We start from the raw sequence: 63820 nt of genomic DNA, 5'->3' as shown, positions 1-63820 counted from the left end.
CTTTTATTCTTTGAAATGAATTTTAGGCCTTTTCTTTTTTCCTAGTTCTGTGAAGAACATCATTTGTATTTTGATGGGTATTGCAATGAATCTGTATATTGCTTTTGGTAATATGTCCATTCTAACAATAGTAATTCTGCCTGTTTATGAGCATGGAAGGACTTTCCATATTCTAGTGTTTTCTTCAATTTCTTTCTTCAATGTTCTATAGTTTTCATTATAGAGTTCTCTCCTTGGTTAGATTTATTCTTAGTTTTTTTAAAAATTTTTTATTTTTGGTTATCATGAATGGGATTGTTTTCCTGATTTCTTTCTCAGTAGATTCATTATTGGTTATAGGAAAGCTACTGATGCTTGCATGTCGATTTTGTAACCAATTACATTGCGGAGTTTGTTTATTAACTCTGGTGGAGTTTGTTTGGTTTGGTTTGGTACCAGGAATTGAACTCAGAGGTCTTAACCACTGAGCCATATCACCAACCCCTTTTTATATTTTTATTTAGAGACAGGGTCTCTCTGAGTTGCCCTAGGACCTCACTAAGCTGCTGAGGCTGGTTTTGAACTCAGGATCCTTCACCTCAGCCTCCTGAGACACTGGATCTTCTAAGTATAGGTTCATATCATCTACAAATAGTGATAAATTGACTTCCTCCTTTTATATTCTTATGCTTTTAAGTTCTTTTTCTTGCCTAATTGCTCTGGCTAGAATTTCTAGAATTATATTGAATAGGAGTGGTGAAAGGGAACATTTTTCTAGATTTTAAAGGAAATGCTTTTAGTTTCTCCTCATTCACTATGATGTTGACTTTGGGTTTGTCATATATAGGCTTTATGATGTTGAGGTGAGTTATTTCTATCCTTAGTTTCTTCAGTGTTTGTATCTTGAATGGGTACTGAATTTTGTTGAAGACTTTCTGTGCATACATTGAGATGACTATGTGATTTTTGTCCTTATTTCTATTTATGTGGTGAATTACATTTATTGATTGTGTATGTTAAACTATCCTTGCAACCCCAGAATGAAACTAAATTGTTCATCCTGCACAATCTTCTTAATATTGTGTTGGATACAATTTTTTAATAATTTATTAAGTATTTTTGCATGTAATTTCAACAGGGATACTGGCCTGCAGTTTTCTTTCCTTGATGTGTCCTTATATGGTTTTGATATCAGGGTGATACTGGCTTCATAGATTGCATCTGGAAGTGTGCCACCCCTTTCTATTTCATGGAATAATTTGAAGAGCAATGACCTTGGTTCTTCCTTACAGGTCTGGTAGAAGTTAGCTCAGACTCCATCTGTTACTGGGCTTTTTTCCAACATTGCTTCTATCTCTTTCTAGTTATATGTATGTTCAGATTTTCCATGTCCTCTTAATTCAATTTGGGCAGGTCATGTATGCCTAGAAATGTATTCCTTTTTTTTAGACTTTCCAATTTATTGGAGTATAAGTTTTCAAAATAGTCCCTAATGATCCTCTAGATTTCTGTGATGATTTTCTTTTTTCATCTCTAGTTTTATAGTCTTTTTTTTTCTTTTGGTTAGTTTGGCTAAGTGTTTATGGATCTTGTTTTTCTTTTCAAAGAACCAACTTTTCATTTCATTAATCCTTTGTATTGTCTTTTAAATTTGATTTTATATTTCAATTTGTTATCTCTCATATTACAAACCTTAGTTCTTAACAACATTAATCTAATTATATACCTTTTTATTACAAACAATATGATTTCCAAAATTATTAACTGTTTTGCAGTTCTTTTCCCATTTGAGTCTCTCCTAGTAGGAACATATTGTCAAATTATAGTATTTTAAATAATCTGAAATAATTCTCTCTGTGTGGTTAAGTTATAACTGAACATATATGTATTTATTTATATTTTTATTAATTCTTTTAAAAAAATTCTTTTTAGCCAGGTGTGGTGGTGCATGCCTGTAATCCCCTCATGGCTCAAGGAAAAAAGGCAGGAGGATTGCATGTTCAAAGCCAGACTCAGCAATTTAGGGAGGTACTTAGCAACTCAGCAAGATCCTATCTCTAAATAACATATAAAAAAGGGTTGGGAATGTGGCTCAGCGGTTGTACTGGGTTGAATCCTCAGTACAAAAAAAAAATTTTTTTAGATATACATGACACTAGAGTGTATTTTGACATATTATGCATACATGGAGTATAATTTCCCATTTTTGTGATTGTACATTATGTGGAGTTACACTAGTTGTGTATTTGTATATGAATACGGGAAAATTGTGTCCAATCATTCTATTGTCTTTCCTATTCCTCTCTCTTTCCCTTCCCTTCATTCTCCCTTGTTTAATCCAATGAACTTCTATTCCCCTTACCCCATGTTATGAGTTAGCATCCACGTAACAGAGAGAATATTTGCCCTTTGCTTTTGGGATTGACTTATTTCACTTAGCATGACAGTATCTCCAGTTCCATCCATTTACCAGAAAATGCCATAATTTCATTCTTCTTTACGGCTGAGTAATATTCCATTGTGTATATATACCACATTTTATTTATCCATTCATCTGTTGAAGGGCACCCAGTTTGGTTCCACAGCTTGGCTATTGTAAACACACATTATTTAGGTTCTTCTGTTTCCTTTTGTGTTAAATTTTAGGTTGCTTTTAAAATTTTGATTTAATTTTGTTTATAATTTTGTGTAACAGCCATATGGTTTCACAACCAAATTCATTCAGAATTGCCTAGCACATATCACTCTACTCCTTTACCTGTTCCCTCTTTTCTTTCTTATGGGAAGTCATTTGATTAATTTTTTAATTTATATTTTCATTTAAAAATATGCCATCAAATATGTCTCGTTTTAGATATCTAATGAACTGGACACATTACTCTGACTTATTTACAATAATACATCCTGCTGGTCATTCCATAGCAGTATAAAGGCATAATCTTCTTTACTTTTTATGGCTGCAGAATACTCCATTGGTAAATGTTTCTATTAAATATTGAGGGTCTTTGGAGACTTTTTCAGTCTTTAGCTTTTAGCCCTGCAATAACTTTGTGTAAAATCCTTTTGTACTTTTTGTCAGTATATCTTAGAGATAAATACTAAAGACAGAATTCTGGATCAAATGGTAAATGATATGTTATTTTGCTAAAGATGGTCAAATTTTCTTCCTTCAAAGTTATGCCATGAAATATCTCCAACAACAATTTGCCAGTTATTTCAGAGCCTAACAGGGTCTGCCATTTTACAGCATGAGAAAAATGTATCTCACTATTATTTTAATTTGCATTGGTCTTGTAACAAATGAAGTTGGCAATCTCTTTTATTTATTTATTTATTTATTTATTTATTTTTTAAGTTGGCAATCTCTTTATGTATTCAAGAGTTATTTGCTTTTCTTTTTCTCTGAACTTTTAAAATATCTCTTGCCCATTTTTATTTTATTTTTGCCCATTTTATTTATTATTAAAAAATTTTTGTCAATTTTTTTCTTTTTTACTTTTAGAAGATTTTATTATAGATTTTGTCCCTTTTTTTGATTTATGTTGGAAGTATTTTTTTTCAGTTCATCATTTATCTTTTGATTTTGTGATGGTAACTTTTTTTTTTGCCATGAAAAGTTTCATTTTTTAATCTTTATGCAGTCATATAAAATTGTTTTTTCTGTATAATAGGCAGAAAAGTTTTTGCAAGTATAGAGGATTCGTCAATATTTTCTTCTAGTTCTTGCATAGTTTGTTTTTATATTTGAATTTTTTATCTTGTTATATGGTGTGAGGAACAAGTCCAATACTATCTTTTTCCACATGGCTCTCCAATAACACATAGAGACATTTTCATAAAGCAGCAGCAGCTAACAGTGTCAAGGACTGCTAAGAGGTTTGTTAGATTAAGAATTAAAAACTGTCAGGCTGGGGTTGTGGCTCAGAGGTAGAACACTCGCCTAGTATGTGTGAGGCACTGGGTTTGATCCTCAGCACCACATAAAAATAAAATAAAGATATTGTGTCCACCTATAACTTAAAAAAATAAATGTTTTAAAAAAAGAATTAAAAACTGTCAACACTTAGAAAAAGGGAGGTCAATGTGACCTTGACAATAGCAGTTTCAGTGAAGCAATGGGGCAGATGTCAGATTGAAATGGTTTGGGGATGGAAAGAAAGTGGATGCAGTAAGTATACGTGACTTCTTATTAGGTCCTAAAGTGATAGTCTTTTTTTTTTTTTTTTTTTTTTTTTTTTTTTTTTTATGGTGGGCAGGTACTGGGGATTGAACTCAGGGGCACTTGACCACTGAGCCTCAACCCCAGCCTATTTTATATTTTATTTAGAGACAGGGTCTCACTGAGTTGCTTAGCACCTCACTGTTGCTGAGGCTGGCTTTAAACTTGTGATCCTCCTGCCTCAGCCTCCCAAGCTGCTGGGATAACAGGCGTGCACCATTATGCCCAGCCATGATAGTCTTTTTATTAAGCACCATATAAAAGATTTAGAATTCTAAAAGGCATATTTAGTAAGTAAAACCCCTATGTAAGTCAGGGACAACCAGAAAAACAGAAATCATTTTAAGTATTTAAAATGGAGGGAATTATCCTTTGTGAGGATTAGAAAATGGTACCTGACATGGGGAGATATGTCAGTGAAGGGACACAGGGGGCTAACTCAAGTACAGAAGGGTTCAGCTCCTTGCCTTTTGGTTTGGTGCCTTTGTGTAGAACATACCCTCCACAACTGTATATAGTGGCCCTGGTTATCCTCATTTTAATGAAATAAATTGAATAATTTTCCCAATATCATATGGTAAATAAATGGACAATCAGAGATTACCAGATTCCGAATTTTCAGTGAATTGCTGTTGATTTCCTCCCTGGACAAGAGCTTCAATATTTTAATTTTATGAAGTGTAGAAAAGATTCATCCATGGTCAAGGTTCATGAACAGTCTGTTCACTACTGACTAATGTATTCATGGATCTGGGAACTTCTCTTAAGGTTGTCTTTTCCTTCTTCTTCTCTTTTTCTTTCCTACCCCTTCTCCTCCTTCCTCTTCTTTTTCTTTTACTCCTCCTTTCACCTTCCCCTCCTTATCTCCCTTCCTCTCCCTCCCTTTCCATTTCTCCCTTCTCTTCTTCCTCCATTTTAGACCCAGGATGAGGGATAGTGGTGACATTCACAAATTACTATTCCAGTGCCATTTGGAACACAGAGAAGTCAGCTTTCTTTGTTCTCAGAGGCAAACAACATCTAGTGGAAGTGGAAAGGGCTAGGCCCTAGTGTCCTGTGTTTTCCTAGTGACTATTTACCAGATTCTATGGTTTCACTGATGAACCATTGTTTTATGGCAAAGGGGCAGGAGGACTGTTTAGACTTAGGAAGGATTGTTCAAGGTACTCTGATATATTATTTGGTTTTTATTCTTCACCTTCACTCATTTAAGCACTCATTAAATATGTCTATAACAGTGTTTAGGGTGCCACTGAATGCACTTTATCATCAAGGAGGGCTCTCAGAAACATGAAGGACCTCTCAGGAACACTAGCTAAACTCAAATGATACTGATTTCAAAACCAGAACCTCAACATGAGTTCATGTTGGGAAGCAAGTAGGGCTGATATGTCTTATTCATGTCATCTTCTTTCCCAGTATCAAAGTACTTGGGAAGATGAATTATTAATCAGGAAGTTGCTAAGTGAGCATGGAATCAGAACAGGTGCTGATGAAATATCTTTACTCGCAACAGAGAACACCCCTCTACTGACTAGTCCCCAGATTGAGTTTTTCCCAGTGTTTCCCATAATTCAGCCACTTGAATACAAATACTATCTTTATGATAGTACTCCCCATTTTGCCATTCTTGCATACTACTATATTGTTTTTGTTTAAATGAGTAGAAATTTTAAAAAAACTTTATTTACTTTAGCTTCATTCTAAACAACTGTATTTCTGAACTCGCATTTGGTGTGTTATAGTTTTCTAATACATACTAAAATAAAAAATCAAAATTAAAAGTGGAATATATACCACATTTTGGTAAATATTGCTTTAGCTGTTATTAGAAAAATACAAAAAAATTGTCTCTTTAAACCTGGTTTGGTATTAAAACCGGTCTCTGTTGAATTTAAATTGATGTAGCATGATGGTATTTTGAAGACATTATATCCCCTTCCACCTCTATTTTGTGTTGATATTACGTAGTTCCAACTTACAATATTTTTATCTCATCTTTTTTTAAAAAATATTTTTTATTTTTTAGTTTTAGGTGAACACCATATCTTTTTTTTTATTTTTTTATTTTTTATTTTTACGTGGTGCTGAGACTCAAACCCAGTGCCTCACGCAGGCTAGGTGAGTGCGCTACCACTTTAGTCACATCCCCAGCCCCTTATTTCATCTTTAAATATATGATCATGTACAGAGTAGCAGATTTTCAAATATTTATGGCACCTAAGAATAAGCATCTATTCTCTCCCATTTGAGCTAATCCTTTTTTTTTGAACTGCTAGTGGATTAAAATTTATTTATTTTTTCTGTTTGGGAATTGACTCTAGGGACTCATGAATGTTAGGTAAGCACTCTACCTCTGAGCCACAACCCTACCTGTTAAAAAGAAATTTTTATAAGCCTTGACATGGTGCTAGACATAGTCTACATCAATTTAGAAAACATTCAGACAATGTAGAGATAATATTAAAACATAAAAAGATTAAAGTATCAGTTTTCTTTATCTATATTAACTTGGAGAAATTAGTGTCTCTTTCTAAATTGTGAAGAGTCATAACTATAAGCTTTTGCCTTGAGAAAACTGTTGTCCTACCTAATTATATGGGACTTGGAGAATTTGGAGAAACTGTATTTGATTGGAGGCTCACCTTCCCTGCCTGCCAGCTGTCTAATGAAACTTTTGAGGGAAGAAACAAAGTTTTAAATTTCAGTTAATACTGTTATTCTTTTTTATTTTTATATTTTAATAGTACTAGGGATTGGACCCAGGGGTTCACACATTCTAGGCAAATACTGTACCACTGAGCTACATTCCTATCTCTTTAAAAACAAAACAAAACAAAAACAAAAACAAGTTTTTTCCCCCCAGTACTGGAAATGGACCCAGGGGAGATCTACCACTAAGTTACATAAGTCCAGCTCTTTTTATTTTTATTTTGAGATAGGGTTTCTGTAATTTGCCCAGGCTGGCAATCCTCCTGCCTCAACTTCCTGAGTAGTTGGGATTAAAAGTGTGCATCAATGGCTTTGGCTAGCACTGTCATTCTTTTTACTACCTTGAAACAGGATAATTTTACTTGTAGTACCTAACATAATGTCTGGCATACTATCCTTTTCATTTTTTTTCACTTCCTTGAAATTTTATTTGAAGTACCCAAAATAATATCTGGCATACAGTAGGTGCTCATTTAAAGTCCACTTAATAAGGAAATGGATTCTAGTTTTTTACTTATGTTGCAATGTATTACTAATACTAATTTAAGTTCCTTCAGTGGGAACTGAAAATAGAATATATTGGTTTCATTTTCCTGGAACATACAGGAAGGAGCAAATATTTACTGAAGCATGCTTGTTCTTTTTCACTGTTTATGTTCAACTTTTGAACTATATTATTTTTACCCACTACTTATTTACCTTTTCCTCAATATTGAAATTCAATTCTCATCGTAATACACTTTTTAATAATCTGGGCTTGGTTTCACACATTTATGAAAATAAGGAACTTGAAAGCAACAAGAATTGTTGTGATACCTGAAAAGGAAAAGAATTTGTTCCCTCTAAAAGGCAGAGAATGTTTGTTAAATGTTTTAGATAATATGTGCATTTTAGAACATTTGTCCAAGTTTTGTTTTATTTTAATTTTTTTGGCAGTACTGGGAATTGAATCCAGGGGTGCTTTCCCATTAAGCTACATCCCCAGCCCTTCCCCTTTTATTTTTGAGATAGGGTCTTGCTAAGTTGCTCAAGCAGGCCAGGAACTTGTGATACTCCTGCCACAGCTTCTGAGTAGCCAGGCTTACAGTCATACTCTATCATGCCCAGCTCCAAGTTTTAAATGGCAGTTATATTAGAATATATTTTGGCTAGGTCTTTGTTGAATATGATCAATTCACCTTGTGAATAATCTGATATTTAAGCACTAACTATTTTATACCTTTATTTCACTTATTTCTTTTTATGTGGTGCTGAGGATCGAACCCAGGGTTTCGCCAAGGTCTCGCACGTGCGAGGCGAGTGCTTTACCGCTGAGCCACCACCCCAGCCCCAATCCTTATATATTCTTAATGCTGAAACAATAGGTGGTTCTAGAGAGGAAAAGTTTAAAGCTGTGTCTGAGCCTAAGCACCTTATCCTTGATGCCTGAGTATGAGACTATATTGGGATTTATTTTCCTGAGTGAGATATCCAGGAATTTCTTCAAAGATTCAGAGAAAGAAAAGTGACAGAAATAAAAGCTAAGTTTATAACTATGCTTTTTGAACAACTTCATGTCATGTACCTTGAAGGGATGGGAGAAATACTGAGAGGTTTTCCCTACTTTTTGAAGTAGGTAGAACGAGAATATTTAATTGATGAGAGCATTAAGTATCGAAATAATCCTTGGCCATTGTTTTGGTCAGTGGCCCTAGGGATATAAAAAGGAGGACTGCAAATGGCCTTGATGAACGACCTACGCCAGCATCAATTCCATCCTTCCTTCTGGAGCAGAGGCTGTTTCTTTCTTACAAAGGTGAACCACCAACTTTATAGATAGACTTTCTTTACAACACCCTGGGGTACCACCAGAATGGAGCCTCATCCTCACCCTTCATACAGGGAGGAAAAGGGATACAACACTCTACTGGCCTCAGCCTTACATGGAGGCACTGGTTCCCCGGATATGAAGCCATCACCTCAGAAATTGAGAACCAGAGAGGCCAACATCCAGGGACTGTGAGAGGCAAAAGGGGCGAGAAGTCTAAAAGGACTTTAAGGAGGATATTACTCTACTCCCCTTTTATTTTTATGTGAGAAAATGGAGGTGAACAGCTTTTACTTGCAGAATTTGCACAGGTTAAATCTAGAAACTCTCCAATATTGAGAATCCCATCCACAACGTGGAGACAGGGGAATTATGGCCAGCAGTGTAGCCACAGGCCTAAAGAAATCCTCAACGAGTGTGTACCAAAGGTTCCTGCCACTAAAGCCCTAAACAGGAGCAAATAGGGAACATACGGGCCTCAGGGAGAGGTGGGACTCTGCCCACCATCAGAGCGCTGATTGGCTGGTGGCGCTCGTCTCTTGGTGCTATTTGTTGTTGGAGCTGCGCACCTGACGCAGACTGCGTCTGCACGTGCAGCCGTTTAAGCGGCGACGGATCCTGTGAGGACCGGAGAGAACTGGAAGCGGAGAGGTGAGTGGGTGTGGAGCTTGCCTTGGGGTGCTTGCCTGGCCGTGGCCCAGGCCCTCTGGGGTTCTCGTCGCTGGGCCTTGTGCCAAAGAAAGAGTGGGATGGGCCGGACAAGCATTTGAAGCTTTCTTTGGGAGCCTTTCCCTCTCCTGTCTTGAGTCTAAAACCCTGTGGATGACCTGAGGCTTGAGGCCGGCGGAGGAGGTGAAGGGTCTTTTCCCCAGCGGTTACGCAGCCTTTTCTCTGACAAAGATTGTTATAGGACTATTTGTGTACAGACATTCCTGGAGGAAAGTAGTTGTCCTGTGTTGGAGAGATTTAGTTCTAACCTTTCTGTTCCAGTCTCCAAGGTCTTTCCCTAACCTCTCCATCCCAAGCAAACAAGAAACCTGTATCAGACTTCCTGTCTACCTTTGGAGGGGAGCGAAAGGAGAAAGCTTAGAAAGGCGGAAATCTTGAGTAGTATCTTCAAAAATTTCCGTCCCCTTAGTATCCAACAAGCTCTTTGTGGGGGATACTTTGACAGAGAACCGTTTTTTGGGACAGAGCCTAAGCATCACCGGCAACGTGGTGATTGCTAGAATGATTAGTTAAGTGGTTCATCTGGCTTTGAAATATAAAAAGGATGGCTATAAATGCAATCACTAGATAAGAAGCAATACCCAATTCTCCATTTTTTTGCAAAATCCTTTTGGGAAGATTAGCACTTAGTTGAGCATTTCCAAGAGCTATATGTGAAACAATGATTGTTGATTATTTATACTTTTTTTTTTTTGGTGGGTGTGGATGTGCTGGGAATCAAACCCTGGGTCTCATTTGCTCTGTGAGGGAGTTATAACCCCAGACGGATAGTTTATGCTGTTAAAGACACAGTTCTTATCTAATGGAGGTCAAAGTGCTTTTTCCCCCCACAAAATAAAAATAGAACTTGAAGCCACCATGGGAGATGAAGATTGGGAAGCAGAAATCATCAAACCTCATGTGTCTTCCTATGTTCCTGTATTTGAAAAGGTAATAAAATTTAAAGTGTGCAGTTATTAAATGCTATGGATTTTTATCAAAGTTGAAAAACTGGTGGGGAAGTTTTAAATTATAGACTATTTCAGTGTTTATCTCTGTGGTTGTTATAAACTATTTTATGGGGAATGAGAAAGAATGCCTGTGTAGAATTATGTATCTGATAATGTGACAATTAAAAGCTAAATTAGATGTGATATGAAGAACTTATTTACATCTCAGTGATTTAGGACTTACAGGTGAAAGCAAGCTTGTTCAAATTTGGTGGAATGTCTCTGAGGGACACTTACATGGAAAATTGGCAAAAGTTTGGTTCTGGATGATATTTTGAATTCTGAAAATTGGTTTTATGCAAGGAAGGTTCCTAAGATAAATATTTTAGGCTGATTCAAATGGTGCCATCAGTTTAATATATTATAGATCATCAGATCTTTTTCCTGTTTGGCATTTGTGAAATTGCATTGTAATTCAGAAGCAGTGGCGCTAGGTTAGATTTTTTGGGTTTCAGTTCTGACTTTTAAAAAATTTGTGGAATGAAACTTGATAATATAGTTTAAGGGATTGATTTTGCAGAAGTGTTACTTTGTTGACATTATCTCCAAAAGTTTTTATTCTCTTCAGAATTTCCTGTTTGTGTGTAAGACAATAAATTTTGATACTTTGATTTTAAGTGATGCCTTTGTGTAAATCCTTATTTTATACAAAAAATGCAGTTCTTTAAATTAACTGGAATTGATTCATATGTGGAGTTTGAATAGCAATACCCAAAATATTAATCTGATTTTGTCATGTTTCTTATCTTGGAAGTTATTTTAGAAATAACATCTTTTTATTATTTTCTTATAGTCATCTTTCATCATAAAAGCATAACCACATTTTTGTGAAAAAAGGAGAAAAATCACCTAAAAATGTTGCTCTCTAGCATAGTTACTCCTATGAAAAGCTTCCCTCTATCTTCCAAAATATGTTTTTATTAGAGTATATAACAAAATTTTTTTAAGTACTGAAATTGAACCCAGGGCCTGATGCATACTGGGCAAACATGGTACCATTGAGCAACATCCCAGCCCTATCACAGTAATTTTTGAATCCAGCTTTTGTTTTTTTCACTCTTTACAGATTATTCCATATTACTAATTTCCTACAAATAATTTCTTATGCATACATAAGACCTATGGAAAGGATCTGTCATAATATGAATGATTTCTGTTGTGGGAATTTAAGATGGTGTTGGTTTTTTACTTTGACATTGTCATAAGTACCTACAACTTATTTCATTTGGGATTTTTTTTTTTCTCAAAAATAGAATTACTCGTTGGGTTTGGTGATGCACCCCGTAATCCCAGTGGTTTGGGAGGCTGAGGCAGGGGGATTGCGAGTTCAAACCCAGCTTCAGCAAAAGCAAAGCACTAAGCAACTCAGTCAAATCCTTTCTCTAAATAGAATACAAAATAGGACTGGGGATGTGGTTCAGTGGTTGAGTGCCCCTGAGTTCAATCCCCAATAAATCCCCTCCTCCAAAAAAAAAAAAAGGAATTATTTGGTCAGAGGATATTTTATGGCTCCCTTTTCATCCCCTTTTTCTTAATAGATTTGCTATAATACAAAGTTTAATATACAGATAGGCTTTTTTCCATCAGTCTAGTTTTTATTTTTTTAGTTTGAGATGTTTGTCTAAATGGAGCACTCTTTAAACAGCACAGTGCACTGCAATATGTTGTGCATATTTGTTGTATCAAGTTTCAGAAATTGAGGATTAGCTATTACATCTTGCAAGTTCACCTTTTTGGAGTCATTGTAGTATTTGTAACATACCTTGTATCATGACATTTGGAATACTAAATAGAATGTGAATTTATGTTGATAATTTCACCTTACAGTTCTTAATACATCTGTACGGGGCCAATTTATAGTAAATTTTTTACATTTGTCTGCAAACTTGACACCTGGTGCTGGTTGTGCAATTAGTAACTTCCTAGTTAACTTGAACATGATGCAGTCAGTAGCTTTGTTTTCCTTTCTGGTTTGATTAAGTGCAGAGAATAAGGATGTATAAATGACATTTTTATGGAGGAAAATTTGGAGGTCTTTTATTCCCTGCCATTTTTTTATCTAAGGCACCAATTTAAAAAAAAAAATACTTTTAAGTTGTAGATGGACACTATACCTTTATTTTGTTTATATGTGGTGCTGAGGATCGAACCCAGGGTCTCACACATGATAGACCAGTGCTCTATGGCTGAGCGAGCCATATCCCAGCCCTAAGGCACCCCTTTGATTGGTCATTCTAAATAAGTTTTCATCTCAAAACTAGGTGATGCTTTCCTTTTAAATTTATAGTGGCTTTAAAAAAATAGCATTGGATTAATATCAGTTTAAGCAATATTTATCATCAGACTTTTATGAGTGCTTTGCAGGAGCTTTTTTTTTGAGATATGTTCATAAATGCTTGTATAATTTTGCAGTAATAGGACACCGTTCTGGTAGCACTTAGAAAGACATGGTGGCACACACCTTGTAATACCAGAGATTCCTTAAGTTGAGGCAGGAGGAGTGCAAGTTTGAGGCCAGCCTGGGCAACTTAGTGAGACCCTGTCTCAAAATAAGAAAAGTTGGGGACGTAACTCCATGATAGAGTGCCTGGGGATTCAGTCTCCAGTACCTGTCCTCTTTCTCTCACAGAAAAACTCCAAACTCCAAAATCTTGATTTTGAAGTGAATACACAACCTGGGGGAATAGAAAAATGAAAGATATGGGTTATAAAAAATTTGGTAACTGAGCAGTTATAAATTCCAGAAATCTCAGTGGTTGACATTTGTACATAGTATGCAGGCTTATTGGGATGAGTGTTAGAATGTATGGATATAGTGAGTGTATTAGATATTTAGTTTGCTTACTTATTGTTAGCTGTTAGTGTTTTTTGTTAGATGACCAGATGATTAAATGTAGTGGTCATTACTGTATTGAATAAATTTCCATTTTTGTGGTACATATCAGAAGATAAAAGCTTTTGTGATTAAAGTGGAAACAGTGTGAGATAATTGCTCCACAGTGGTAATTGTGTTAAGTAGCAGTAGCAAAGTTAGTAATAATTTAGAAAAAGAGCTTGCATATGACATTCCAGAATTGAAAAGGGTACAGGTGAAAAGAAATGTGTTCACCAAAATAGGATATTTTGTAGCTGCATAGGGAAGTTCTTATGTGTTAAAACATTTTGAAATTTAAATTTTTTGTTTCAGTACTGGGGATTGAACTCAGGTTCTAGCACATGTTAGGCAAGTGCTCTCCCACTAAGCTGCATCTCCACCTCTTCACTAAATTTTGTTTTGTGACAGGGTCTTGCTACATTTCTCAGGCTGAACTTGAATCTGTGATCCTTCTGTCTCAGCCTCCCAAGTAGTTGGAATTAAGGGTTTACACCACTATTCCTGGCTTGAAGTTTCTAAATTGGTTCACTTGGGTGATTTAAGAGGTTAAAAATGATTTATAGCTAGGTGTCCTAAAAGTAAACCGACAAGCTTTCTGATCACTCAACATATATTTATTGAATTCTGTATGCTGAAGGTAGTGTTGAACATGATTAAATACTTGCTGTCAAAGACTTGTATTTTATTTGGGGAGATAGAATAATCACATTTGTGAACCAGATAATTATGAATGATTTAAAAAGTGCTATGGATGGGTCTGGGGTTGTGGCTCAGAGGTAATCATTAGAGCACTCATCTAGCATGTGCAAGGGACTGGATTCGATTCTCAGCACCACATAAAAATAAAAAAGTGAAGGCATTGTGTCCAACTACAACTAAAAACATTTTTTTTTAAAGTGCTATGGAAAAAATAAGGAATTTTGAGTGTGTTTGTGTGTGTGTGTGGGGGGGGGTTGGTTCAAGTGGAGAGAGGGAAGGCTTCCTTGACTCATGAGTGGGAGATCTGAAACAGTTCCCAAAAGCCATCATTTACCAAGCTTCTGAGTCAGAGGAAGGATATTTGGATACCAAGAAAAATGTGAATGTGTTGAGTTCATGTGTCTGTGGCAGCAATTACCCCTAATTGGGTAATTTAAAACAATAGAAATTTATTCTCATATTGTTCCAGAAGTCAGAAGTTAGAAATCAAGGTTTGAGCAGGTCTACCTTCCATCTTGAAGCTCTTGGAGAAAATCTTTTTCTCGTCTATCATTTGGTGGCTGTAAGAGGACATTGGCTTGTGGTTGCATTTCTTAGCTGTGTTCACATGGCCATTTCCTCTGTGTATTTGTGTTATCTCCCTTTACCCCTTTCAAAGGACCCACTCAGATAAAACAGTGTAATCTCTTCATTTCAGAATCCTTAATCACATCTGCCATGACCCTTTTTCAAATAAGTAACACTTACAAAGTCCAGGAATTAGGATTATTTATTAATGACCATTATCCAATTTATTACAGCCAATATGACTAAAGCACAATGAAATAAGACAAGAGTAGTAGAAGTTGAATTCAGAGAAGGAAAGGGAAAAGGAGAGGAATTGGAGGTACTTGCATATAAAGACAAGTTCTTTTCTGTGCATAAGTGAATTTTCTTAGAGTGAATTCCATTTGAATAATTTGGATATATTAACGATTTCATTTTATTATAAACACAGTGGAAGTTTTAAAAATAAATTTTATTGTTGAAAGTGTTAAGCCACTAATATCCTTCTGACAATGTCAGAACCTCAGTCGTAGCCTAATGTTACATCACAATGCCTATGTTGCTCACTTTACTTCCTCTTATTACCTAAGTATTGTATCATTTCACATCATAAGAAGAGTGAGTACAGCCCAATAAAATTTTGAGAGACCATATTACGTAATTTTATTACATAATTATAATTATTCTTATTTTGTTAATATCTTATTGTGCCCAATTTATAAATTAAACTTTATCACAGGTATGTTTGTGTAGGAAAGAATATATTGTGTCTGTATGAATCAGTGGTTTGATATCCATTGTTTCAGGCATCCACTAGAAGTCTTAGAATGCATTCTACTGGAAAAGGGGTTACTATTCTAATTTTCTATTTGTGAAATAGATGACATTCTTATTATGCAAAGTGAAAAACTGGTCTTTCCTCTTACAGGATAAATATTCTTCTGGAGCAAATGGAGACACTTTTAACAGGACTTCAGCTTCATCATCAGGTATGTGTTAAGGAAAAAAAGGCAAAACTCTTTGAAAATTTCATCTAGTGAATAAGGAGCAGATTGGTAGACATATTTAAAATTTTTTTCTAATATTTACTTCTTAGTTGTAGTTGGACACAACATCTTTATTTCACTTGTTTATCTTTGTATGTGATGCTGAGGATCAAACCCAGGGTCTCGCACGTGCGAGGCGAGCGCTCTACCGCTGAGCCACGATCCCAGCCCAGCATATTTTTTAAAATAAATTTTTGGTTGTTTATATGGTACTGAGAATCAAACTAGTGCCTCATTCGTCCTAGCTAGGCAAGTGCTCTCCCACTGCGCTACAACCCATCCCCCTGATAAGGGGATGTTTTAAAATTTCCTAGTGAGAATTCATTATAATTTGGATACCTTGGGTTGGGGGCACTTCTAGCTAGAGTAGGGGAGAGAAGGGAAAGTGTAGTGTTAGTATAGTTAGTGGATTACTGTAAACCTTTGTTCAACCTGGAAGTTGCATGTTTGGCTTCTAGGTTGCTAGAGCATTGTCAGGATTCGTGACATAAGGAAGTATGATATTGTATATTATATGTAAAGTTATTGAAGCAGATTCCAATGGTGGTGAATGGCCAGGGTAAAAACTATTCAAGCCACACATGTCATGCCTTTAAGATATGAGTTTCTTTGAGATCAGAAAACTAATTTCGGATAAGTCCTAAGAGAAGAAGAGAAATGAATTTCAAGATAAAGGAGCCCTATCCTTCCTGCTGCTCTCAATTACCTTCTCTGAACTTGTTTCCACCTGGGCTGCTCCCTCACACTGATGCATTCACCTTGATTGTCCAACACACATACTCTCTCTAATATAGAGTTGATGTGGATGGGAAGATGGATTTAAGTGGGAGGGCTTAGTCTAGGAAGTTAAACTCATGACAGTAGTCTTTTGCTTTATTGAAGTTCAAAGCAGGCTGAAATGGATTGTTATTGTATTGAAAGAATTTTTTATTGTGGTTATTGCAATTTTGACATTTTTTAAGTGTATAGTTCAGTGACATTAAGTATATTCACATTGCTGTGTAATACCACCCTTCCTCCACTTCCAGAACCTTTTGATCTTCCCAAACTGAAATTCTATACCCATTAAACAATAACTTGAAACCACCATTTTACTTTAAAAATATTTTTTTTCATTGTAGATGGACACAATACCATTATTTTATTTATTTATTTTTATGTGGTTCTGAGGATCAAACCCAGTGCCTGACATGTGCTAGGCAAGTGCTCTACCTGCTGAACTATAATCTCAGCCCCACCATTGTATTTTTTGTGAATTGAATTACTATATGTTTGCTGTGAGTCTCTATGTATTTGAGTTAATATTTTCAGAAAGCTAGATTGAAATAACCACCAACTAAAAGCTGAGCTTTTGCTTAGTTCTGTGAATATTTAGACTAATGAAACAAAATCAATCAATTACGTTTTCTTATTACAGAATATATGAGGCAAATGAATGTATACTAAACTGATAGTTCAATATGTTTATTTCCCCCCAAAAAATAAGAAATAAAATTATCTGAAATCCTGATTTTCATTTGTAGATTTAGCCACTGTTGACAGTCGTTTGATTTTTATTTTTTTAAGATCTCTCTATATATCCCGCAGAGATAATTTTATTCCACTGGCTTTACACATACTTCTTTTTATTATAAATATTTGTCATGTTTTTCCTTTGCCTACCTGCCCTTTCATTCCATGCCCTTATTATGTTCTTAGAATTGTACTTGAAAATATTTCTTTACGTATTTCATAGAAATGGAATCTTATTATACCACATCTTTTACTTAATGATAGTCACAGAAAACTTTCTAAGCAACTATTATAATCTAATTCTTTTCAAAATTAAGTGAAAAAAGTTCACATTATCTGGTTTTAAAATGTCAGAGCTTATAGGCCATGAAGTTACTTTTATATAGTAGTTCTTTTATAAAGTTACTACTTTATAGCTATGTATATGTCATTCACTTTTGAACGCCATAATATGGTTTCATTTCTTTTATCAACCCTCTGTTTTTTTGCTAGTTAACTCTTGTTTCGTTAGCTTGAAATTCTGTGTTCCTATTGCTAGTTCATTTCCAAACTCTCTACCAGAAGCACAAACAAATATCCATTTAGTTTATAACATATAATGTGATCTATCAATTTCTTTTTTTTAATTGGAAAAGGATTTGAATACTCCATCCAGCTGTTTTAGTATAGACTGGCCTTTCTCTAGCTTTCTCCCATTCCATTTTCTCTGGATCCTATGTTTCTTCTGCCTTGAACCCTCCACCCCCCTCACTTTGCCTGAATTCATTTTTCTTCAGCTTTCAGAGAGGAAATTGAAAATGTTTTAACCTTCATGCTTCATTGATAGTATAAGGGAAGAATTAGCTTGGAAATAATTTTGAATCTTATTGTGTGAAATTCTAGTGATGGTGTTAAGAAGTTTGATATTCTGAGTCCTGACCCTTTGTATATGCCTACTTTTAAAACATCTCTAGAGCTTTTAGTATCTTTTTTTGCCTATGTATACATAATAAACATTTTCAGACATATAACAGTTTATCAAAGCAGATTGTCAAGAATGTAATCCTATCATTATTTCTTCAAAAAATGCCAAATACAGTTAAGGTTTTTTGTTCTAGGCATTTTTGTTTAGCAGCTACATTGTTTAGAAAGTCTTTACACTAAGTGACCTTTCTTAAAGACATTGTGCAAGATAGTGAAATTAATTCAATCTGCTTAGATAAGTGACATCTCAGAAAACAAAATTCTATGCTGTTATGAAATATCTCTCTACATACTTATTTTCTGTGATAATATTAATTTTGGCCAAATTGCATTTTTGTTGAGAAGTTGGGAGAAGTCTAGAGATAGATGGGCATACATTATGTGGCTCCTAAGTGCAAAATCAGTCAGATATATAAAATTATAGGAAATGAGGGAGAAAAATGTCAGTAATAGCTAAGTGATATAAATGCCAGAAGGTAGGAGAAATTTTGAGATGCATATACAGATATTTCAGTTTGTGAGTATAGGGTATTTTTTTTTAAATTTGTTTATTGATTCTAAAACAACTATTGATTTGTCTCTTACACCCCCCCCCCCCAAGTGCTAGGGTTGAGCCCAGGGTTTTACACATGCTAGGCAAGAGCTCTACCACTGAACTACATCCCAAGTAAATTTTTTAAATTTAGTTTTTAGTTGTAGATGGACACAATACCTTTATTTTATTATTTTTATGTGGTGTTGAGGATTGAACTCAGTGTCTCACACATGTGAGACAAGTGCTCTACCACTGAACTACAACCCCTGCCCCCCAGGTTACTTTTTATTTTGAGAGAGAATCTTGCCCAGTCTGACCTTGAGCTTACCATCTTCCTGACTCAGCTTCCTAATTAGCTGGGATTACAGGAATGCACCGCTGTGCCCAGCTGAGTTGTCATCTCTTACACCTGAGTTACTTTCTTATGTATTGAGTACTGTTGTGCTGAAGTCTGCTTTCACACATTGATTGAAGATGGAAACTTGAGTGAGAACACCTTATCACCTTTTCTGTTGGTGTTTTTGTTTCACAAGTTGGGGACTATTAGGTTTGATGTTTTTTTTTTTTTTTTTTTTTTTAAATCAGGGATCAAACCCAGGGGCACTTAACCATTGTGCCATATTGCTAGTCCTTTTTATTTCTTATTTTTAAATTTTGAGGCAGTATCTTGCTAAGTTGCTTAGGTGTCTCACCAAGTTGGGGAGGCTGGCTTTGAACTTGAGATCTTCCTGTCTCGGCCTCCTGAGCTGCTGGGATTATAGGAGTGCACCACCACATCTGGCTATTATATTTCTCTGAAATTATGGAAATATCATCCATTTGCACTGTTCAGTATGATAGCTACAAGCTACATTTGGCTGTTGAGGGTTTAAAATGTGTTATATATCTTATGATAATTAAATATTTTTTATTTTTAATCTGTTATAAATTACCTTTTAAAAAAGGTATTCTAGGGCTGGTAGTTCAGTGGTAGAACTCTTACCTAGCATGTTTGAGGCACTGGATTCAATCCTATAATTATGTTTATCTACAACTAAAAATTTTAAAAAAGTGTATTTAATATTAAAATACCCTTATATACTGGGATAAAACCAACTTTCTCATGATAGTAAAGTGTTTTTTTTAGATGTAGATGAACACAGTACCTTTATTTATTTTTATGTGGTGCTGAGGATTGAACCCAGAGCCTCACTCGTGCTAAGGCAAGTACTCTACAGCCCTAGCCCTCTAGTAATATTTTATTCTTTCAGTTTACTGTGGGGTCTGGTTAGCTAATATATTGAAATTTTGTATCTGTTAGTAATGGGGGTTTATAATTTTTTTCTGTTTTTTCATATCAGAGTTATTCTAGCCTTGTGAAATAAATTGGTGAATAGTATATTTTCTAGAAGATGTGTATGATATTGGATTGATTAGCTTTTTGCCAGTTTTATAGAACTCTCCTGTAAAACACTCTCTGGGCTTGATGTAGAAATTTAAAGTCTGATTGAATTTCTATAGGATAACTGTGTGTGTATGTGTGTTTGCATTATTTCTTAAGTAAGTTTTGGTGAGTTAATTTTTGGAAACTTTTCTGTTTTTTTTTTGGTTCTGGGATTGAACCCAGAATCTTGCACATGCTAGTCAAGCAATTTACCACTGAGCTACATCCCCAGTCCTTTTTGTTTTTTATTTTGAGAGTGTCTTTGAGTCCTGAGGGTGGTCTCGAACTTATGATCCTTCTGCCTCAGCCTCCCAAGTAGTTGCAATTATGTGTGCTACCACACTTGGTGATTCTAAGTGTTTTAAACTTTCATTGTGATATATTTCTTTGAGTTATGAGTTCTGTTGAAGTACTTAAAAATGTAACAATATTTATGAATTTTTTTCTGTTATGATTGATTTATAGAGTAAACTGGTTCTCTTGTCATACAATAGATTTTACTGAATGGTTGAAGGAAATGAATGGTGATCAGTTTGGTTTATTTGATTGTATGTTAGGAATTAGATTTCCAAGACATAATGACTTACATTACAACACTCTATGTTGCACAAATGTCACTTCTGTTACTGATGCTATTATGAAACTAATTTTCTTCATCAGAATATCTTAAATTAAAGAAACACTGTTACATTAAAAAAGAAAAAATTCCAGCCAGGCATGGTGGTGCATACCTGTAATCCCAGTCACTTGGGAGGCTGAGGCAGGAGGATTGAGAGATCAAAGCCAGCCTCAGCAATTTAGCTGGGGCTCTAAGCAACTGAGTGAGACTTGTCTCTAAATAAAACATAAAAAAGGGCTACGGATGTGGCTCAGTGTTGGGTGCAATCCCTGGTACCCACCACCCCCCCTCCAAAAAAAGAAGAAAAAACCATTTCATATATAAAGGGATTCTAAGCCTTTTGTGTATATGGTATGAATTTTTGAAATTTGTTGTTTGTGGCCCGCGTAGCAGGTTTTTAAAAATTTATTTAATATATTTTGGTACTGGAGATTGAACTCAGGGACACATAACCACTGAGCCACATCTCCAGCCCTATTTGAATTTTATTTAGACACACGGTCTCACTGAGTTCCTTAGCCTCTCAGCATTGCTGAGGCTGGCTTTAAACTCCTAATCCTCGTGCCTCAGCCTCCTGAGCAGCTGGGAGTATAGGCATGCACCGCTTCGCCCGGCCTTAGGTTTTTAAATAAACATTCTGTTGTGGAAGAAAGTTCTGTAATGTTGAGTGCTACATATTTCTATGAAACTAATGTGCATAGCATTCTATGGATGACTAATTTCTTTATTCTCTTTCAATTTTGCTATTATCTGTGCTTATAAAAAACATCTTTAGCCAGGTGTGGTGGTACACATCTGTAACCTCAACTACTTGGGATGCTGAGGCAGGAGGATCACAAGTTCAAAGCCAGCCTCAGCAACTTATTGAGGCCCTAAACATCTTAGCGAGATCATGTTTCAAAATAAAAAATGGGCTGAGGATGTGACTCAGAGGTTAAGCACCCTTCAGTTCAATCCCCAGTACCAAACCAACTCAAACCAAGCAAAAACTCCCTTTGTATCTGTCTCTGTTACTTCACATTAATGTACTTTAGAAAAGTATATACTTTTTAATTTAGAGTCAAGATTTATTGGTTCAGTTTACAGTCTAAGAATAGTGTGTGATTTATATTTGTTTCACGTGTGTCCTTGAATATTCTGGTTATATTAGCAAATTTAAAAGCACTGGGTATTAGCAAATTTAAAAACAGTCCTGTGGTTGAAAATTGCTATCTCCTCCTTCTGATTTTCAGTTTTGAATTATGAGTGAAATTTAGTCAACATTTTTTTTCTTTTGGAGAGTTACCTATTCATTTTTTTTATCCCATTTTTCTTCTAGACTCTTCATCATCTTTCTTATTGCTATATAAAATTCCTCTTTTGCTACATGTGGCACATTGAGGAGACTTACAATTTGCATACTACTTGAATACTTATTGTTTGACTTCTTTCAAAATGTCATTTGCTTTAGAAATGGATGATGGACCTTCTCGAAGAGATCATTTCATGAGAAGTGGATTTGCTTCAGGGAGGAGTTTGGGAAACAGAGGTAAGATCTTTTTTTTTTTTTTTTTTGCTTTGTTTGTTTATTTGTTTTTTTTTATTGGTTGTTCAAAACATTACAAAGCTCATGACATATCATCTTTCATACATTTGATTCAAGTGAGTTATGAACTCCCATTTTTACCCCAAATACAAATTACAGAATCACATCAGTTACACATTCACATTTTTACATAATGCCATATTTGTGACTGTTGTATTTTGCTGCCTTTCCTATCCCCTACTATCCCCCCTCCCCTCCCCTCCCATCTTCCCTCTCTACCTCATCTGTTGTTGTTCAGTTCTCTCCCTTGTTTCTCCCCCCCCTTCCCCCTCACAACCTCTTATATGTGATTTCGTATAACATTGAGGGTTTCCTTCCGTTTCCATAAATGAGGAAAACCACTCCATTCACAATATCCTCAAAAAAAAAAATACTTGGGAGGTAGGATCTTTGTTTTTCTTTAATCTCCTGGACTTTTGGATAATGGAATGGCTTTCATAGCTGTTTAGTGCAAAGCTAAATATTTTATAACTCCATGTATAGTAGATTTTTTTGGGATAATGAGTTCATCATTTTTTGAAATGTAAATATTCTTTTTGCTGCTTTATTTCTTTGGGGGGTAGTAGGACAAAATTAAATTGATTGGACAGATAGATTATTTAACAGATTGGTTGGGCAGATGCTCCACATAGCCTTCTCTTAATTTATGATTATTGATTTCTTATAATTCTTATAATTTCTTATAATTAACATGGGAGGAATGTAAAAAGCTTTACAGATCCAGATGAGGAGGACTCTTTCTTGATATATATCATCTATATATATTTATTTATTTTTTGGTACCAGGGATTGAACCCAGCGGTGCTTAACCATCTTTTTAATTTTGAGACAGGGTCTCACTAGTTTGCTCAGGGCCTTGCTAAGTTACAGAGGCTGGTTGCACTTGCCATCCTCCTGCCTCAGCCTCCTGAGCTGGGATTATAGGCGTGAGTTTTGTATTTCTTAACAAAAGGCATTATGGGAAACATTTCTTTTTTTTTTTTTTTAAGAGAGAGAGAGAGAGAAAGAGAGAGAGAGAATTTTTAATATTTTATTTTTTAGTTATCGGCAGACACAACATCTTTGTTTGTATGTGGTGCTGAGGATCGAACCTGGGCCGCATGCATGCCAGGCGAGCACGCTACCGCTTGAGCCACATCCCCAGCCCTATGGGAAACATTTCTATTAGTTCATTAGTATTAGGTTTATGAGGTTATTTTACCAAGCTTGGGTTCTTAAATTTTACTTTCAGAATTGCCAACATTTTATTTGACAGGTGGTAACACAGTGAGATACCTTCCTATAATCCGTTTTTTTAGACTTCATAGTAAAATGCTGAAAATATTCTAAATCATTTTTTTTATAGTGCAATAACATAATTAGAAACTCAAATCAAAAATCTGTATGACTTTCTTGGCATGGTAGCTAATTCCTGTAATCTTAATGACTTGGGAGACTGAGGTAGGAGGATTGCAAGATTGAGGCCAGCCTGGGCAACTTAGCAAGACCCTGTCTCAAAAAAAGGGTTGGGGATGTAGCTCAGTGGTAGAGGACCACTGTGTTTAATTTCTGATACCAAAAAAAAAAAAAAAAAAAAAAAAAATTATTTTTTTTAGGGGATTCCATAACTAGGGCTATTTAGTACTTTTAAACATGCATAATACTTCTCCTTAAATTTATCTTTTTTTTTTTTTTTTAAAGAGAGAGTGAGAAAGAGGAAGAATTTTACTATTTATTTTTTAGTTTTCGGTGGACACAACATCTTTGTCTGTATGTGGTGCTGAGGATCGAACCCGGGCCGCATGCATGCCAGGCGAGCGCGCTACCACTTGAGCCACATCCCCAGCCCAAATTTATCTTTGAAAGATTTTATTATATTTCCAATTCCTTTTTCATCATTGGAATCTAAAAGTTAATATGTGTAATTTCATTTGACATTTGGAAAACATAGTTTCTATTTAGATACAATGAACACAAATTTGAATTTTATATTTGGATATGGTCCTTCTAGTTGACTTAATTTATATTTTAAATATGCATACATATCTTGCTTTTAAAGCTTACATGTCAAGGTATGGTGATTTGGATCATGTAATTAATTGTTGCAAGAGGTTCAGATGTGGGCTTTGTTAACTATTACTAACAATAAAAATAATAAATACCTTAATAGTATACTTAAGAATATTTTAATATTTAAATGTTAATATATTTAGATAATTTTAAAATTATAATTTTTGAAAAGCTTATGTGATACTTTTTGATGTAGACTTCTGTTGTTGAATAGTTCCTTTTCAATGACAAAACCACCACTTAGATTTTATCACAAATCATTTTTATATATTTAAAGTTGAAATACACATTAAATCCTGATGAGAACTCTTCTGAATGTCAGTTCTTTAAAAAGTTATTTTTATACTATATATACAATCAGAAATTCCTAGACTCATGAGTATTACTTCTTTTCCTTATAATTTGTCTGACATATTGCTTCAATCTTTGGTAATTTTTCTGAGTATAAGTTGTACATTTAGTAAAGTGTTTTTTAAAATTGTCTTAATTACCTAACATTCACTTTTTATGTTCTGTGGAGTATGGCTAAGCAGCTTTAAATTCTTGAATCACATACATCTTTAAGATCTGATGAAAATACTCAGTCGGACATATACAAGTTTGCACTGATTTTAGGAATTTCATAGAGTATTATAGAGATAGGTACAGTAATTTATAAGAATCACAGGGAATAGATAAAATTTTCCCGGTGATATTTTAGAATGTCAGTTATGTTGTTTTGGAAGTTTCTAGTGGTTCTTCTTTCCTTCCTCTTGTTCTTCTCAGTTTTTTATCTTCTATGCTCCTTGACATTGCATTTCTGCCCTTAAGTAGCTGTTGTTTTTGAGATGGGGTCTTACTATATTACTAAGACTGGTCTTAAATTGCTGGGCTCAAGTGATTCTCCTGCCTTAGTCTCCTGAGTAGCTGGAACTACATGTGTATGCCATGGTGCCTGGCCAATATTTTTATAATTTAGTGGTACATAAATATGTGAAAAGAAGTATTACTAAAAAGAGGTACGATAGTTTGTTATTGGGAATGTGGAGGAAGGATTATGACTGCAGTGCTGAAGGGCTTTACAGAAAAATTGGTCTTCTGAAGGATGAAAAGGATTCTAGTAGGAAAACTAGGAAAGCAAGGAATACTATTCCAAAGGAACAGCATGTATGAAAGTACACAATACTAGAAGTTCACAGTGTGAAGTAGGAGAACTTATTTGGTGTGATTTAAAATGTTGGTTGCTCAGAATTATGTAGTGGGAAATAAAGCTACAAATGTTAATATAGACAAATAGTAGTAAGACACAAGAAGATGTGAAGTTGAGTGGTATTGAAAGCTGTCTTTCTTTAGTCCCTAATTTTAATTTTACTAGTATTATTATTATTATTAATAAATAGAGCAGTTAAAAATCAGAATAAGAGTAAAAAGTTTTCAATAGCAATAACTCTTACAGGGACAGAGTATAATAACAAGGTCTTTGTCAAGGTGAACATTCAGCATATACAAAATCATGAAGTTTGTTTTCTGGTTAAAGGACTCCAGTAAAATAACAAATAGTAGAAACCTGTATTTTACTAGCAGTAGATTTATGTTTCTATATTGGTTTTGTTATTTTTTTAAAAAGCTGCAATTAATTTTAAGTTCTTATACTGTTCTTTTCCTGTCCTTGAAAATCCCTTTACCCCAAAGATTTATTTTATCCCCATTTTTTATTTTTTGTTTTTTCTGGGTGCAGCTGATAAACTTGACACAAGGCAAAAATCTTAGTACAGCCTGAATGAATTCTCATTCAATATCTGTATGTATAGTTAGTTGTACATGGTTTATCTTAGTTTAAAGGGGTAACTACTGAGCCACATCACCAGCCACATCAATGACAGGCTCTTGCTGATTTGCTTAGGGTCTCACTAAGTTACTGAGGCTGGCTTTGACTGTGTTTACCCTCCTGCTTCAGTCGAGTTACTGGGATTACAGGCATATGCCACCACTGATGTGTTTAATTTTATGTTAAACAGTTTATCTAAATTTTTCAGAGGCTGGCGAGTCTAATAAAAGAGAGAATACACCCACAGTGGGCAGTTTTGGAGTTGGAAAAGGTTTTGGAAACAGAGGTAGGTATTTGCTTCTGATACCTTAATAATAAAAACTTGAGATAACTCTTTTGGTTCATAATTCCCTCTAATATACATAGAAAGTATTTGTCTTTTTCAAGAATTTATGAGGATCACAAGAAAGTGCTTTTACTTTTCTAGTTGTAGTTTAAAATAGCAGTTTGTGCTGCTTTGGATGTTTATGCATTTTTTTTTTTTAACTGTCTCCTGCTCCCCCAAACAGCCATGTTCCTTGCTGCAACTTCTCTTCAGATGGATTCACCCTACTCATGAATCCCAGTTCTTTAATACTCGCAATTCTCTACCAAGAAATCCATCTTAGACGATTCTGAGTACCCATTTTTTGTTGAGCCAGCAACCAGTAGTTTGAAATTATATTTTTTCCTTAAGAACTTAAAAAAATTATAATTCAGGCAGAATTTATGATCAAATCTAATAATGTGTAGGTGGGAGACTTTCCCAAGATTTGGGAAACTTAGCACTGACTTTTCTTAGAGGAAGAATGAGGAGGGAGCAGCACTTGTAGAAGGCTTTAGAATATAGTCTTTTCTCAAGCATCTTCAAACACTGCAAATATTTAGATGAATGAAATAATTCAAATTAGATTTTGTGGAACTATATTCTTTCTCTAGAGATTATCTTTATATATTTTAAGATAATATATCTATCTGTTGCAGGAAAAATTCTTCTGTTATTCAATCATATAGCAAGGTTATAGGGTACCTGGTTTTTTATATACTAGCTGTGTATTAAATTTTTATGGAATTTTCTTGCTGGAAGGGACCTTAGATTTTGTTTAGTAATGTTAAGAGATGTTAAGTGAAGGGCTGGGATTGTGACTCAGCAGTAGAGTGCTTGCCTCACACGTATGAGACCCTGGGTTTGATCCTCAGTACCACATAAAAATAAGTAAGTGAAATAAAAGTATTGTGTCGAACTACAACAACAACAACATAATAATAATAATAATAAAAGAGAGATGTTAAGTGACTACACACACACACACACAATTTTGTGTGTAAGTTGGGTAGCTATCTAAATAGTAATTAGTTAGTCCTTGTATTAATGGAAGCCCAAATGTAACATACTTAAGTATTTTTTCATTTACATACCAATTGGCAGGCATTCCATATTGACATTTAATTTTAAAGGTATGTATCTTTTTTTTTTTTTTTTTTTACTTTTTTTGAGAATGGGGGTTATGGTATGTTGCCCAGGCTGGTCTCAATCTCATAGGCTCCAGTGATCAGCCTATTATATCCTTAGCCTCTCAAGTAGCTGAGACTGTAGGTAGGCCTGAATCATCATGCCTGACTCCGTGAGTATCTTTGCATTAAAGGTAATTTTATTAAGATTCAACATTTTTTAATTTTATGGAAGATTATGGATGAATTTTCCTTAAATTAATTTTAAAGACAGTCTTTTATGCTCCAGAGATGTATAAATCTTAGACATAGGTGTTTATGAAATGATAAATTTGAAAGCATATCTTGATGAAAGACGTTGTTGTTGTTAAATCGTAAACTAGAAAAATTAACAGGATTTCCATGTTACTGAGAAGGGAAAAATTATCATGCATTGGATTATAATTTAGTTGTCTTTTGGTAGATGAAGAAATTGTGAGTTAATTTGTAAAATTTAATTTTTTTTTGTATTTTGAAAAGAAAGCTTATAGTTGTTATATTGTTACCCTTGTCTTGCCACGTACACACTGAGGAATATAGGACATTTAGTGAAAAATAAAATTGGCTTTAAAAAAAAAGGTGTTTTTGACCTTAAGATAATGGATCTGATAAACTTGACACAAGGCAAAAATCTTAGTACAGCCTGAATGAATTCTCATTCAATATCTATATGTATAGTTAGTTGTATTTAGTTTATCTTAGTTTAAAGGGATACCATAACTCGTCTCTGCAAAGGTGATATTTTTAAAGCACAGAAGTACAGGAAATTGCTTTCAAAAGTTTGCAAGTTTTATTTTATATTGTGTTTAGGTTTTTCAAATAACAAATTTGAAGAAGGTGACAGCTCTGGTTTCTGGAAAGGTAAGTTCATTGTTTTTGTAGTAACTTCAAAAAGTGTTAACATTAAGAGCACATGCTAAAGAGAAATTAAGTATTTTAATCTGGACCAGATGTAATTTGTTTAAAGACAGTTTTTATTTATGAAGCAGCTATATCTGTAGATCTTGCCAAAGAATTATTGGTTTGTAGATCTTTATCTACAGGCCTCCTAATTTGGCCTATTGCCACCTGCCTCAGTAAATCTGAGAGTACAACTTTTGAATGCTGTGCTACCTTTAGAAAAAAATGGGATAGTAGAAAGAGCAAATTCAGAATTACAATTACTCTCCACATATAAATACAGTTTGGGACCATTTATACTTAAGTCTGTGAGAGAGATTCATGAATCACTGCTGAAGTTAAAAAAACATTTTTGTCAAAGGTACTGACATTCTGGTTTAGGAGAATAGAATAATGTTATCAGAATATAGACATAATGAACATTGCTTTCCTAAAAATGATTGTGAATATTTGGGTGAGGCTTTGGAACTTGTGTTTAAAAGCATCCCTCATGATTATGATATATCCTTTATTTGATAACCACTGTGTAGAATCTTTATAGCATAATACACTTTGGAGTAATTTGCTACTTGCTAATTGAATAATGGTAGAATAAATTGCTTAATCTTTCTAAAGTCATAGTATTATATTCTGTAGAATGAAGACCATCACCCATTTTAAGGTTGTTAGGCAGATTAAGTAAGAATTCATGTGAAAGAAAAGACAAAACTCAGTATCAGATACATTTGTGGTTGTCTTGTTTTTCTTCATTAAATGTTTGAGGCTTAGGCTAGAAATATAGTTCAGTGGTAGAGTGCTTGTCTAACAGAAATAAAGCCTTGGATTTGGTCCCTAGTACCAAAGTGGGGAGAATAAAGTTTGAGGCTTGATCTTACTAAACTCTTTGATTCCCAAAATCAAAGACTAGACCTGATTACTTAAAAACTCTTTTGAAATGAGGTTGTATTTTAATATCCCAAACTATTCCCAGTCTCGTTCTCTTTGCTTTCTTCCTTTCCTGTTTAAATGAAAACATATATAACCGAACTAGTATTTATTAGAGAAAAAAAATCACCATGTTTTTATTTACTGTTTCTACTGTTTCTACTGTTTCTATTCTAACCTCCCAACTTTTAACCCACTGAATGTTTATGATTATTTCCACTTATCCCAAGATCATTCAGTTATCCCAGTTCACTCCTTCCTGGAGATGGTAGGCCAAAGAACATATGAGCACATATTCCAGTTTCTCCCAGACTTTTCTCCATACTGGTTCACTTTCTTTTGTTTTCATTCTTAGTTACCCTAAAAGAAAAAATAATATAAATAGCTCATATTCTTTTGTTTCTAAAAGTTTTGACAAACTCAGGAGGAGATCATGGTAGAAGTTTTTACTTGTATATACATAGTGTTTTTTGGCTGTTTTTTCCCCTTGTTGTCTAGTTTTCCTGGGTTGGTATAATGTAGTGATAAGGAGTTAAGGTTTTAGAGTTGGAAACCCTAGATATGAGACCCAGATCCATCTCCTGACAGTTGTATTACCTTGGAAAAAGCATTGAACCTTTTTTAAAATTTCATTTTCTTTAGAATTATACTTCATAAGGTTTTTGTGAGAATTTAAAATACTGATACAGTGCTAGGATTTAGCTCAGTGGTAGAGTGCTTGCTTAGCATGTGTGAGATCCTGGGTTTGATCCTCAGCTCTGGGAAAAAGAAAAATTAATACAAAACAACAGATGTAGTGGTAGGAGGATTGTTTGAGCCCAGGAGTTCAAGGCTAGCCTAGATATCATAGCCAAGACCCTGCCTAAAAAATTAAATGTTAAAATTAAAATTTAATTAATTAATTAATACAAATAGGTGCATTTAGAACAATGCTATATACATATTAAGTTCTATTGGGTTATTGTTTTTATATTATATGATAGATTATAACTAATTTTGCATTCATTATCTCATTTTCTTTGCTTTATCTTCTAGCTCTATAGAGATTTTTTTCTTTTCATATAATAACTTTATTTTGAAATAGTTTGATTCACAAGAAGTTGCCAAAATAGTACGGAGAGTTTTCATATATCCTTTATCCAACTTCTCTGAAGGTCATTATTCTGTTTCACTTCCCAGGCTAGTCAAAATAAATATAGGTTTGTTTTAGGGATATAATTGGTCAAAGAATGTATGTAAGACTCCTTTATTCTTGCCAGATTCCAAATTAATCAGTATCATTTTTTCTTTAAGGCAACAAATGTTATTTATCATCATTATTTTAGGGCCACCCTTTCTTCTAAAATTCTTCATTTTCTGCTTAGCTCCCTTACATTAATTCTTTTCCAAGAAGTTGTCTTTTTAGATGACTCTTTAGGAACACTTGTCAGTTGTCTACCACAGCTCAAATAGCCTGTAACTAGACCTCTCAGTTATTATTTTTGGTAAAATTAAAACATTAAATAGATAGCGCTTTTACACAGGAATTTTGCTGATAAGCCTACAAACTGTTTGGTTACTTTATATCATTGCTATTAAAGTTTTCAGTTATTAAACATTAATTACATGTACAAAGATCTCTTTTTTCTTTCTTTTTTTGGGGGGGCATCAGGGATTAAACCCAATGGTGCTTAACCACTGAGCCATATCCCCAGCCCTTTTTGTATTTAGAGACAGGGTCTCAATGAGTTACTTTGGACCTCACCAGCTTGCTCAACTCAGGATCCTCCTGCTTTAGCCTCCCGAGCCGCTGGGATTATAGGTTCCTGGCTACAAAGATCTCTTGAAACCATAGCTAGTTCTCAAAATGACTTTGTTGGAATCTTCAGGAAAGCTTAAAGTTATATAAGTAACATAGAACTTTTATTAAATTTTGAAAAATCACTCATATCTTATGGTCACTCTACTTTTTTTGGAATAAACTCTAGGAGTGGGGCATGTGCGTTTATGTCTGACTAATTCTCCATGTAACTCCTAGGGAGCTTCATTCCATTGTTAAAATTCATCCCCTGCTTTTAAAAAAATTTTCTTTTTCTTTTTTTTTTTTAGTTGTTGATAGATATTTATTTTATTTATTTTTATGTGGTGCTGAGGATCCAACCCAGTGCCTCACACATGCTAGGCAAGTGTTCTACCACCGAGCCACAACCCCAGACCCTAAAAATCCTGTTTTAATGTTACTTGATAATATTGTTATAAATAGAAAAGTCAGGATGTCCTTAAATTATTTCATTAGGATGAATGAGAAGTGGGCATGTATATATAATAAAGCATCAGTTTCTCAGTTATTAAAAACGGTAAATGAGAGAAAAATAAGATCATAAATAAAACAGTCATGTATTTCTAGTGGTCTGTGGTTCACATTTGAGAGTCACTTGATAACTGTTTACATAACTGTTGTGAAATTTTTATTTTTGGGCTTGTTTTTACTAGGATAATACTTGGAAAATAGTGGGTTTTCAATTATATACTTAATGAATAATATTTAGGAACATTAGGCATTTTCCGTTATTAAAATGTTTCAAGAATTAAAATGTAACTTTCCATTGTTAAAATTATTTCAAGAGGGGCCGGGGTTGTAGCTCAGTAGTAGAGCACTTGCCTAGCATGCATGAGGCATTGGGTTTGATCCCTGGCACCACATAAAAATAAAAACAAATAAAATAAAGGTATTGTGTCTATCTACAAGTAAAAAAAGAATATTAGAAAAATTATTTCAAGAATTAAAATGTTTTATGAAAATGTTTTGTTTTCATACTAATTTATCTGTGACAGTGTTATTTAGATGTTATGTTTCTAAAGGAAATTATTTGGATGCTATTCACCTGTTTAATTTTTATTCAAGAGTCTACTAATGACTGTGAAGATAATCAAACACGGAACAGAGGGTTTTCCAAGAGAGGCGGTAAGGACAGTGTTTTGGAACAATTTATACTTGAGACGGGGATACTAAACTGATAAAACTGATTTTTAGAGAAGTTGAAAAAAAAAATTTTGGTGGTGAAACCCTTTAAGAAAAATACCTTGGTGCATATGTTTTGAGCATTTAATAATACTTAAGAGAATATTCAGTAGGTGCCCCTTTTTTCACTTTCTAACATCACTAGATATTTTTTCCCCTGAGATTTCAAGAATGTGTTATAAATTACAGAACAGGGATGTTGTGAAATTTCTATCATGGTTAAGATGGAATAGGGGATGTGTTTGTCTTTGAATAGAGTCGCTGGATATTTGAAGGAGAGAAGAAATTTTAGATTAGTTTTTGTTCAAGTATAGCAATATTCCACCTTACTCTACTAATTCTACTTTTAATGAATTTGAGATGAAATCGTATAACAATTATCATACTTAATTTTCAATTATATATGGAGATACATTGACAAAAGAACAACAAAACCCATAAAACCCATAGTGAAGTTACTGTAAAATTGCTACAGATGTGTTGATCTATGATTAAAGGGTCCTCTGTTTGGGACAACATAGTAGTTAGATGCATCAGTGTTTTGCTGCAACTTGGAACATTGTTTTTCCCATTACATGGTTAGCTGGCTGAATGGTAGGCTTTCCCTAGTGAAGTTAGCACTGGATTTCAGAATGAGGGAAGTCTGTTTTCTGAATTGAATCTTAGCCCTTTTTAAAATTTTTCATTCTGAGATAGGACTTGCTGAGTTGCTTAGGGTGGAGCAGAAGTTTAAGGAAAAAACAGACCCATCTTTTTGAGATTCTTTTTTTTGAAAGTAATTTTTGACATTAATGAAAAATACTGCCTAGATTTTAAAATTTCTGATTGTTTACAGAGAACAGTGAATAGCTTACATTTATTTTAACTAAATTAGTATGATTCATATTTAAGTGAGGCAGTCAAAAACCATTTTTAAATGTGTGTGCTTGATTATGACTTAAAGACCAGTGTAGAGTGATTAGCAGGGACATAGTCATTTTACAGGGTATTTCTGATTCCCATTCACTGTAGACATATATGAGAGGGTATTAAGTTAGCAAATAATGATCCCTTAGTAAATGCATGTTTATTGTGAAGTATGGCATGACACAGGTACACATATTAAAAGCATATAATGGAGTAATTTTTTTTGTAAATCAATCACACTAGCATCTAGGTCAGGGAATGGAAATTACTAGCACACAGAAGTCCCATTTCATGCTCATTTTCACTTACAACACCTCACCTGAAGGTTTACCTTTATTATTTAAAAAAATTTTAAATTTATTCTTTTTATTTAGTTGTCAATGAGCCTTTATTTTATTTATTTATATGTGGTGCTGAGAATCAAACCCAGAGCCTCTCACATGCTAGGCAAGCACTCTACCTCTGAGCCACAACCCCAGCCTGGTTTACATCTTTTATGGCTTCTTAGCAGTGTAGATTAATTTTGTCTGTTTTTATACTCAGTATAAAGGGAATCATACAGTATATACTGTTTAGTGTCTGGCTTTCACTTAAGATCCATTGATCTTGTGAGATCCACTGATATTATTGGTTACAATTTTAGATCATTATCATTGCTGTATAGTATTGTTTGTTTCAACTATTCTAATGATGAATATTTGGATTACTTCTAGTTTTGTGCTATTACAAAAGTATTTATAATATTTTTATGACTTTTGGTATATACTCAGAAGTAGAATTGGTAGATACCAGGCTTTGTATATTTTTAGCTTTGATAACAATTGAAAAATGTTTTCAGTGTTTATACTAAGATATTGTCACATCCTTAGCAATGCACTTGACATTTATTTTTTTTTCGTCTTAACAATTCTGCTGTGTATCCTATTAGATTTTAATTTGCAATTTTTGGTATACTATGAAATGTTGAGTACTGCCATTTGGACAGAATCTTGTGAAGTGTGTTAAGTCTCATGCCCATTTTTCTATTGGACATCTTTATTTTTACCTTTTTATTTGTAAATGATAAAAGTTACAGAAGAGTTTCAAGAATAGTATAGATAATTCCTGTATGGCATTTATGTTGGAGGTCTTTTGGTGTGAATAGAAGTTATTCATTTCCTTTGAATCAAGCACAATTTACTATCTTTGTTTAGTGCCTTTTTTTTTTTTTTTTTTTTTTGATACCCATAGGCGCTTAATCACTGAGCCACATCCCTAGCCCATTTTAAAATGTTTTGTTTTGAGATAGGGCTTGCTAAGTTGCTTAGGGCATTGCTTAGTTGCTGAGCCTGGTTTTGAACTTGAAATCTTCTTGACTCAGCCTCCCCTAGTCACTGGAAATTTATTTTTATACAAAAATTGAGGTATGCTTTTTCCATATGGGTGGATATCCATTTATCTTAATGTCACTTATTGAAAAGACTGTTTCTTCCAGTGTATACTAGAGGGCTGCTTTTGTCCTTAACTAGTAACAGAAGTATATGTATCTGTTTTTAAACTTGGCTCTATTCAAGTGATCACTTCCTCTATTTTTGCTCCATTGTTACATAATGTAATTACAGTAGTTTCATAATAGGTCCTGATACCTGGTAGTGTAAATCTTCCAAGTTTACTGCTTTTTACGATTGCTTGGGTTATTCTTAGTCCTTTGCATTTTCATTTGATATAATCAACTTATTCATTTTTAGAAAAAAAAACTTGGTTTGGACTACTGTAATAAAATATTTCAAATAGGGCAATTTATAAGTGACATAAATTTATTTCTCACAGTTTGGTAGGCTGAGAAGTCTAAGATCTAGGCACCAGCAGATTTGATACCTGGTGAGGACTCATTTCCTGTGTTCATAGATTGTGCATTCTCATTCTCTATGTCTTTGCATGATGAAAGGGACACAACAGCTCTTTAAGGCTTTTTTTTTTTTTTTTTTTTTTAAAGAACATTAATCCTGTTCATAAGGGCTGAGCCCTCAAGACCTAATCTCTTCTCTAAAGACCCCTACCTTCTGTCTCATCACCTTTGGAATTAGGATTTGAATGTGAATTTTGGAGGGACACAGCCATTCAAACCTTAGTAAAAACTTAATGGCATTTTTTTTGGGGGGATTGCATTAATCTGTAGATTAATTTGAGGAGAATTAGTTTTTTTGCTATTGTCTGTCTTTCAGTCTGTGAATTTACCCATTTATTTAGGTCTTTAATGTTTTCTAACCATATTTTATAGTTTTCACTGCTGAGTCCTCATACATGTTCCTATACTTGAGTTTTTGATATTTTGTGATGCATATAATTTTTATTGAGCTAACACTTCATATAACATTAAGCATTTTTAGTTGTAGCTGGACACAATATATTTATTTTTATGTAGTGCTGAGGATCAAACCCAGTGCCTCTCACATGCTGGGTAAGCACTCTACTGCTGAGCCACAACCCTAGCCCCTAATATTCACCATTTTAAAGTGTACCCCTCAATGGTTTTAAATACATTCATTCTGTTATGAAACTGTTTTCACTATTTCCAGAACATTTTTTTCTCCCCCAAAAGAAATCTTATACAGGTTAGCGCTTAATCCCATTTGCCCCTCTCCCCATATCTTCTAGTCTACTTCCTGTGGATTTGCTGATTCTAGATATTTCATGTAGATGAAATAATTCAGTATGTGGTCTTGTGTGTCTGGCACACAAGTTTGCTTGGCATAATATTTTCAAGATTTATCCATGGTGAAGTAGATGATAATACTTACTCTTTTTAATGGCTGAATAATATTCCTGTATGGATATATAACATTTTGTTTAGTCTTCAGTGAAGACATTTGGGTTGCTTCCATGATTAATATTGCTATAAACATTTATGTACAAATTTTTATATGAACACATGGTAACTTTTGTGTTTAACTTTTTAATGAAAAAATTCAATTGTTCCAGCAATTCAAATTGTTTTCCATAGCAGTTGCATCATTTTACATTCCCACTCTCAATGTGTGAGGGTTCCAGTTTTTCCACACCCTTACCAATACTAATTGTGGTGGTTATGATTTGCTTTTTATGTGACTGTAATGTGGAGCAGTTTTCCAGTGTGTTTATTGGACATTTGTGAATCTTTGGAGAAATGCCTGTTGAGATCATTTTAACAATTGGGTAATTTTATTTTTTTTGGTGTTCTGAGATTATGTACATATTCTCAATATGAGTGTCATCGGATACATGGTTTGCAGATATTTTCTCTCCTTTTGGGTTGTCTTCATCATCTTGTTGTATTTTCTGAAGCCCAGAAGTTGACATTCTTTGTAGTCTAATTTATCTTTTTTTTTCCCCTTTTGTTGCTTGTGCTTTGAGGTGTCATCTAGAAACTGTTGCCTAATCTGAGGTGTCAGATTTTTGCCTATGTTTCTTTCGAAAATTTTGTAGTTGTAACTCTTATCTTTGATCCATTTTGAGTTCATTTTCATTTATAGTGTGAAGTTGGATGTGATTATTTTGCCTGTGGATATCCAGTTTTCTCAGCATCATTTGTTGCTCTTATATAGATGTGTCTAGGTGCCAATCTGTTTTGGTTTATCTTCCATTGAGTTGAGCTTCTTGGGTATGTGGATTGATATAATTAGATTTGGAAAAATTTTAGTTGTTGTTTTTGTGAAACCATAATAGAATCATTGCCATTTAACTATTTTAAAGTGTACAGTTTGTGACATTAAGTACATTCAAGTGTGTGCAACCATTACCATTTTCATCACCCAAAGAGAAACTCTGTATCTGATAGGCAGTTAACTCCCCATACCCAATCTCTGGTAGCCTCTATTTTACATTCTTATAAAATTTGCTTGTTCTATATATTTCTTATAAGTGAAATTATACATTGTTTGTCCTGTTGTGTATAATGTATTTCATTTAGTTCCATATTTTCAATGTTCATTCAGATTGTTGCATGTAACAGAGTTACATTCCTTTTTATAGTGAAATAATATTCCATTTTACATCTTTACCATATTTTGTTTATCCATTCATCTGTTGATGGACACTTGCATTGTTTTCTGTTTTCGGTCATTGAGAAAATAATATTGAACATTCATCTATTTGAATCCCTGTTTTTAAGTCTTTTGGTTATGTAACTTAGAGGTGGAGTTGCCAAGAAATGGGACCAGGGTAAGTTAAAATGCTACAAAATTTCCTTTTTTTTTTTTTTTTCCTAAATGTTCCCTGAATTGTTGCAAACCTTTGATTCATTATTAGAGTTGGAAAAAATTCCGAAGTTTTTGTTCATTTTTTGCTTGCCTTTTTGGAGTAGTCAAAATCTGGAGTTGCTTTGTTCATTGATGTTAGTAGTGGTGCATATTACACCACATTTTTCCATTTTATTTGTTTGATAGTGTATAAAAACAATTAAATTTTATATATCACAGGTTTATATATTGACCTCATTAAATAAATTTATGGTAAGTACTTTTCTTAAATATGTTCATATTTCTTTTAAACAGACATTTTTTTCTGAAGATTGTTACCAAACATCTTCTGGAATTATAAGAGATTGTCCGTGGTCCCTTATAAAATGCAGAATACGGGCTGGGGTTGTGGTTCAGTGGTAGACTGCTTGCCTAGCATGTGTGAAGCACTGGGTTTGATTGTCAGTACCACATACAAATAAATAAAATAAAGGTCCATCAACAACTTAAGAGTATACCTCCAGAAGGACTCCTGATACTTTAAAGAATATGTTAATGTCTAATGGGGGTGTAACAGTGATAGAATATCTTCCTGGCATGTAGGAGTCTCTGGGTTTGATCTGCAGCACTGCTCCTCCAACAACTGGTGTTATTTTATGAAAATGGCGTTAAAAGTGGTTAATTTCAAAATATTTCAATGATGCAGAATGGTAAAGAATATTTTATTACAAACATTTTGTATGTTACTACCCAGATTTTAAAAATATTATGTCGTATTTTTTTCAAAGCCATTAAAAATTAGAATTGTTAGCCTAAAGGATGGTTTAACTTTACATTTTATGTTGATATCTTCCCAGATATAATGTATTTTGATATATATATTTCCTATCTGTATTTTTATAGAAGGTTAAAAATATGCCTATGTTTTATGACATCTTTTTTCATAATTTTTCAGATTTTTGTGTTGAAAGTGTGGCTGTAGTTCATTTATTTTTTGGGGTACAAGGGATTGAACTCAGGGGCACTTGGCCACTGAGCCACATCTACAGCCCTATTTTATATTTTATTTAGAGACAGGGTCTCACTGAGTTGCTTAGCATCTCACCTTTGCTGAGGCTAGCTTTGAATTTGTGATCTGCCTGCCTCAGCCTCCCAAGCTGATGGGAGGCGTGGGCCATCTCACCTTGCCTAGTTCATTTATTTTTAACTTTGTATCTTATTCTTCCTTTCATCCTATTTATTTCAACAAGGATAATTTTTAAGATTATGTAGGATACAGGGAGTTTCTGCCTTCCCTGAAAACAAGGCTGTGCAGAATTGATTCTATGTAATACTCATGTTGTTTTCATCTCTAGTTATTAGTCTTATTATATAACTCAGAATAGGCTTCAACTCTGAAGGGAAAGAGCATATTTCTTTAAATGTGTGAGTTTTTTTCTCTATGGGGGTATTAAGATATATATATGAAAGATGCTGAGGCATTACACAGGCTAAGACGGAAGGTAGATTTAAAAGGACTCATTTTGTATTTACAAAAAAAGAGTAGTGATTAAAATAAACAGTGGATGGGTTGGACAGATTAAACAGATGAATATTCAAATCAAAAGAGTTGAGGAAATTTCTAACTTGTAAATGGAAAATGTGAAAGTACTTAACAAATATGGAAGATAAAATATAAATTGTTCAACCTAAGTGGTTTTCATTTTATTATATTTTAAAATTTTATATGTATATTTTATACTCTTACAAAGTAACTTATACCTTAAAAAACAGAATCCAGAATATAAACTTTTTTTTTTTTTTTTAAATTCAGATATACTCTGACAAGCTTTCTTAAAAGATAATGGGAGCTGAGGTTGTGGCTCACTGGTAGAGTCTTGCCTGGCATGCGTGAGGCACTGGGTTGAATCCCTAGCACTGAATAAAAATAAACAAATAAATAAATTTATTGTGTCTATCTACAACTATAATAATAACAATAATAATAATAATGGCACAGGGCTGGGGTTGTGGCCCAGTGGTAGAGCACTTGCCTCACGCATGTGAGGCATTGAGTTTGATCCTCAGCACCACATAAAAAAATAAATAAATAAAAATAAAGGCATTGTGTCTATCTACAACTTAAAAAAAATTAAAAACTATAATAGCACAAATAAGTAATTTAGAATATAAAAGCAACTTGATATATACTGTTGACAGATTGAGGAGTGTAAGGTTTGGGTGATGCAGAACTGTGAATCTACTTTTAATTATTTCTGTCATTTTTAAATAGGCTATTAAAACATGCACAATCTGCTGTCAATAAGTAGCATATATAGGACTTACACTTTTATTGAGGATCCACTTTAGGTGTAAATAGTTGCAAATGTATAAACTAAATATTTTCAATTTCTTTATTTCCTATCTAGTTGACACTTTGGTTTAGAATTGATCTGGTTTTGCCTTAGATAGAATCAAATTTTACTTGAACTGTTCACTAGTTCTGTTGGTTTTTAGTTGAATTAAAAATGAATTGCTTAATAGGAATTGAGATTTTATATGTGTCTACTTATCTGTACTTTGATTAAGGTATTTGCTGTCTATTGGGAGTAAATATAAACCTATGATTAATTAATCCTTTTGTAGGTTGTAGAAGTTTAGTTAATGATTCATTTGTGGCAACTTTTAGTGTTTTAAGTGACAAGTTTTTCTTTTACTCATATTTAGTTTTGTTCCTCAAAGCCAGCAGTGGGTTTTTCTCTTCATAGCCATATCTATTATTAGTAAAGTCTTTACATTTATGATCAATTCTGGCTTTTCTTTTTTTCTTTTTCTTCCATTAATGTCTTAAAGAGTATTTACTTAATGCTATTGAATTATGCAAAACAAATCTGGTCATCATGTCCCCAAGATTTCTTTGTTATTATTGTTTTGTGTTGTTCTTGTGTGTGTGTGTGTTTTAATATTATAGGCTATCAAGATGGAAATGATTCGGAAGCTTCAGGGCCATCCAGAAGAGGTGGAAGAGGTAGTTTCCGAGGTTGCCGTGGAGGATTTGGTTTAGGAAGACCAAGTTAGTAGTGGATTGCAAATGGTGTGATTCATTTGTTAAGAAGGAAATTATTTTAAAAAAATCACATAAAGTTGTTATGAGGATTAAATGAAAATATTTTAGCACAGTGGCTTATATAAATTAATCACCCATATCATATAACATCATTTTTAGATACAATTACATATTGGTTAAATTGGAATATATGAATTTTTTCAGAAGTTTTATGTGACTTAGTTTTTTAGTATTGCATTTTGTTAAGTTTTTTTAGGGCCTTGATAATATGGCTTACCTTTTCAGTAGGTGGCCTTCTGTATGGCTCTACACTTCAACATATGTGGCTTCAACCAATGTGGCTTTCTACCTTAAAATTCCTCCAGCCATAATTTCTTAGAGCTAAGGTGCTGTCTTCATAAATGACTGTTGGAATACATGTGTCTCCTAATAGAAGATTATAGATTAGTGGTTTTGGAAGCTAAAACATCAAATATTTGCAATTATGATTTAATAAATGTGAAGCAGATTAGTAAATTGTCCTACTTTTTAAAAAACAAAACAAACAAAAAACAAGCAAAAGGTCTGTACAGGGCTGGTTAAGATTAGATTTGGCAACGGTGGGAGTAGGGGTACTGTGCTGGAGAATAAGCAGTGAAATGATGTAGTGTGAAGTTTCTGAGGGCACTAACAGTGCTACTTTTGGCAGGAGATTTATCTTTTGCTTATATTTTGAGAGCATTGGCCCTAACATTTTATAAAAAAGTTTAAAATAAAATGTTTTCAAAACAGTGATTTGTAATTGAAGGATATAATTTATAGAGAAATCCTTTCTGTAATACTTTGAAAAATACTCATTTTGATTCTTGTTAAACTATTTTAGCCCATATATTTTAATTTCTGATACCATAACTTGACCCTTTTTCTCTTTACTAAATGATTAAAAACTTCTTAAAAGTAATACAATTATATTTTCTCCAAATCAAGGTAATGAATATGACCAAGATGAGGGGACACAGAGGGCTGGTAGCCTTTTTGGTTCTAGAAGACCAGCATTAAGTGGTGCAGGTAAGAAATAAAACATATTACTCAATACTAATCATATATGCCCTTAGCACTATGATTAGTAAATATAATATACATATTTATACTAGGTTGGTTCCTGATTTTCTCTGTTTTAGATCTTTAGGCAAAAATACATGAATCTTTTTGCCTTCCCTATAAAATATGTGCACTGTAAATTATTTCTTTTACATTATATTAAAAGATTTATTTCTTGTAATTTGAAATGTGAATTATACCTTGATGTTTGGCTTGGTTTCAAAAAAATTTTTTAAGTTAGGGGAAAATAATTTGTGTGATTTGAAGAAAAAAATGAAAAGAATTATTGATGAAAATGTTCATATGAAAGTAAGGTTTAAATTCAATCTAGAGAAAACAGGGTTAAGGGATGGGGAACCCTAAGTAGTTACAGTGTATTGAACAGAAATAGCAATATAGTGGATGTGCTTGAGTGGGAGCTGTATTTTCTCTAAATATTCTTCAAAATGATGCCTTACAGGTAATGGTGACACTTACCAAAGCAGAAGTGGCAGTGGAAGTGGTCGAGGTAGGTTCTTATTTGGTTTACCTGACAAAGGTTAAAATTTTTGTAATCCAAATTTAAGTTTTGGTTTAAAGTAACTTTTAATACTTCTGTACACTGTGAAGAGTATAAATTTACAAAGCCTGTACTGGAGAGTTCCTTAATATGTATAGGATATTTTCTTTCTGATTTAGCAATTCCTGATATAGGACTTAAGTACTATAGATATGTTTATAAATACTCATACAAGGACATTCATTGAGTCTTCATTTATACTAAGTAAAAACTGAAAATCACCCAAAATTCATCAATAAATAATTGTTGAAATATAACTGTAAGATAGGGTATTGTGCAGATGTTAAATATTCAGATATATTCATATATATAAATCATTATTAAAATATGCTTTTCTTATGGAATAAATATTTTATTTGGTCTAAGGGGTAAGTCAGTGTATACAATTTCTTATGCTGAAGATTTTTTTCAGGGTATAGTTATGTAAATGTCATATAAAAATAAAAATGGTTTTCAGATTAATAAATCAATAAAACTTGTTTAATGTATTGAAAGATTATCAGTAGTCATTATTAGTCTGAGAGCAAAGTGACCCCTCTACCAGCCTCTTGGATTCCTCAATGTAGGAAAAAGATCTTCCACAAATATACCCATCTTATGTGAAGGAAAGACCTTACACAAGACTGTGGACATAAAGAAAAAGGAAATAGAGAGCTCATATTTTTTTTAAGTCATAGCTGATTAGCTTTTGAATCTAATGCAGTCATAATACCTAAAAGTGGCACAGTAGATGAGTAGTTAACTAAAAATCAGGAAGGTCACTTACAGAAAAGAATTAATAAGCCTGACTGCTCTTTAAAATCCATCAATTCGTGAACCTGTCTTGCTTACAAGGTTGGTTTTGGGCGCATGTTGATTAATTAGGGTTATTCAGAGAGACAGAACCAACAAGAGATGGATGTATGGATGAGAATTTATTAGGGGGATTGGTTCTTGTGATTATTGGAAATAGAGAAGTGTCCACCTCTAAGCTGATAATGTGACTCAGTCCAAGTCGAAAAGCCTCAGAATTTGGGTGGGGGGCTTCTGATGCAAATCCTGGAGCCCAAAGGCTGGAGAACCTAGACTTCTGATAACTAGAGGTAGAAGAAGGGTGACCATATTTAGCCTTTCCTTTGCTTTTTTGTTCTTTCTGGGCCCTCTGCAAATTGGATGGTGCCTGACCACTTTGGCTGAATGGAGAATCTTTTTCTGTGTCACTTATTTAGATGCCAGTTTATTCTAGAAACACTGTTATAGTCATACCCAGAAACAGCACAAGGTAGCATAGTATCATCTGTATAAAATCACGATCTTTTTTTAAATGTATTTTTTAGTTGTCATTGGAACTTTATTTATATGCAGTATTGAGAATGAACCCAGTACCTCACACATGCTAGGCAAGCACTCTACCACTGAGGTACAACCCCAGCCCCTAAAATCAGCATATTGAATACTAAGGAAACATAAAATGTATAATGTGCTTTATTACTGAACCCCAATGTTTTATTTCACTTTTTTTTTTGTTGTCATTATTACTGGGGATTGAACTCAAGGGCACTCGGCCACTGGGCCACATCCCCCAGCCCTATTTTGTATTTTATTTAGAGACAGGGTCTTATGAGTTGCTTAGCACCTTGCTTTTGATGAGGTGGCTTTGAACTTGTGATCCTCCTGCCTCAGCCTTCGGAGCTGCTGGTATTACAGGCATGTGCTTAATATTTTATTTCTCTTAATTGTCTCTAGTGATATTTGTGAGAAGGGGCTTTATAGATACCTGTTCATTTTCAGAATTTGTCCTTTTTGTGGACAAGCACTGAAAGTAAATAAAGATGCACATAGCTTTCCATCTTGACCAGTTGTCACTATTAATTTCTTTAACAGGTGGTTACAAAGGTTTAAATGAAGAAGTAATAACAGGCTCTGGAAAGAGTAAGTGTTATTTTAGATAAAGTATTTGATTTTAGGACTGGGTGATGTGGCTCAAGCGGTAGCGAGCTTGCCTGGCATGCATGTGGCCCGTGTTCCATCCTCAGCACCACATAAAAACAAAGATGTTGTGTCCGCCAAGAACTAAAAAATAAATATTAAAAAAATTCTCTCTCTCTCTCTCTTTAAAAAAAAGTATTTGATTTTATAGTGAGATTTCTTTTATCTCCAAGTTTTTTAAAGTATTTCTCTCTCTTTTTATTTGATCCCTTAAGATTCTTGGAAGTCAGAAGCTGAAGGAGGAGAAAGTGGTGACATTCAAGGTATATTGATATTTGTGTGATCTGTACAAATGTAAAATGTTTAAAAGAGTCAAATTTTTAAAATTCTAACAGTGGAAACTTTAGTGATAAGCAGTATGAAGTTCTACAGTATTTTGAACTTGATTTTTATCTGTTTCCTTTAATTTTTTTCTTTTAGTCTGTATAATATAAATTGCATTTTATTTGAATTTCTAGGCCCAAAAGTGACCTACATACCCCCTCCTCCACCAGAAGATGAGGATTCCATCTTTGCACATTATCAGACAGGCATAAACTTTGACAAATATGATACTATTCTTGTAGAAGTGTCTGGACATGATGCACCACCAGCAATTCTGGTAAGTGTATTGTTTCTGTATTCTTATGTAGCAAACTTTGATTTAGAATTATGTGTTATATTTATTAAATTGATAATACAAAAATTCACTTTTAGTTTTTAATGTCTTTGGAAATTTAGAACCATGTCTATCATCTTCAGTAGAATTAATTGCTATGTCCAAACAGAGTGACATGGAAATTTTAAAAATTTCCATATCAGAATGGGAATTTTTAAAAATTTTCTAAAAAGGATACTTTTTCTAGAGATTCAATATTTTTGCATACTAAGTGTGTAGAGAAGTTTATCTTAGAGGAGTGAGTTTTTTTTTTTTTTTTAAAGACAGTTGGGGACGCCTCTATGTTCTATTAATTGTAGTAATGAGCCCTTGTTACTGATTAGTTTTTCATATCACACAGGTTTTTAAGGGAGCAGGAAAAGTTTTTAGAACCACTGTTTTTGGGTAAAGCTTCTAATGCTATTCAGTAATAATAGGCCCTGAATGTTTACTTTTGAGTGGGGACATATTGTTAACTTTAGTATTAAAAGTGGAATTAATAAAAATGGAAAACTGCTTCAAATGGAATATATTTATGAATGACATATGTATGATATGGATTAATTCATTGCTTCTTTTTTCTTTTTAGACTTTTGAAGAAGCTAATCTTTGTCAGACATTGAATAACAACATTGCTAAAGCTGGTTATACTAAACTAACTCCTGTGCAAAAATATAGTATTCCTATTATACTGGCAGGACGAGATTTGATGGCTTGTGCTCAGACAGGGTCTGGGAAGACTGTAAGTCATTATCCCAAATGTGTTTTGCCCTTTATCCAAACTTTATTTTTTTTTTTAACTTTGGTTCTTCTGAAATAGCTTGAATCTCTTTTGTTCAATAGAAGTTTTATAGGTAATTTCAGTGAACTATCATAAATATTCATGTTTTCATTTCTGATTTCTGGTTTTATATACTTCTAAAGGAGTTTTGAATTATTTCTAAGGTAGTGTTGCATTTCATGGGTGCTTAATCTATTTCTAAGTGTGTTCAACTCATTCTGGTACTTACCAGTATCTAAAACAAAAGGATTGAAGGTGAAGGCACCAGAGGTATAAAGCATTGTGAGAGACAGAAAATAATTTGTGATATCTGATATAATCTTGGAGTCAAAAGATAAAGAATGAGAAACGACTATATGCATTGTACTTGGTCCACTGTATAAATGACCTCAGGTCATTTCTAAAAGAAATAAGATGAGATCAGTTGATTTTAGGATTACTCTGGAAGGTTTATTTGTTAAATTGGGTGTCATGAGATGAGACTATTATTTCCAGGATTATAGAGTCCTGGTTCATACCATTTTAGTCTTAATCAGTCTCCACATCAGAATGGAAGGGAATATAGAAGCATTGTATAACATAGCAACTGATGAGTGACTTAAACATGGCTTTGGAGGTAGATTTTAGTCTTATTTGCTTAAATGAGAAACTATAACACAAAATTTCTCTTGTCCAGTGTAACTTTTCAGTAGGGTAATGTATGTAGTGATCCAAATGATAATTTTCAAATTTTTGCTCTGCCTATGGACCTCCTGATAATGTTTTGCTTCCCCCAAAGGAGTAACAACTGTTAGAATAACTGTTAAATGCAAGAATTTGGCATCAAATTATACCTACATTCCCCTTTATAAGTAAATTAATGTTGATCTGTGTACATATGGGTATGCTTATTTTCTTAAAAGATTGAAAAATATTTTGATGTGATGATTAATTTTATCAAATATTTTATGTTGTATAATATGAGCCTAGAGACCTAAATGTTAACTGGTTGACATTGTTGTCATTTCTCATCCCTAATTTAACAGCAAGATGGAAGAATAAGCTTAATGGCTACAAGGGCATGAGGAATAGCTTTTTGTAGGGACAAAAGTGATGTACTATAAGTTTATAAATTAGGCAATTTAACTTCTAGGCAGCTTTTCTCTTGCCCATTTTGGCTCATATGATGCGTGATGGAATAACTGCCAGTCGTTTTAAAGAACTGCAGGAACCAGAGTGTATTATTGTAGCACCAACTCGAGAATTGATCAACCAGATTTATTTGGAAGCCAGAAAATTTTCTTTTGGGTAAGTATAATCCACAATGTCATTCAAAAAATAATTTTACTTAGAATTTTTTCTCACTGTTGGAAGGAATTCAGTAATAGCATTCTCATGCAATTTTTAGCATCACTTTGATTGAAGTATATTTTTTATAATTTTACTTATGAAATTCTTATTTTTTGAAAGAAACATAACTATTTAAAATTAGTAATAGATGCAGGAAATAAGAAAATAGTGAAAATGTTGGTCTATTATGGTAGCTTTTAATGCATATTTAAAAATAAACTTGGTGAATAATTATTCTTTATAATTCCATAATGTGGAAAACTACTTTTGGATTATTAGACCTATTTTTTAATGATTTTTAAATTTTCATATGTATACATTTTAATTATTTTGAAGCATTTAGTTTCTTTTTAACTTGGGGCTATTGTAAGTAAAATCATGACAAACATCTTGCTATATAAAGTTTTTTTATTTTAAGTAAAAAAAAAAATTTTTAATGAGGTGAAGTTTTGCTATGTTTTCTATGATCTTGCGCCTTAGCCTCCCAAGTAGCTGGGGCTACGGTCGTGTATCACTATATCCAACTAGTTTTTCTTTAAGTATCTCTGTGAAATAGATTTACATCTATTTTAATACAACATAGTGTGAACTTACTTTAAAGCTTGCACTAATGTACACTTCTAAGAAGTATATGAGAGTCCAATTTCACTATACCCTTTGCCAATATTTATTATTGTATTATCTATTGCTGCCTAACAAGTTACTTTTAAAAAAATAGTTTTTTTTAGGGGCATATTGGAGATTGGACTCAGGCACTTGACCACTGAGCCACATCCCCAGCCCTATTTTGTATTTTATTTAGACATAGGGTTTCAGAGTTGCTTAGCACTTCACCGTTGCTGAGGCTGGCTTTGAACTTGTGATCCTCCTGCTTCAGCCTCCCCAGCTACTGGGATTACAGGCATATGCCACCATGCCGGGCAAAATATAGTTCTTAAAACAATAAACATTTACTATGTCACAACTTCTTAGGGGTTAAGAATTGAGCTTTGCTGCTTCTGGTTTGGAATCTTTTTTGAGATTGCAGGCAGGGTGTCAGCCAGGAATCCAGAGACTTGACTGGACCATTTCCATAAGGCTACTTCATTTTCTTTAGGAATGGCAGCTGGCTTCTCCTGGATTGAGAGATTAACAAGAGAACAAGGAGGAGGCTGCAGTGGTTTCATGGAACAGTCTCAGGAGCCATCTGAGTTGTTTCTTTAACACAATGTATATTTGAGATAATTTTTAATCTAAAACTATAGCCCTTTTAAAGAATGCACTATTTCTTTGTCTTTATAGACACTTAATTTTCAGTCTTTTGATACTACAAATAATGGTGGCAGTGAATATTATTGTACATTCATCTCTACCTATTTGTGGGAATGTATCTGTACAGTTAATTTCTAGATTTGGATTTAGTGGGCCAAAGGACAAATTTTCAAACTTTAATAGAGACTAAAATTGTAAGAGGTTGTGTTAATTTACCATCAGTGCTGGTACCTAGGCTAACATGGTATTACCATACCTAAGGGAAAATGTTGTATTAGTAGTCATTCATTTTCCTTTTCAAAATAATGTTGGAACTGTTAGAAAATGTTTCAAACTTATCTGTAGTTTTATGAATCATTTGTTAATGTCTTTGGATTGTTGAGGTTTTTTTTTTTGTGAGAGTATGTTTAGGGAACAGAGTAATAGTGTTTTTCATTATTTTAATGAGCCCTTTGTCAGATAAGTTGCAATTTTTTTTTCTGTTTGTCATTTATTTTCAACTTCTTCCTGGGCAGAATTTAAAAATTTTAAGGTCATTGAGTATATTCTTTTATCATTCATGGAAATTGATTAACATGTTATTAGAAACAAGCATCTAATTTTCAAATAACTAGAAAATGACATTTGGTTTTCTTGTCTCTAGCACTTGTGTAAGAGCTGTTGTTATATATGGGGGAACCCAGTTGGGGCATTCAATTCGACAGATTGTTCAAGGCTGTAATATACTATGTGCTACTCCTGGAAGACTGATGGATATCATAGGTAAAGAAAAGGTAGGCGAGGTCTGGGGTTGTGGCTCAGTGGTAGAGCACTTGTTGTGTAGTGTAAGCACTGGGTTCAATTCTCAGCGCGTGCATACACACACACACATATAAATAAATAAAAGATCAATTAATAACTAAAAAAGAAAAGGTAGGCCTTAGAAGGATAACAAAGTTGTGAAACCTCTAGCATTTTTTAGGGAAAAGGAAAGTAAATGGAAGATATATTTACTAGAGCACTGTTTATATGTTAAGCTCCACTAGATTCTTTGAATGTAATCTCATATAGTTCTCAAAATAATCTTAACAGGGTATTTTTCAGTTTATGCTTGGGTAAACAAACTCAGTAAAATTAGATAATTTATTTTAGATACCTCAGCTGTAATAAGTGATAGTTAGGGGTAGAATATGGGTCTGATTCCAGAATCCATATCTGATAAACCTTAGTGGGAGAAAAATGTAAGAAACAGTTTTATCTAGTTTAATATATAGTTTAATGAGAGAGTTTTTCTTCTGGGAAAAAACCCTTTGTGGCCTCAATCATTTTGTTTCCTGTTGAAGGATGTGTGCATATTAATCAGGATTATTTCTAAAATTTAAGAAGAGGTTTTAGGGCTATATACTCACTTAGGAATTCATATACCAAATTATTGCCTCTCAATCAACACTTTAAATTCACTTTAATGAACCTTAATTTTTTTAAGTTCTACTCAAAAGGGGTTACTTAAAACTTATCTTTCTGCATAAAAGTATCTTTCGTTGGATACATAAAGGTATCCAGAGAAAATCCACCTTAGATCCTCATTGTCTTCATAGTAGTACTTGTATTTTTGCAGATATATTCTATTTATACCAATAAATGTTTTTGTTATGCAAAGATAAGAGAAGTTTCCAACTTGTTCCTGAGTGATTAGAGAAGGGAGAATTTATTAAGGATTTTAAAGGGATTAGAAAAAGATTGGCAGTTAGAAGATATTTATATATGTTGTGTTAGACTTTTATTACATTAAGGAGTCTATTAGATAATTCGGTCTACATCTGTGCTGTCCAGTACAAGTAGTCATTAAGCCACATTTGACTATTTGCATTTTTAAATGATTAAAATTCAGTCTTGCAGTCACAATAGTCATGTTTCAGTTGCTTAATAGCTATATATAGCTAGTTGCTAACATGTTAATACAGATAATAGAACTTTCAAGTAATTGTAGAAAGTCCTCTTATTGATAGAGATGTTTTGGTTTAATATAAACTACTATGAATTTTCTGTTCTTACCCTTGAAAATATCCTTAAAGATTGGCCTCAAACAAGTCAAGTATTTAGTTTTGGATGAAGCTGATCGCATGTTGGATATGGGTTTTGGACCAGAAATGAAGAAGTTAATTTCTTGCCCAGGAATGCCATCAAAGGAACAACGTCAAACCCTTTTATTTAGTGCAACTTTTCCAGAAGAAATTCAAAGGTAAGTTTTTTTTTTTGTTTTCTGAGTCTTCCATTATTTTACAGATTCTTTAAAGAATTTGTATATACACAGATATCCTATGGAAATAGAAGCAATGTGAATACCATTTTTAGAGATTTGTCTTTAAGATTTTACACAGGTAGTTTAAAAAGTAAATGTATTCCTAGAAAGTTTCCTACATTTTTTTTTCATTGTTGCTTACCTTTATTCCTGATTCTGCTTTAGAATCATATTCTATTGAATGTATGGGGTGTGTGTGTGAGAGAGAGTGTGTGTGTGATGTTGTTGCTGCTGCTACTGCATAGCACCTAGATAGGATTTAATGAGTTCTTAGTAAATGAAGTTATTCCTATTGTACTTTATTTTCAAATCTAAATGGAATTGGGCCTTTGGACATTTTAGACATGAGTTATTGATAGTGTTTGAGAAGTATGCTATATACCATGTGGTCTGATGACTTCAGAGATTAGGGTGACACATTCCTGCTAGGATGGCAACTCTTCTTACCAGCTACGAGTTCGTTCCTTGCTTGGCACAGAGAACCTGAAGTATCCAGGCAAAAGCAGGAGGACCCTTGCTGTTTTCTCTAGGAACTATTCTCTTTGAGAACCAAGAGCTGTATTCCTGCAGAACCTTGATTAGAAAGAAGGATGGGAAAAAAAAAAGAAAGAAGGATGGAAAGCACAGATTTCTTATGTGGATCATTGTGGGAATAATGATAGGTCTTGCTTGCATAACTTGGTTCCTAGACTCAAGCCACATGAAGATCTTTGGTTCAGAGGTTACTGTGTCCTGTTAGATGATGCCCTCTCTTAAAAAAAAAAAATTCTTTCAAGATCACCAGTGAGCTGTTCTTTCTAGATAATTTCAATGTTTTCTCAGCCTGGCAGCTTCTAGGTGGTACAGTATATAATATGACCTGTGGATCCTAATGTTATAGGCCTGCTTCTTCTTTCCTGTAAAGTTGGCCATCTGATCTGAGAGAATGTTATGTGGGATCCCATGGTAGTGTATCAAACACTCCACAAGCCTTTGGATAGTCATGCTTAACTATTTGTTTTACTTATTACATGATAAAAAAATCTGCATGTAAAATTAGAAAGCTTAAAAAACCTAAATCATAAAGCTCTGGATCAGTTGGCAGGATTTTGTTTCTTAGTGGCACATAAAATAATTTCTTAATGATGGAATTGTATCTTACATCTGAAATAGGGTATCTGATTCCTACCATCAGCTTATAATATTAAGTAGATTGTTGTCTACCTAATTACCAGGTAATATTCCTGCTGCTGCTTTTAAAATTTCCTGTAAAATAGGAAAGTATTAGGATATTGGCTATACCCACAATGACTAATGTGTACTACTTGTTGATATATTATGAGCCATATTTGATTATTATCCCTGATAAACAAAGTAAGATTCCTTGACTTTGAGTTTTCTATATTCTTTGTTTTCTGAGTCTTCCATTACTTTACTGTCTTTTCTTAAATGTTACTGGTTCCCCATTATTCTGCCTAAGATCTTTTTCTCATTTGAATATTCTCTGAACCCTTGTAGTATTCATTCTCTTGGCTTCTACTTCTAACTGTAACTCTCAAGAGCTATTCCCAATATCCATGATCTCTATTCTGAGCTCCAGACTTTAAGATTTAACTCTTTGAAAGTGATTTTTCTCTCACATGAATTGCTAGTTAACTCGTGTTGATGTTCAAAGTTGAACCTATTTTTTTCTTTAACTCCATCTTTCCAGTTTTATTTATTGGGATTGATGGCATCTTGATCCTTTGAAGCCCTAATCCTTTAAATTGTGGTAATTTCCTCCTCACCTTCTTTTAACTCTGTCCTTCAAAATATTCACTTGATAGTTCTCTAAAATTGTTCAAGTCTATTAGTTTCCTGTTTATTTCCCACCTTAATTTAGGTCTTTCTCAGTTCCACATTCTTGCTTACTGCTTCATTAGGTCAAGCTTCAAAGACGTTTTAATGAGTCTTCTAAATAGTGCTTGCTTCATTCATCTCCTGCCAGTACATCTTATGAAAAACACTTTGTATACATTTCTTGAAATTAATTAAGTGGTCAGTAAATGTTAACTATTCTAATGTTGAATTATAATGATTTTTAATACATTTATTCTACTTGATGCAAGCACCTCAGAGACAAACATCATTATATTCATCTGTGTGTTCCTAGTACTTTCTACTATGTATACCTGCTGTAGGGCACTCAGTAAATGTTTTAGTAAATGAAAGAATTATGGACAAAGAATTTCAAATGGTTTTTAAGGTTTTGTGCCTGCATGAGAGTGGTGCTTGATTCTTAAAGGAGGCACAACAAAAAGAAGTTTTGCTTTTGTGGTAAGAGAGCAGGTAAGAAGATTCCGGATATGCTGAGTTTGAGCTATATTCATGGCATTCTAGGAGACATCTAGAAAGTAAGGAACTTCTTCTATATAGGAGAGAAGAGAACTGAAGATAAACTTGGGCTTTCCCATTTATTTCTAAGAACTCAAGTTTTCTAATTGGCAGTGCCCCTATACCAGCCATATGTATGGATGATTCAAAACAGACCTCAGTTTTCTGTTAATAGTGAATTACTGTGTGTCAGGATATTGATCCTTTCAATCTTTGGAGCAGGCTCACACAGTCTAGTCCTGCCCAGCCCCTATGCCTCTTACCTCATCATATTTTTTTTTTTTCCTGCTCAACTGTGCAATACAAATTTTATCATTTTCTCTCTCTCTCTCTCTCTCTCTCTCTCTCTCTCTCTCTGTGTGTGTGTGTGTGTGTGTGTGTGTGTGTAGTAACATAAAAAGCACTGATCTGTGATCTGGTTTGCTCATACTCATTTATTTGAAGCAGAGTAGTTTAACAGGTAATATTATCAGAAAATTCCTAGCAATGATGTACATAAGAAATAACAAGGGAAGACTATCTTAGTCTAACATTTTTAATTTTCAATTTTTAATTATAAAATTTCTGCTTGTTAAAGTATATTTTAGTTCTCACTTTTAATTTTTCTGTACACATTTTATGTAGTTTTATATGGACTACTTCCAAATCCATTGGAAATTATTGTATCCATAATTTGATACAAACTTATTTGCTAGTAATTATATATTTTTGCAAAATCTTAACATTGTGTCCTGATCTTTGAAAATAGTACTTGGATGACATAAAAAGCCACCTTATCACTGTTATCATCTGCTGTTTAGTAAATATGGAAGTAACACTTTCAGGACTTCAGCAAATATGAGCATGAATGGAGGAGTATAAGTAAGCTAAGGAATAATCTTTTGTCTTTCAAGGTTGGCTGGGGAGTTTTTAAAGTCGAATTATTTGTTTGTTGCTGTTGGACAAGTGGGTGGAGCATGTAGAGATGTTCAGCAGACCATTCTCCAAGTTGGCCAGTATTCAAAAAGAGAAAAACTTGTCGAAATTCTACGAAACATAGGTATCTTATGTTGATATTTTTTGTTATGATATTGATTTTTAAAAAATGACTAATTTTTAAAAATCATTATAATGTTTGGCATAACTTCTAGTAAGTGTATTTCCTCTTCCTCTAAAACTCTTTTGTAAAAGATTTTATGATTCAGAATTAGAAGTATATCAGGTTGGAAGATGGCTCAGTGGTAGAGTACTAGAGCTCTGCCTAGCATGTGCAAGGCCTTAAGTTTATTGTGCAATACTGCAAAAAATCATTAATGAAAATGATTAGACATAATTTTTATGACCAGAATAGAGTCAGTTAACTGTAGGGTTCAGACATTTGTTTTCTCAAAATTCCATGTGTAAGCGTAATCTACATTCCTAGTTGAGAACATTGGCCTAGAAGATGATAAATTCAAATTAGGAAAGAAGTTTGTAGATAAATAAATATTTTGAATAATAAGTGAAATTGTGAATGTCATTACTGTATTGTTGTATCAGGACTCTTAACAAATATAGGAAAACTTCATAGAATTATTTGCTAAGAGTTTTGATGAGTGATTTCTTCTGAAGGTTAAAAACATATTAAGGACAGTGAGGGAATTTACAAATTTCTAGGGAATTCCTGTGAAGTATATATACTTTTGAAATAAAAATTTTAGTTATACTCTTTAACTTAGAGAAGCTTTGTGTCTCTTCTGATTTGGCAACTCTTATCACACAACTCATACAATAGTAATGTATCAAATGTATAATTATTTCAAGCACTCCTTTTATAAGGTGAAATAACAAGTCTTTTGCATGGGCTTTCAGAAATTTTAAAGGTAGATTTCTTTTTTTATAAATTTACATTCTGCTCTTAAAAAAGAGTTTTCAGAGAAGAGTTGAACATTCAATTAGTGTAGGATCCATGGGTGTTTGAGAAACAATTTTTGGCTACCAGTTTAATTGAAATGACAATAAGGCATTTAGAAATATACATAGAAGTTAACAACATGGTTATAAAGAAACCCAACTATTTCATAAGTAGGGGTCTTTTCCTCTCTTTAATCAAAAGACATAATAAAGTCAACAATCTCTACTGTCTAGGCTGATTACAAGGAAAGTAAAGAATAACCTTTCATATTATAAGGTGATAAACAATAAATCAAAGAAGTAATTCCATCCAAATTGAATGAATTTTGCTAAATTTTTATCATTTCATAGCTCTTTTTAGACTCAAGTATTATAAATCAAAACAAAGAAAATTCAGGTTCCAAATTTTGTCTTTTATTGTACTTTTTAGTATTCTAAATGTAACACTTTAGAACAAAGCAAGTCTTCCCTAGGTTTCCTAAGATCCTTTAAAGGGGTCTGCAAGGTAAAAATAATTTTCATAGTTATACTAAAAATTATTTAACATTCAGTGTGTTCAAATAAATATTTAAACTTTTCCTTGGATTTTATTTTTAATATGGTAAATACCAAGCATTGTAACTCATATAATAAAAACTCTTTGGGATTCTCAAGAGTGTTTTGTGAGTTAAACATTAAACATGGAGACATAGACCAAAATGTTTGATAGTTACCACTTTAGGAAAAACACTTATAAAAATATTTTTTAGTTGTAGTTGGACACAGTACCTTTATTTTATTTATTTATTTGAATGTGGTGCTAAGGATCGAACCCAGGGCTTCACGTGTGCTAGGCAAGCACTCTACCGCTGAACCCATAATCCCAGTCTTAGGAAAAACACTCTCCCCCCCCCCAAGACAAAAAGCACACATAGTTTATATTTGTCTGTCACTATTATTTCTAGTACAGCTCTGACCACTTATATTTTTAACCAAAATATTATCTATTTTACCCTGGGGACAGGGTGCAATATTGAGAGATATCAGATGTCATATGTAAGCATGTCTCTTATTTTAAGTTACCTCAAAATTTTGAAAATCATCTTCAAAATGATGTTTTTCAAAATGTAAATACTGAATATTGAATGCAAATTTACATGTTTAGGCTTCTTTTGGGGGGGTGGATGATACTGGAAATTAAACCCAATGGTGTTCTATCTCAGCCTTTTTTAAAATTTTGAGACAAGGTCTCTCTAAGTTTCCCAGGCTGACCTCAAACTTGTGATCCTTTTGTGTTAGCTTCCTGAGTAGCTGGTATTAAAGGCACCATTGTACACAACTTACATGTTTATATTTCTAAACATTATGGAGGAGTAATTTTAGTTTGACTGGTAGACCTGTATATGAAAGGAAAATCAAATTCAAATAAACTAAGATGTTTGTTTGATACCTAATATGGTTTAACAGGAGGAAAAAAATAGTGTTTTTTAAAACCCAAGTTATTAAAATAGTCTTATTTATTAAAGTCTTATTTATTATTATGTCAACATGGATTCTTTAATGTTTTTTGATTTAGAACTAGGGATATGGCTTGGTGGTAGAGCACTTGTCTATCATGCTTAAGGCCGTGGGTTCAATTCCAAGTACTGCCCCCCTCCAAAAAAGTGTGTTTGTTTGTGTGTGTGTGTGTGTATATGTATATGTATATATAGTGTTTAAATATCTAATATTTTCCATAATAAGTTTTTTTCAAAAGTTTAATACAATTAGTATATTACAAGTTCAGTTTCTTTATTTTCTGGGAATATTAATATTCTTTATTTTCTGGTAACTTTTTTATTTCATTCATATCTATAAACCAATCAAAATGGAGCTTCTTTGAGACTTTATAATTTATAAAGTTATTAATACTATTATAGGATATTGAGATGATTTCAAAGTGATAGAAAGCCCTTTTGAATTACAAATACATAAAGTACTTATAGCTTTAGTTTTACTACTTCAGTCATATGTCAAGAATTAACATAGAAATACAAAAAAATTATAATCTAGCTTGCTAAAGTTTTTAGATTTTTTAATTGCTATACCTCACAATAGACAACTGAAGAAGAAGACTTACAAAATGGGTCTTCTGTATATTTTTCACCTCACAGAAAATAGTTAGAGATCACCAGATGGTCTCATAAAACTATGTAATCATTGCTGCCACTAATGGAAAATAGCTTATTGTCTAAACTAGAACAAATACAAAATTAGTAGAGAGGAAAAAACTAGAGAAATGGAGTCATCAGAGTTTTATTTATTTTATTTATTGCCATTTGAGATTGACAGTGGGAAGCAAGAAAGGCAATACCAGGTATTAGAGTGCACACCAGTGCTATATGTACCTTGCTCTGTCATGTGAATCAGTTTGGCACTAAGCATCTTGTGGGATGACCTCCAAAACTATTGAAAGATAATTTTTGATAAAACATAAAACTGTTAAATATAAAATAACTGTGTCTCAAAGATTTAACTACTGTGGGAACAAGTTACCTTTTTCATTTGTCTGCTTGGTTGTTTAATAGGTATCTGAGTATTAGCCTCCAAACCTTATTTTTTTTTTTAAAATAACTTGCACTCTTGTCACATCATTTAAATGCTAGTTCCATTCTTCCAGTTGTTCAGGCACAAATTCTTGGAATCATCCTTGATTTATCTCTTTTTTTTTCTATTTTTTAAATTATTTTTTTAATTCTAATTTGTTATGTGACAGCAGAATACATTACAATTCATATTACATGTGTAGAGCACAAATTTTCATATCTCTAGTTGTATACAAAGTAGAGTCATACCATTTGTGTCTTCATACACGTACTTAGGATAATGATGTGCATCTCATTTCACTCTTTCCTACCCCTGAATCCCCCCTTCCACTCCCACCTCTTTGCCCTATCTAGAATTTGTCTAATCCTCCCGTGCTCCTTACACCCCAACCCCATTATGAATCAACATCCTTATCTTGATTTATTTCTTTAATTACACATCTAATCTGTTATCAAAATCCTGTTGGTTCTACTGTCAAAATATATCTAGAACCCATTAACTTCTCAGTTAAAAGTGTTACTTCTGCTCAAAACCCAACGGCTTCCTTTCTCAAAGTAAAAATGTTCTTTCATTGGCCTTCAAGGCCCTTGTATGATGGCCTCCATTACCTCTCTTGAGTTTATCTTCTAGTTTCCTTTGGGCACCCTAAGCCATGTTTTGTCCATTTTGTATTCCTTACATATACTAGGCATACTTCTGTCTCATTGCCTTTGTACTTTAACTATTCCCTTTGCCTAGAATGGGTAGGCCATATGAGGGTCTCTTTTGTTTTGTTTTGAGCCTGAGAACACTATTTTAGAGCCTTTTATACCTGTTCTCTCCTCTACCATGTAATGCTCTTTCCTCAGGTATTTGCATAGTTCACCAATCTTTATGTCTTTACTCAGATATCACCTAATTACTCTATCTGAAGTAATCTCTGCATCTTGATTCTGGTGATTCTTTTCAAGATTTAACATGTTTTGCCTCCCCCTAGTAAAAGCAGGAGCTTTATTTCTGTATTACTAACACTTATAGTGATAGGCATCTAATTGGCACTAACTGTTGAATAAATGAGTGAATGCAGTGAGCTGATGGGGTAAATGAGAGGGAGAGGGTATGAACAACAATAAATTCTTCCTTCCATTAAAGATATAAATTATCATCTTCTTAACATATAGGGATATTGACTGTGTGGAAAATCTGCCCCATACTTGAATTTCTATCAGTTAAATACTTTAAGCTAATAAGTAAATATTTATTAATGAGTTAAGATCTTGGGAAAGGCTGTCATTTAACTTTTTAAATATATGAGATATTTTGGGAAAATGGACAGAGGCAAATTTGAAACTACTAGAAGTTGGCAGGAAGTTATTAGTCCCTAAATCTGTATTTCCTGAGTTGGCCTGGGAAGAGAAAAGGCAAGGTAATTTTTTAAATCCCTAAACTGGGAGAACTTGTCTTTTTGACATTCATCCATTCAAGAAACATTTGACTCCTCTCAAGTACCAGACCTGGCTCTGAGTGCTGGTACTTTGGGTTGATGAAACAAAAGTTTCCTGTTCAAACATGCACCTTTTTTTCTTGTTTTTAATTTTGTAGTTTGAATGTTAATAATTTTGTTATTTTTGTAGGTGATGAAAGAACTATGGTTTTTGTTGAAACCAAGAAGAAAGCAGATTTTATTGCAACTTTTCTTTGTCAAGAAAAAATATCAACTACAAGTATTCATGGGTGAGTAATATGATTTCCTAGGAGGAGATGCACTTCTGTGTGAGCAAATTAGTATATATGCAGGCATGGGTCATACAACAATAGTTTGGTCTATGACAGACTGCACGTGTGACAGTGGTTCCTTAAGATTATATTGCCTTGTGGTATTGTCATCATCTTAGTTTGTATAAGTGCGCTTTATGATGTTTGTATAATGCCAAAATAGCCTAATGACACCTTCTTGGAATATGTCCCCATTGTCAAGTGATGCAAGACTCAAACTAACACGACATAATAGGAATTAATAGGTTTGGAATTCAGAATTGTCTTAAGATATACACTGTTATCCCCCATTTATTTCCCCTCGGTGCACAGGAAAGTGTGGTATACCCAAGAGGGCTAAATTATTATTCTTCATCTCCATTCTTAGTTTTCTTAGGAACTAACTGGTGGGAATGAGCAGGTAAAAGGTCTGTCTTAGGTTCCTCATCATGAGGAGTGAGAACTTCTTAAGAGATTTAATTTAAAGATCTCATGGTCTTATGTCTACATTTTTCCTTTGCTAAATCTTTCTGGTTTCAGGTTTTCTTTGTTTTAATTGGAGTGCTTAAAAATGTCATATCATGGGCTGGGGATAGAATTCACTGAGTGGTAAGCACTTGGTAAGCATGTGGGAGGCCTAGTACCATCAATCCCTAGTACCATCAAAAAAAAAAAAAGTTATATCACCACAACCTTATTGATGTTTTACTAATAGATCTAAAGTATTAATCACTGAATATGTACAATTCTGAAATTATAGTTTAATTTTTTAGTTTATTGAGCAAGCATTCTAACCAAGTAGTTGTATAATTTTTAGCAGAACTAGAAAGCATAGAGATTATTACTAGATATGATTTGACTTTTGTCATACTTGAGCTTGTATTCTGGCCCTGTGTATTAGCTGTTACCCCCACCTGCAAATGGAATAATTGTTCCAATTCAAGGTATTATTGTGAGGAGAAAATAAAATTGGTGGATTGAAAGGAATTAGCATAATACCTTCCTATGTAGGAAGAATACATTAAATGCTGACATTTTAATTATTTTCAAAAAATTATATGTTGAATTTTATTTTCTTAAAAGCTGTACTAATACAAGCTTCCTTTTCTTTCAAGTGATCGGGAACAGAGAGAGAGAGAGCAAGCTCTTGGAGATTTTCGCTGTGGAAAGTGCCCTGTTCTTGTTGCTACTTCAGTAGCTGCCAGAGGGCTTGATATTGAAAATGTTCAACATGTTATCAATTTTGATCTTCCTTCTACCATTGATGAATATGTTCATCGAATTGGGCGCACTGGGCGTTGTGGGAATACTGGCAGAGCTATTTCTTTTTTTGATCCTGAGTCAGATAATCATTTAGCACAGCCTCTAGTGAAAGTGCTGTCAGATGTAAGTTTTAAGATTATAAAACTGAATGGAAAATGTTCTTATTTTATTTTTGAGATATTTTATGCATATGTACAAAAAAGTAGACTTCACCAATCTTTGAGACTTTATGTTGCATATAATATTTTTTTTAAAGGCTCAACAGGATGTACCTGCATGGTTGGAAGAAATTGCCTTTAGTACATATGTTCCTGGCTTCAGTGGTAGTACAAGAGGAAATGTATTTGCATCAGTTGATACTAGAAAGGTTAGTTAAAGGGAATAATTCAGAAATTGGCTTATAGTTGCTCTTTGAAAATATGCTTGCTATTATTAAGTGAATATAATCAGTAATTGATCTAAACCATTATTTTCATGCCTAACTGGCAGCAACTTTGTTTCTTTAAAAGTTTATGTACATACATATTTTGGGTTTTAAAGGTGAAGAATTAACTTTCTCAGTTAAAATTCTAATTTCCTCCATTCCTCAGTTTGCTGACATTTTAAGTTGTAATTTGGGATTTCCTGAACTTTCTACAGAATTCTTTAATTTCAGAATTTTGAGTACATTATTAAGAAAAAATGTTGGAGCCATGAGGCTGCATGCCTTTCTGATAGGTCAGTTTTTATGCAGCATACCTGTATACAAAAAATATGAACATACAAATTAAATATTTGTTGATTTGTTAAAGTGTAACACAGGAAGTTTTTCCACTTGCCAAAACCTAGTGACTTAAAAAATTGTCTTGTTGAATTATTCTGTGCAGTTCAGACTTCTGTAACAGTTAAATATAGACCTTTTTGTCCAATAAGAGTGAATGGGGCTGGGGTTGTGACTCAGTGGTAGAGCACTTGCCTAGCATGGGTTTGATTCTCAGCACTACATATAAATAAATAAAACAACATTGATTGGCAACTAAAAACTAATATTTTAAAAAAAAAGAGTGAATGAATTCTTTAGTGGGGCAGATAAGCTGGAAATCTTAAATCCCTGCCCTCAGTCTGGGTAATATAACTTTAAAACTGTCATAACTTAATATTTCTTTCCTTTTTTTAAAGAATTACCAGGCCAAGAGCACTCTGAATGCAGCAGGGTTTTCATCTTCTTCACAAGCTCCCAATCCAGTAGATGATGAGTCATGGGATTAAAACTAAAAAACATGCTTCAATTCTGTGGTATGGTTTTGATGCACAGAAGAAAATAGTTTTGATTTTTAAATTTTTAACAGAAGTGTGAAACTGACATTTTTGTATTTCCTATCCTTCTGTTCTCATTCCCACCCTTGAAAAATCCTTATTGACTAGTTGTGTGAAATGCTTAAAGTTACAGCGTTGCAGTTACTGATACAAATGGTGTTAACTGGAAATATTAAAGCATTCTAAATGTCTTGCTTATTTCTAATATATTCTTCGGGGTTTAGACATGTTTTATGTCTAAGTGCTAAGTCTTACTATAGTGTTTATTGCTCCTTCAAGACAAGCAATAGAATATGATGCACTTCTGTTTAAAAAAATTATTGAGTCTCATTTCTGCTTGAGCCTTTAAAGCAATAGCATGTCACTATAATGTGATAACATGATTTTCATGAAACAAAGTGGAAGACTGAAGCCTTTCAGGATGATTTTGATTTTAGATCACCTGTGTGATGCAAATGGTTAGTTTGCAATGTGAACTCTATACTCAGTGGCATAACAAATGTTTGTTTTTATAATATACAGACTTTCCTTGGAGAAACACATTTTCCCTTAAGTTTTCCAATAGCACTTTAAATTTTTCTTTGTTACATGCCACAGTTCTCAACTTTTATATTTTGAAATTTTGTTTTATTGCATCTGTGAAACCAGTGCAGTGAACAAAAAAACCTTACAAGAGTTGGGCATGGTAGTGCACATCTGTAATCCCAGCTACTGAAGGAGGCTGAGGCAGGAGAATCACGAGTTCGAGCCATTCTAGGCAACATAGTGAGACCCCCTCAAAAAAAAAAAGCTTATACAGATTAATGTATAAAATGCATTAATATACAAATGTAATGATAATCAGTCTTAGAACTCAAACCCAGTTAACAAAAACAATACTGTTTACTTTTGTCATAATTTTTTATTCATTTTTATAATTAATGAGTGAAAGAACCCTCTTTTTCATTCACCATTATATATTTTGAACTTTATATGCCTAGAGTATAAGTTCTTAATAAGTTAAATGAATGAACCCTAAACATTAAGATATAAAACAAGTGAGGTGTAAATATTGAGACAAAATGATCAGATTTAAGTGTTATTGATCTAAACACAATCCAAAGTGACATTCCCAATGTATATCTTGTTATAGGAATTTAGTTAATAATAAGGCATCACATATGGAAAAGAAAGTGTATTCAGGCAGATAGTGTAGAATAACTGGTTAGATGTCTACCCTATGCCATATTAAAAATTTCATGTGAACTACAAGAAATTCAGACTACAAAATAGAGTTAAAAACCTTTGTATTGGGAAAAAGGTTCAAGTTAAGCTCTGTGGACTGAAATCACAAAGATAACAATTAACAGATTTGATTAAAAGGGATTAATTGCCTATAGAGAAAGAGTGAAAAGTAAACAACATTACTATGATCACAGTTGGTTATTAATGTGTAATTCTTTATATGTGGACATTTAGGAATACTGATAGATGAATGCACAAAGAACAGACAACTCAAAGGGAATTTCAGTGAACAAAAATCTGGGAAATATTTCACTCTGTAATCTCACTTCTGGGAAAGACTTAAATAAATAAACATGTTTGCATTGTTATTTGAAACATTTACTGTGTCTTAATTTTCTAATTTATATTGTATACAAAGAACATTTACAGACCATTCTTCCATTATTATTATTTCATTTAGTCAAACAGCTTCTTGGTCATAGCCATCCTGCTTGCTTTTTTAGAAGTTTTTGATTTTGCTTGATTTGTCAAATTACCATAAGTAGCATTGCTGAATCAGACATAAAAGTGGAAGGAAGATCATATATAATCCTATCATCATTACATACCAACTGTTAATGTTCCTATGTTCAGTTACTTATTTCTAGGGATAATTTTGAATGCTTTCTTTAAAAATTATCAAAGTAACACCTATGATTAGAAAATAAAATGTGATAAAAGTTTATAATAAAAAGCAATATTTGGATTGGGGTTGTAGCTTAGTGGTAGAGTTCTTGCTTAGCATGTGTGAGGCATTGAGTTTGAACCTCAGCACCACATAAAAATGAATAAGTGGTATTTTGTCCATCTACAACTAAAAAAAAAAAAATAAATAAAGAGGGCAAAACCATCAGGAAAAAAGTATTATTCTGCCTCTTCTTTTCCAAATTGCTCTCCCACAATCGGCCATTCCTGGCTTCTTCTTGTCCTAAGTACATTTTTTTTTCATCTGTCCTGTTTAGACATCTGTTAATGTTTGATATGTGAAAATTTAAACTCACCTCACTTCAAAAGTATATTTTGACACTCTTTTCCTTCCCAGCTTTTCTTTT

At 33.4% G+C, this 63820-nt stretch overlaps 1 protein-coding gene across 5 annotated transcripts; it reads left to right on the top strand.

The window, feature by feature from the left end:
- Nucleotides 1–10304: 10304 nt before the first annotated feature.
- Ddx4 (DEAD-box helicase 4) lies at nt 10305–61457 on the top strand. 5 transcript variants are annotated; one of them, XM_076856129.1, is made up of 21 exons: nt 10305–10376; nt 15484–15544; nt 22104–22181; nt 26303–26380; nt 28375–28425; nt 32273–32332; nt 40442–40543; nt 41504–41584; nt 42078–42119; nt 44040–44087; nt 44360–44407; nt 44603–44745; nt 45371–45523; nt 46695–46849; nt 48786–48915; nt 50197–50363; nt 53669–53814; nt 58826–58925; nt 60062–60332; nt 60466–60576; nt 61368–61457. In XM_076856129.1, the coding sequence occupies exons 1-21, from the start codon at nt 10305–10307 to the stop codon at nt 61455–61457; spliced, it is 2187 nt and encodes a 728-aa protein (XP_076712244.1). The 5 variants fall into 5 exon arrangements, with proteins under 5 accessions (XP_076712244.1, XP_076712245.1, XP_076712247.1 ...); XM_076856130.1 differs by having other exon boundaries at nt 42078–42125; nt 61377–61457; XM_076856132.1 differs by lacking the exon at nt 22104–22181.
- The last annotated feature ends 2363 nt before the right edge of the window (nt 61458–63820 follow it).

This window comes from Callospermophilus lateralis, chromosome 5 (genome assembly GCF_048772815.1).
Source record: "Callospermophilus lateralis isolate mCalLat2 chromosome 5, mCalLat2.hap1, whole genome shotgun sequence".
Classification (NCBI taxonomy): Eukaryota; Metazoa; Chordata; class Mammalia; order Rodentia; family Sciuridae; genus Callospermophilus; species Callospermophilus lateralis.
This window is presented reverse-complemented; position numbering and strand designations above follow the sequence as displayed.

Coding starts and splice junctions, on each gene's coding strand:
- Ddx4 (XM_076856129.1), top strand. CDS start 10,305: ATGGGAGATGAAGATTGGGAAGCAGAAATCATCAAACCTCATGTGTCT. Junction 26,381..28,374: donor AAAAGGTTTTGGAAACAGAG/GTAGGTATTTGC, acceptor TATTGTGTTTAG/GTTTTTCAAATAACAAATTT. Junction 46,850..48,785: donor GCCAGAAAATTTTCTTTTGG/GTAAGTATAATC, acceptor TCTTGTCTCTAG/CACTTGTGTAAGAGCTGTTG.